A 60,948-nucleotide genomic window follows, 5' to 3' on the forward strand; every position below is an offset into this window, starting at 1 on the left:
TATAAGACTTAAATCTGTGACTAGTAGATTTCTTGACTTAGAATGTTTTTCCCAAAACAGATTTATTCAACTCCAAGCTTCTTCATACTTTCTCTGAGGCATAATCTTCATGATCTTCTTCCAGAGTTTATTCTTAGGCTTGAGACTGTTTACAGAAAAATACTCAAGTATAATCTAATTACACTTTTACAGACTTAAGTGATACAATACAAAATACAAACTTAGATTATCATACAACTTACTTAGGGTTATCAATTTGACTTAGTCTTGTTATAGCACAGGCATGTCTTGTACAACAGATAGCGCTTCGGAAAAGATGGAACAAATTTTCAATGGCTATCAGGAGAGGAAAATTTCCCTATATTTTCAGCTATTACACAAATGTTGACATGTTCATTACCGAATCGCTTGGTGTTGAAATTTTAGCACAATCTTAAGTATCATTGAACAATGACAAAGACAAAATAAAAATAGAGAAATCTAGAAGACGAAACGATCAGCACAACGGTCTTATGGATAATAGCACGAGGAAACGAGAGGAAGAATGCAATAGGAGTTATCAAATACATGGATTTTGTCTTTGGCCACTGGGCATTTTTAAATATGAATCTGCTTCTATAAAGTGTCTGCCGAGACCCCCTATTCTTGATCACCCTAAGGTTGTGTTGCAAGTTCAGACACATCGTGCATCTATTCTTCTGGCGATGAAGAATTTTTGGAGCCTAGCTCTGATAACAGCAGTAACAACCCGAATTTTTAAAACCTGATCACCTAGGAATATCATAGGAGAAAATAGATTTTACAAAGTGAAATGAAATCTTGCACTTTTTTCTTGTTTCTATTACCAAATGGTCCATACTGGTTAAGTTGGTCCTAGGACCGAATATTACCTTTTCAGTCTAATGTTCATATTTACCTCAAATCCCAGTCTACAGTCCATGTGTACCTGATATTCTGGTCTTTAATTAGGGGTAGTCCTATACCAGACCCTTTTACAACCTACTGATCTTGCAGTGGCAGAGACTAGTATATGTTCTTTGCTTCCTTTGAAAACAAGATAGGACCTTATCTATGTGAAAGTATTAAGGTTCTGATGCACAAACCTTGTACATTTTTCTTTCTTTGTGTTTCTCTGTTGAGGCCCAAATTGTGCTTAGTATAGAAACTTAGACATGCTAAATGGATTTGGGAGTTTCAGTTTATTAAGTTTTTTAGTTTCGGTAGACTTTGTAAATGTTGCACAATTTTGTTTTTCTAGAATGTAACAAGTAACTCTATTGTTAAAACAGCTTTTAGCCACCCCTTTTTTATGAGCATCTGGTATTTCTATTATTTCTAGTAAAATTTAGCATCAGTTTGGCCTGTTATACTGCCACCAGGCTTCTTCTCCCCTCTGGCATCAGCCAAGTTCTGCACCAAGCCCATTTGATTGCATAAATGACCTCTGCGCAAACACAGGTATCCGGGTAGGGGTCAAGCATTCAACCGAACCGAAATAACCAAAATATTTAAAATTATGAATAAAACTGAACTTTATTATATACTAGCCTATAACCCGTGCGATGCATGAATTACTCCTAACACTCAAATGATTTTTAATAATATATTTAAATTTTAAATTATTTGTATTGTGATATATTTTTTCAATAGTTGGGAAAAATTGAAGAGTATAATTACTTATAATAATATATGTCTGAATATAATATAATATAACATGTCGTGACTGAAAATAAATAATATAATATAAGATATTGTTGACGGACTCGAGCCCTGTATAAATTGTCTATACAAATGAAGAATACTAAAGCTTAAATATAATATGTTGTTGAGGGGGGTTTGAATCCTGATTCTCATGAGAGAAGTAGAGAAATTTAGATATTAATATAATAAATAATAATTTATTATTACATGTAACGGTTATCATTGATCTGAATTATAATCTAACGGTTGTTATCTACCATATCAAACAACTGACCAACTACCAAATAGAGGGTGTTCTGCTTATAATAGTATAGTATAGATAGATAGATTGTATTATATTTTTTCAATAGTTGGAAAAAAATGAAGAATATAATTTTTTATAATAATAATATATTTCTGAATATAATATAATGTAATATAATATGTCGTGACAGAAAATAAATAATATAAGATAAGATACTGTTGAAGGACTCGAACCGTGTAGAAATTGTATAGAAGATAGTGAATATACAAATGAAGAATATTAAAGCTTAAATATAATATCATATCGAGGAGGATTTAAATCCTGACCCCTATGAGAGAAGTTTAGATATTAATATAATAAATAATAATATATTATTATATCTAACAGTTCTCATTTATCTGAAATATGATCTAACGGTTGTTATCTACCATACCAAACAACTGACCAACAACCAAATAGAGGGTGTTCCTAATAGAAAAGTTTAGATATTAATATAATAAAAAATAATTTATTATTACATCTAACGGTTCTCATTTATCTGAATTATGATCTAACGGCTGTTATCCACCGTACCAAACAACTGACCAACAACTAAATATAAGGTGTTCTTCTTATAATAATATAGTATAGATTCAAACCAAAATTTTTTTACAGTGTTGACTCTGTATCTTGATGTTTCAGGAGAATTTAACACCCGCCTGTCAACATTCAGCACCATAATCAACGATAATCCCTTAACAGTGACTGTGAGCTGGTGTGTTTGCTTCACTTCAGTGCCCACATATATTGTCACATGAGAATAGATGGAACAATCTCTGCACTAATCTTTGTAAGTAGTTGATGTGTTGTTATCTTAGTTTTAACAATTTTAACTTGCTTAGATATTGACTGTGCTTTGTCATGGAGTAACTGACATTGTACCAGGCATAATATATATGAGAGAAAAGCAGCCATTTTTTTCTTGCTTAGCTGAGTGTGGAAATGAGCTTGATGTATTCTGATAAGTCCATATTACTGCATATTATTAATACTTATTTTATGTCCATTTCCGTAATTTTATTAATAAATAAATTGTTTTATTTTATTTTGTAGGAAAATTAATAAAATCGGAATTTGAGTTGGAAAAGGTGCAAATAAGGAAGGAGGTGGACTATTCTAGAAGTCAAAGGAATTGGAAGATAAATAGAATACATGTTGGAGAAGAAAAAGGAATACAAGAAAATACTCTTAGAATCCTACTGGTAATCAAAGACTCAAACCCCTCCCCTCTTGTATTTTACACACCCCAAGACACCCAACACCCAAGATATCTAGAACACCAATCTAGAGTTAGAATTTTGTTAGTTATTTGTTTTGCTCATCTTTTAATCATGTATAGCTAAATTTGTTCCCTAGGATGAGGATGAAGTTAATTTAATTATTTTGATATCTTCTCGTTCCTATTATTTGATTCTCGTAATTTTTCTTGGTGCTTAATTGTTCTATTGACAAAGTGATTTTAATATATTATTGTTACCAGATTTATGTTTCATAGCCTATGCTTTCTCCATGAAGTTTTGATAGATTATTGTTAGATAACAAATTTCATAGTATACGCTTGTCTCGTTAATTGATACTCCCTCTGTCCCTCCCATTTGTTCACACTTTCCTTTTTTGGATGTCTCATCCAATTGTTTGCATTTCAAAAATTTCCAAAAATAGTAAACTTTTTATAATATAAAAAATAACTACATTCACTACTTCTCTCCATTATACCCACTTTATACATATAATATTAATCGATCCCACTACTTTACTCACTTTTTTAACTTTCCTCCACTACTTTATTATTTTTCTTAACCTCCGTGCCCAACCCAAATGTGAACAAATGGGAGGGACGGAAGGAGTATATGTTATTTTTGTAAAGAAAAGAGAATTAATTTTAGGGCGAGTTGTTATTAATTGTGATTGATTAATGGATTCGAATTCCTAGGTTTTCCATATTATTTGTTATTTTCTAATTAGGTTAAACAAATCTCATCTCAAATATATATGTCTAGTTTGCCTGTTTAATTGTTAGGGTTTTGAAAATTCATAGTCTCTGTGGATCGACCTGTAATTTCTACAACTAAATACTGTGTGCTTGCAATTTTTTATTTGTACACATCAAGTTTTTGGCGCCGCTGCCGGGGACTATTGTTAATTTTCACTCCTTGATATTTAATTCTTCGGACTAGTTTTTTTTTCTCTCTTTGTTTTTTTAGAGAATCGTGAAGCGGAGGAAAGTTTGGACAAGAAGATCGCTAGAAGGCCTCGCCGTCTCTTTTGGAATTTTTGAAAGCGCTTTTCGGTATTCCATATCACCTCTCAATTTTTTTCTCTCACTTTAATTATTGAAAAATCCAAAAAAAATAAATATTTGAAAAATCCAAAAATAGTAGTTAATTAATTGTTAAAAACCAATTTGTTGCATCATTCATTCTCGCACGTAGGATCACATCATCTAGATTTTCTTTTTGTATTTATTGTTTTCCATCTTATACAATTGTGGTGATTGTTGGAGGAAAGAGGTACGTACAATTTAGTATGATACACGTCCTGTAGTACTTCCATAAGTATTTATTATCTCGTTCTTTGTGTGTTGCATCATATAATCAATCTCAAGGGCGCGACCCCATTACAAGATAAGGTTAGGGATTTCATCACCCTTTCCTTGGCCCACAAATCACTAATTCCTTTATCTTGCATTCACATACCTTAATAAAATTAAGTAGACGTTGGACCCTAGGATTTCGAGCTCAATTAGGAAGGTACCTAAAAGAGAAAGTAAATTTGGAATTATTCGAACTTTTGGTGACAAGGCAAGTATATCACTTACCTGGCCAATTTGGATTGGTGACTAGGCTAGCGGTTCTCTAATTCAGCGCCTTGTTTACAAGGAAGTGCCCCTGCTTACCTAGCCAATCGGTTTGAATAAATCTAGATTTATAGACTTTTTGGTGGTCCAAAAGTTAGGAGCTATCTAGAGATTTTTTTTGAATTACCCCTAGATCTAAGTTTTTTCTTTTTGATTTTCCAATTTTTCTTGTGTGCTTACTTATCGCTTTTGTCTGCTACATAATTACTTGTCTTATATGCAAAGTAATTGGGTTTGAGACCATTCATCTAGATTAATAAGACACACTAACCTTTCATCTCCAAAAGTAGTCAGGCAACTCGACTTCTCTTCACCTACCAAAATTGAGTCAAAAGAAGAAGTAGAAATTCCACTTGTAGTCATGTCTGTCTCACTCAAAGACCGTTGTTATCCCGCTCGTTCCGCTGAACCCTTGTGCATAGTCCTACCTTAAATAACCGCAAACAATTTTGAAATCAAACATTACAATATTAGCATGTTACCTAGGTTTGGTGGGGTAGAGGGAGAGGATCCATATCTTTTCATTCGAGAATTTGAGGAAGTTTGTGCTTTACAAAAACTCCAACAACTTAGTGAAGACTCCATTAGGCTCACACTTATTAACTTTGCTTTAAAAGAAGAGGCTAAACAATGGTTGTATAGTCTACCCGTTAATTCTATTTCCACATGGGATGGATTTGTGTCTATCTTTCTTTAAAATAATTTTTCAAACCATAAGGCAAACAGACTTAGGAATGAAATTAACCAATTTCAACAAAATCGAAATGAGTCTTTTTGGAAGCATTTGGATATATTTAAAAAGCTTTTGTCCAAGTGTCCTCAACATGGTATAGAAAAATGGAGAGTTTGTAAAATTCTGTATTAAGCCTTAGACAGTCAAACCACTGCTTTGTTAGAGTCTATGTGCTAAGATAAATTTATGGATAAAACTGAGGAAGAAGCTTGACAATATTTTGAGGAGTTAGCTGAAAAAACAATATTGTAGGAGTCAACTAGGGAACCCAATCCTGAATCTGAATGATCTAAGGGAATACACGTAGTTGGTAATTCTATTGCAACCGAAGCTAAGTTAGCTACACTCACTAAACGTCTAAAATCCTTAGAAACCAACAATGTGTCTTCTCAATTTTCTCTTTGTGAAACTGTAGTTCTCCTAATCATGTGATAGACAATTTCCCTAAAATTGAACAATTCAATACCATGTTTCAACCTAGAGTTAGGAATGATCCATATGCACTCACATATAATCTTGGTTGGAAGAATTACCCAAATTTCTCATGGAACCAAGGCCCATACAATCAGTTTAATCAAAATTCTCAACCTGCTTTTCAAAAGCCCAATCCTGGTTCATACCCAACTCAAAGTCCCAACCCATATCCTCCTCAAAATCTTGTTCATTATCCTAACTCAGTCCCCTTGAATCCTCCTGGTTTTAGTGAATCTGATAAGAAATTGAATTCCATTGAAAAGAGTATGGATGCTTTACCTAAATCTCAACAATCTTTCATGCAAGCTATGACCCAAGATAGACAGTTGCTAAATTTAAACACACAAGCCATATCTAAGCTAGTGGTCCAAGTTAGTTAATTGGCAAACACAATCAGTGAGAGAGAGAAAAATCATTTCCCTGGTCAACCTGAGGTTAATCCTAAATTTCATTAAAATCAAAAGTCTCATGAAAATGTGAACTCTGTCATCTCTCAAGGTCTGGTAATCAATTCAACAATCATTTTGGTGTTAATACTCATCATGAAGGTAAGCTAACATCTGAACCAAATCCTTTACTCTTGAATCGTAGTCTTCCACAATCTTCAAATCCTGAAACTTCTGAATCTAATGAGTCATCACCATCCAAAGAACCACCTTCAAAACCCCGCTCTGATGCGTCTAGTGAAAATGTCTTTAAGCCAAAAGCTATGTTTCCTCAAAGACTTATCTCAAAAAAACAATCTGCTCAGTTATATAAGATTTTGGAAGTCTTTAAGCAAGTCAAGATCAATATTCCTCTTTTAGATGAATTCAACAGGTTCCCTCTTATACTAAGTGTCTAAAAGATTTGTGTACTTATAAAAGAACCACTCATGTTCCTAAGAAAGCTTTCCTAACCTCTCATTTTATTTCTATCTTGTCAAATCAAATCCTTGTGAATTATAAGGATCCTGGTTGTCCTACCATCTCTTGTATTATAGGTAATAACTTCATTGATAAAGCTTTACTTGATTTAGGTGTTAGTGTGAATCTTCTTCCATTATCTATCTATCAAGCCTTGGGTTTAGGTGAATTGAAAAATATTAATATCACTCTTCAATTAGCTGACCGTTCTGTCAAAACTCCAAAGGTTATAGTTGAAGATGTTTTGATAAAAATTGGTGATTTTGTCTTCCCGTCGATTTTGTTGTTCTAAAGGCCGAACCAGTCAAAAATCTAAAAAAATACATTTCCATCATTTTAGGAAGATCTTTTCTTGCCACCTCTAATACTTTGATTAACTATAGAAATGGTTCGATGAAACTCAAATTTGGAAACATGTCGATAGATCTGAATATCTTTAATGTAGGAAATCAACCTAATGAGCTTTTTGAACAACTTGTAGAAGTTAACTTGATAGATGAGGTTATGTCATGGTTGAATCTTGATGATAGTGAAAATGAGTCTTTTCTTGAGGAAGATGTTTTGTGTGAGTGTGAGAGTAATAGAAAAATGCATGAGTTGTATAAGAATTTCACTTGTGATGAGATGTTAGAAGAATTAAATGCGATTTGTTCTAAACATGAAACTAAACTTGAGGATATTTCTTTAATCCTAGAGCCATTTTTAAGACTTCTGTTGGTGAGCCACCCACTCTTGATGATATTCTACCATTTTTCACCCTTAATTAGTCTTTGGTAGTTGATAATGAAACCCATGATATTCTTATTTCTAGTAGTAAAGTTCAGAACCACGAATTTTAAGTCATTAATCTGCTTAAACAACATAAATAAGCGTCTACTTGGTCTATGGATTTTGTTAGTGCTCTGAGTTTTATTTTGATGCATGATCTAATCTCTCTAGTGGATAATGTTATTCTTATGGGTGAGTTTCACATGTGTGTCGATGGTGTTATAAAGATAGTTTTTCCTAGATCTGGTATTGGTTAATAAATATTTTTGTGTGCATCCTCCATAGTGAAGTGTAGGTATGGGGGAGTAATTATGTGTGTGTGAGTCTCTGTGTGTCTCTGTGGGTTATAGGTAATTGTGATTCTCTGTCATGCCCTTATCAGGTATTCTCGTCCTTTTACTTTATCATTTTCCTCTCATTTGCATTCATTGAGGATAGTACATGATTTAGGTATAGGGGAGGGGTTTAGTAGTACTTATATAAGAAAATTGAAAAAATGAAAAAAATCCAAAATAATCAGAGATATTTTAGCTAAGCTGTCCAGTCCACTCTTGTACTTTAATACTAGTTGGTGTTAGCAATTTTTCAAAACTTATATATATATAATGCCCTGAGATTATTTGAATGTAGTTAAGTAAGGTTGTCTTCATGAAACTTGTGTCGAACGAATTTTTGCTTAAGAGTCCAAGACGGCACATTTGCACAAGGTCTTTGTAGGAAAGATTGTTTAGGAAAGTTTTCGATATCTGAGACAGAGCCCACATGTTGAAATAATGTCGAATCAAATTTTTGTGGAAAGAAAAAATAAAAAAACTGCTTGAATAAACTACTTCAATACCCAATATTCCTCACAAATAAAAAAAAAAGAAAAAAACTGAGATGATGGGCACAAGTAATATAATTGACTAGTCTTGTTTTGTGACCTTTGTCATTCGAGTAATGAAGTCTGTAGGGGTATTTCAAAACCTAGTGCCCTAAGACCATCTGCCCTAAGACTATCTGGTTTGAGAGTCATTGGCCCAAAGCTCGCTACATGGTAACATAGAAATCCTAAGAAAACGGACATTGCACAGTCAGTTAAAAAAGAAAAAAAGAAGAAGAAAACTGTGAATTTTGGCTAGATACTTGTTTTGATAGAGATTGGGTCCGTTCAATAATGGTTGAAAAGATAAAATATACTTATTCAATTGATTCTTCGAAAACCTACTTTCACGACACACCTTGGGATTTTTTGTATACGTTCAGATTCGATATAAGTGGATTGTTGATACCTACATCTTGGCTATAATTAGAAGAGTCTTAAAGGCATGTATTTTCCTAAAAATTCTTGTGTTGACACCGACGAATGTTATTGTTGATAGAGTTTGGACACTTACCAAAGTATTTCACATATTTTATCCGCATATCTTTTGTAAACCCTTAGGAGACAACATTCCTCTTGTAGAGATCGTCTATGAGTCTAACGTGTTGGTAAACCTAAAATTTCCCTTCACACCTACGAAAAGGAGCATAGGATTTTTCTTAGTTAGCATTTCTTTATTTTTGATTTTTCTCGAGGACGAGCAAAAGATAGGTATGGGGGCGTTTTGATAGGTCCATATTACTGCATATTATTAGTACCTATTTTATGTCCGTTTTCGTAATTTTATTAATAAATAAATTATTTTATTCTATTCTGTAGGAAAATTAATAAAATCAGAATTTGAGCTGGAAAAGGTGCAAATAAGGAAGGAGATGGATTATTCTAGAAGTCAAATGAATTGGAAGATAAATCGAATACATGTTGGTGAAGACAAAGGAATACAAGAAAATACTCTTAGAATCGTACTAGTAATCAAAGACCCAAACCCCTAATATTTTCCCTATAAATATGGGGCTCCCCTCTTGTATTTTACACACCCCAAGACACCCAACACACAAGAAATCTAGAACACCAATCTAGAGCTGGAATTTTTGTAGTTATTTTTTTTTGCTCATTTTTAATCATGTGTAGCTAAATTTGTTCCCTAGGATGAAGAAGAAGTTAATTTAATTACTTTGATATCTTCTCGTTCCTATTATTTGATTCTCGTGATTTTTCTTGGTGCTTAATTGTTCAATTGACAAAGTGATTTTGATATATTATTGTTACCGGATTTATTTATTATAACCTATGCTTACTCCATGAAATTTTGATGGGTTATTGTTAGATAACAAGTTTCATAGTATATGATTATCTCGTTAATTGATATATGTTATTTTTGTAAAGAAAAGAGAATTGATTTTAGGGCGAGTTGATATTTATTGTGATTGATTAATGGATTCAGATTCCTAGGTTTTTCATATTATTTATTATTTTCTAATTTGATTAAACAAATCTCATCTCAAATATATTTGTCTAGTTCGCCTGATTTAATTGTTAGGGTTTTGAAAATTCATAGTATCTGTGGATCGACCAATAATTGCTACAACTAAACAGTGTGCGCTTGGAGTTCTTATATTTGTACACATCATATTCATTAGAACCTCCGGATCTGAAATATGTGAAAGCATGGGATAGTTATTAAGAACAATGGAAATTTGTTGTTGGACATTGTATGAAAAAATGTGGCAAGTTATATAAAAATGTTGGATGGTCGACAACTCTCTTGGCAGCCTACTTGCATAGTAATAGCTTAAATGAAACATTGTCAGTATCACCATCTTAGATATGGAACATGAGGATATACCAAATGACTACACATTTTTGTCATATTGTGAAATTTAGAACAACAACTTCCTCTTACAGTCACAAGAGATCTTTATATCTTTTTGATGATTTGTAGATTTTTACCAACATTCAAGCCTTTCTTTCAATAACCAAGTTCAAAACTTATTTGATATAATCCTCATACGAAACAGTCTATAACACTACTCGTAGTGTGATCCACTATGAGCCAATTCATATTCAATATAATCCAAAATGTCACAAGATCGACGGAAATAAGAAAACAAAACAACGGTAGTTTAATATCCAAAAACATACACCCTAATTTCACCATCAGCCACGAGCCAAAAATCGAATGACTTTGTGTGCAAAAATAGGCATTCTTCCAACTGAATAATAAGGTAAAAAAAAATCAACAAATTGTTAAACATAGTTACCAAGAAATTGAAATCTACTAAACATGTTCAAAGTTACATAAGATACTAAGAATTTTTTAGTGCTCACCATTATGAGGGAGAAACATAACAGGAGGATGGAGGGGAGACACCTGCTTCAGTGGTCTCCATGCATCTGCAAATGAAAAAGAACTTGCTAAATGCACGCAATATTATAACTATACTTGATAATTTACAAGACTTCGACTTATAAAATATCCAAACTAATTATTTCCATACCAACACTACCACTAGCAAAAGCAACTAACAATTTTAGACATGTAAACTACTAAAGAACATGAAAATAAAGGTTGTACCCCTGTATAAGGAATATTACTAAGAAAGAAAGAAATTTAAGTGTTCACCTCTATGGGTAAGAAACATGACAGAAGTGGGGTGTTAGGCACCTGCTGTAGCGGTCTCCATGAGTCTGCAAATCAAAATTTTGGTCAATATACAAAATATGAAAACTAAATATAACACATCATGAGGGACAAAGAACTAACTACACTCAACATAAAGTATTATCCATATTTTCTAAGAACATGGAAAAACCAAGGACTTTTTTCATAAATACCCAAATTTTACAAACTTTTTGTAAAAAAACTGTCATTTTTTAAAACAAATTGAAAAAAATACTATCTTTCAAAAAATATTTACAAAAATACGGAGGTTGCATTTGCAACCATATCTGCAACTCCTAACAACCATATATGCAACCACAAATACAAATTTGAAAAAATCTGTTGAAAATTACATTTAGTTGCAAAATAAGTTACAAGTTGTTGCAAATGGCAAAAAATGAGTGCCCCTCCGGGGCCAATACTAATATCACAAAAGCAACCATGAAATCAACTAAAAGCAAAACAAAAATTGTCTAAAAACAACCAAAATTCATCCTCTTTAATCTTCCTCTTCCTCTTTCCGTCAATACCAAACCCCCTCCCCTCCATACTCAAAATTCTTCTCCCACACCCTCAAAATCATCTTTTTCACACACAAAAAACCCTAAAACCCTTCGAAAACAAAGGGTTTGGATGAAATATAAGAAAACCCGTCAAGTTTTTTAAAAAAATATAAGAAATTTGGATGAAATAGGAGAATTAGATTCATTAAAGTTATTCAAAAAATTTTGTGATTTTATAATGTAAAAATTATATATAATTTTAATAATTATTCATATTACCGTTGCACTTATATAAAAGAGTTTTTCCAAACTCAAGTTATAGAAATTTTATTTACGAACAACTATGTCGTAAGAAATCTAAATGTTGATGATTATTTCGTTACAAAATAATCTATTTACGTGATTATATCGAAATGTATTTGTGATTTAAAATATATTTTTTATAGATAGTTTTGTTTAAAAATCGTTATTTGAATTTCGTATTGAAATAAAAATTACGGGTCCAATTTTGAAATTTTGTACAGGTTCCTCAATTATTTTTCCCCGGTCCTGACCATACCTATATAGAGAGAATTATCTGAGTTCTCCATTTCAGTGGTATCATTATAATTCAGAACATAGACAATATTACACAAGGTATGATGAGCATATATCTCTGTTTCGAGCTTGAAAGGATTACCGCTCAGTGATGTACTTTTCTTTACAGGGTTTTCTAAATCCTTCGTATCAGTGTTCTTATTACAATTCACTGGTGTGAGAGAATTCAGAAAATTCTCCATTTCAATGCCATAATTACGATTCAGAACAGAGACAATTCCACATAAGGTATGATGAGGATATATCTCTGTTCCAAACTTGAATGGATTACCGTCCTGACACTTCGAGAAATATTGTTCCAGCTATTCATCATCTTGATAATATCAGTGGAGGGAGATTCTACAGAATATTTACTCAAATCTGAAGCCTGTTTGATTACATTTCTCATCCAACAAATTCTTATACTTTTAGTATTGGTAATATTATTTAGAAATTTTATTCTAAGTAATCAATGAGCATTTCTCAAAATCACTAATATTAGAAGTTGAAGTATTTTCTAAGTTATGTGTATAAAATCCTCAATATTTATATGTTTCAGAAGTATTTCTAAAATTTCTAATTATCCAGAAAATAATTGTCATGTGTACAAGTCATATGTTTTATTGGTAATTATTCGAGGATAATTATAAGTATTTAAGTGCTAGTATCTAAATCATAAATATTTAGTATTTATTTATTTATTTTAGGTAGTTTAGATTATGGAAATTGAACCAATACAATGATTTTATTTGCTCCATAATTCAAACTAACTTATAATAAATAAGTAACATGATTAATCATAACTAAATCTGTTAACAATTGATATCTAGTATATTGATGGTAACTAAATTGTTATAGGTTGATTATGAGACTTTGGTTTTAGTGAATTTATAAATGTTTACATATCAAAAATTTACTGAAATTAAAATCATGATTGTAGCATGATTAGTTGTGTGCTAATTCTTGACTTATAGCAGCTAATGATATTCAGTTAAGAGTTTAACTATGAACTAATTTGTGAAGTATTAGTATTTGTGGCATTACTTAGAACTCATATAAGTAATCATTGTTTATCCCCAGTCACTTATATTAATATAAAAAGTGTAAAAATCTTTCTTAAGTACAACTTTGGTCAATGTGGATAATACTCTATTAAAAGTAAACATATCCGCTGATATCATCTCTGTACCAGTCTCGCTACTTCTTTCCTCTCCTACCTAATCGAGCCTCTTACGATCCTCTCTCTTATTATACGATACCACTGGGCAGAAAAGTTCTCAGAATTTACTATTTATCTTATTCAGACTTTTTTGCTTTCTAGGTCATGGGCAGGGGGGGCAGAAAAATGAGATGTCTGAAACCAGCATTGAGTGAAGTTAACTAAACGGATCAATTCCTTTGACCGGTCGTTTCGAGTATTTTTTTCGAGTTTTTACATGATTGGCTCCCGAGACTCTTTCATAGAATTCCAATAATTTCCTTTTTCGCCCCCATATCGCCACACGGGGGGATGCATGACCATAAATAAAATATAAAAAATAAAAAATATAAATGGATAAAGAAAAATAGGACTTTGAGGTTCTTAGTGTTGTCAAATTAGAATAATATTTTTAACTTATCTACAAATTCCAGAATACTTTGATATAGATGCAATACTCAATGCATCAAAGTATACGAAACTTAAAATATTTTTCTAAGATTGAAAACAAGACAATATTGGTTAATGTGGCTTTATTTATCGTACCAATATTGTTTGAGATATTACAGTTGTTAGGAGTTAACAGTTGTATAATATATGAAATTGAATGTTAATGTCTATCTGATAGATAGTTGGTATTTAATTCATTAATATCTTATTTTAATATATTTGAATTATGATGTTAGACAATTTCATGTCAAATCAGTTTCATAATATAAATTATATTAAAATAAGATACAACAATTATTAGTATCTAAAATATTTGACAAGTATCAGTCAATGATATATTGTTAATATTTTGTTACAAATAGTTATGAGATTTTAAGTCTGATAAATTTATGTGTGTTGCTATATTTGAAAGATTCACTATAATTTGAAATCAGCAGCATAGTCATTCTTATTAAGATTATTTATCAATAACCTATGTTGTTGATTATAATTTTATAAAGATAGATTATGGAACTTTTGACATGGATGGGAATTGCTTAGACTTTACTTAAATGATCAATGCTTTTATAAAAACTCTCATATCAAAAACATGATCATTTATCTTCTTATGCATAAAAATAGACTCGTGCACTCGAACAATTTTAAGAGAAAAATCAAACTTTGTTCTACAGTTGTGATTGCTTATTTCATGAAAATCTTTGTGAAATCACTATTGTACATCATTTCTCTCAAAATATTAAATGCATGATTTTCATTCATTATAGATTCATGTGGGACAAAGAACTAATTACACTCAACATAAAGTATTATTCATATTTCCTAATAACGTGAAAAAATCAATCACAACGAATAAATGTTAAAGACAATGTAAACTACTAACAAATATATGAATAAAGATTATACCCCTTTATAAGGAAGATTATTAAGAAATAAAGGAATTTAAGTGTTCACCTCTACAAGTAAGAAACATGACAAAAGGGGAAATGGTAGACACGTCTCCATGAGTCCGCAAATGAAAAAAATTTGTCAATAAACAAAATATTAAAACTAAATTTAACACAACATGGGGACAAAGAACTAAATAAACACTTAACTTAAAGTATTATCCACATCCACAATTCCTAATAGACTTTTTTGCAGTTTGTTGGCCCGTACTATAATTATTTTGTACGGAGATGGCTAAATCAATAATTGTGCCATTTTGATGGCTAAATGCACAATTATTGAGCGTTTTGGGGGCTCCGCGTCCCTTCCGTTAGTTTCACAGTTAAAGTGTAACGGCTGAAGGGGTATTTTTGACAGATAATATTTATAACGGCTAATTGTGTATGATTTGTGTATATAATCTCCTTCTGCTTACATTTGAGCATAAACAACCTAACTTTTGAACATCAAAACATGGCTCCGATGTGTTCTTGTGGAAAATGGGTGGCAAAGAGGTGTTCTTGGACTCAATTGAATGCGGGAAGAAGATTTTTGGATTGTGTTGATGGGTGTAATGGATGCGGGTACTTCAAGTGGATTGATGCCCCCTTTTGTAATCGAAGCCAAGTTGTGATTAATGGTTTATTAAGAAGAGTTCGTAACAATGAAGAAGAAGAGGGAAGCTTTGATTTGGAGAGGGCTAAACTTGTTGATGATGCAGCAAAATGGAAGAAAGAAGCAAAGAAATGGAAATATTTTTGTTGGTTTCTACTATTCTGTATTGCTTTATTGTGGTTGAACTAGAATGGTCATGTGGACCTGGGCATGCTAGAATAAAATTTGCAATGTTAAAAAGTCAGTTGTATTGTATTTTATGAAGTTGGTTTTTATGATTATGTATTGTATTTTATGAAGTAGTGTTTTGCAAAATGTAATTACATTTGATGCCAATTATGCAGTGGAATGAATACCAAATATTTGCCAAAATCATTCATTGCAAGCAAGTTAAAGTAACACTGTCATTACATATGATGCATCAGCAAAATACTAGGGCAATACTTGCCAACATCCAATTAACATAATAATTGTAGTTCATCACAACTTGTTATGGTTACAACCAACTGAATAGTTCCAAAATAAATATGGTTACAACCATTTTAACTAGTTTAATGAGACTTCAAAAGTAGTTGGACAAAAGTAGTAGCAAAATAAATAGTAGTTGTAATTCAAGGCTTCCAGGGCTTCTTCTTGGCACTTTGTTCTGCTTGAACTTGTGTTTTTTTAACTCTCTTTGAAGCCTTCAAACCTTTCAAAGTAGTAAAACCCCTGCCCTCTGTCTGTCCCATAGGACTTCTTTCCTGACCTTGTGCAGACCTTTTAGCTCTATTTGGCCTGGAATTAGAAGGACCTTCCCCCTGGGCCTGTTGGGCCTTAGTGCTTTCATTATGGAAAACTTCATGAGGCTGCTCAGTTTCAACCCTATGCCAATTTGGCACTTGTTTCTGGACAAAAACAGAAAAACTAAATATACAGGCATGATGTTTAAGAAGTACAAAGAACTTAAGTAAAATACTTACTGGCACTTTACAAGTCCTGGAATTGTGTCCCTCTTTACCACAATTCTTACACTTGACTTTTATCTTTCCCTCAGTGAATTCTTTACCCTCTGCTTCAGCCTTCTTCTTGTCATCATTTTTCTGCAAAATTGTCCATAATAAATACAATGTCATCACTAGAAGCAATAAATAGAAGTAGTTGTGGCCCTTACCCTAGTTGCACAACTCCTCCAGTTATGTCCTTGGGCTTTACAATAAGTGCAGTGCACAATTGTATTCTTTCTGCTCATTTTTGTTGGGTCTTTTGGAACATCATTAGTGGTGTTCCTTTTTTTCTTAGGCCTACCAGTTGGAATTTTCATATTCGGTGGTAAAGGCTTGGGCTCAGGTGTGTCCTCCCAAAAGTCTGGACCAACAATTGGGTCAAGAGTTGTATTGTATAGCTGCACACACAAACAAATTAATTAGTCCATATAGAGGGCATACATGTACATTCACCATACAAGAATAAAAAATGTACCTTAAGATACATTTCTTTTTTGTACCACTCACTAATGTAGTGGTCTCATGTTTCATTCCTTAGTGTTATACATGCACATGCATGATAACAAGGAATTCCAGTTAATTCCCATTTTCTGCATGTGCATGTCTTCTTCACCAAGTCAACTACTAGTTCACCACACAGTTTCCAGCCCACTGTACAGCCCTGCAAAAATTCAACAATTGATGTTAGTTGAGGACTAGTGCAGAAATTCAACAATTTATCTTAGTTGAGGACTTACTTGTTCAACTTTTTCTGTGCACTAGGGCATATAACAAGTTCCTTATCCTTCATTTTATCTCTTCTGATCTGAATCCTCCTCATGATTGCAATATGTATTTGTCTGAACATGGTTAATATGGGGAGATCCCTAAATTTCCTAATGCTTGAGTTGAACACCTCACAGTGATTGTTTACAAACATATCACTGGAGGAAGTTATTCTAAAAGCTGACCTTGACCACTGTTCTCTTGGCTTTTGCATTAGCCATTCATAACACTTAGGTGAAATCTAACACAAATAACAACACATTAAGATATGGAATATGTTAAAATAAAGATGACAAATAAGTTAAAATATTACCTCATTCATCTCATTCATGTGAAAATTAAACTCCCAAATTGTGGAAGCCCTTGCTGCTTTCCATAACAAATGTCTGAGTGTTATGCCCTTGTGTTCCTTGTGCATATTTTGGAATAGGTGCATAACACAAAATCTGTGTTCAGCTTGGGGAACCACAGTCTCCAAAGCATTGATCAAACCCTACAATATTTGGAGAAAGCAAAAATAAATAATAAAATTATAGTGCCAAAGATAAATAACAAAAAAATAAAAAAAAATGTTGTACCTTCTGCCTATCAGAAATAAATGTCCATTCCCTATCAATTAGGATCTTAATGTCTTGGCAAAGAAACTGCAAAAACCAAGTCCATGAGTCTGTATTCTCAGCCTCCACCACAGCCCATGCCACTAGATACATTCTCTCATTTGCATCAATGCCAACAGCTGCCAGGAGTTGACCACCATAGGGTCCCTTGAGGTGGCATCCATCAAGGCCCACTATCTTCCTGCAACTTTCAGAAAATGCCTTTTTGAGTGGACCTAAACACACATACATTCTCATAAACCTACCCCTTTCAACACCTGGTTCTGGATTCTCAGTTAATATTTTCACTGTTGTCTCAGGAAGCACTCTCTTCAATTTATGACCATATTTCCAGACCTGACTGTATTGCTCAGAATGTGTTCCATTTATCTTCATGAGGGCCCTTGCCTTTGCTCTATATACATCATGCTTGCTAATATGGCATTTCAGATCATTGACAATTTTTTGATGGAAGGCATTGACTGGCCAGGAGGGATTCATTCTGATATCCTTCTCATAGTATTTTGCAATCCAAGCACTGTTAATTTGCTTCTGGTGAAAAGTAGGCATACATGTATGTTTTGGATTGAATGTCTTTATCTGGTAAGTTGAAGTCTTTCCAGCTGGTGAAGCATAAATCTTCCAGGGGCATGGAGGTTCACAAGTATATTGTACTTTCCTTCCAAAGTTTCTTGATGCCACTATAGGCCTCATTTCCATGATTGCATATCTTTTAACTGCCTCTCTAAAAGTTTTTGCATCTCTGAAACACATGGACAACTCAAAAACTGGACTAACATCTGCCTCATCATTGTACACAGGGTACCCTTTAGGCTCATCTTCATCAGTTGTATTCTCAGCCATTCTTTCATCATCACTACCTGCATAAACAGTGGAATGCTCACTATCAACCCCATCTAGGTCATTGTCAAACTGATCTCCTTGATGACCTTTTTCAGCATGGAATCTCTTGTCACTAGCACCTAAATCATCAACATTTTCATCAAAAACCAGGTCATCATCACTGTCATCTTTGTTGGAGTTGTCTGAGTGAAAACTTCCTTCATCACTATCCTCTGATTCAGGATAGTACATTTCATCACTCTCACCATCTGATTCATCAGCAAATTCATCACCAAATTCATCTCCAAATAATTCTCTAGCTTCCTCCTCCTGTCTAATTTCTGCTTATGTACTACATGCAAATTCAAACTCCTTAAAATTTACCTCCTCTTGGCTAAATAGATTGTCATCCTCAGCTATAGGGGTTGCCACTCTTTGTGGTTCCACAATATACTCAAAATCTACATTTGGTGTGTTTAGTTCAGGTTGGGAACTAGTTAATGGTGGGATGACAACAGCATACATTTGAACATATTGGTGGGTATTCATTGTACACATTAACATCAGCTCTTCATCATTATCCAACACAAACAGGCCACTCTCCATATCAGTCCCTAGAAACCTATACCAATATTTATGATAACCTCCACATTCCCCTAACTCATTCAACAATTGTTCAAGATCTAACATACTGATTTCATCTGCACTACAGTCATCAAAATACGCAATACTATCACCAACATAACTGTTTGGACCACTCTTCATTTCACCTCCATAGTTAAGTTTAATGGTAAAATACTCAGGGGCTGCCATAATATAACTAACATTACAACATGCAGAATAATACTTAAATTGAACTTCAAAATTGAGGCTTTCACTATATCCAGATATTAATTAAATATCGAAGACAAATAACAACATTATACCTAAAGTGGAATCGAAAACCCTAAAATTGAAGTATATAAACACTGAAACAACTAAAATAAACTCTAAACATTATAAAACTCATATAAACATGATTCTCTAACAATATTAAAACCATATACACTCTAATACGAACAAACCATGATCTCGAAACATTACATAGACATACATATAAATAATATACATAGGTAACGAACTAATACCTGTGTATTGAGGACATTCACGAGGCTTATATAAGTCATGTTCTTCAGGGCTCCGTCTATACCAACCCATCTTCGTCGATTTCGGACAGCAGCAATGGATTAGGGTTTAATCCCCTTTTCTGGTGAGGATGAAGTCCGAGAAATGGAGGGAATGGGGGTATATGTTACTTTTACATTGTATTTACCAGAATATCCTTGTACTTTTAATATTAAAATGATAATTGACTAACGGAGTTAATTACAGACTAACGGAAGGGACGCGGAGCCCCCAAAACGCTCAATAATTATGCATTTAGCCATCAAAATGGCACAATTATTGATTTAGCCATCTCCGTGCAAAATAATTATAGTACAGGCCAACAAACTGCAAAAAAGTCTTCCTAATAATATGTAAAAATCAATTGCACAACTAAAGACAAGGTATCTCTAAACTTTTTTGAACTAAACATCCTAAAAAAATGTCAAAATTCACAAAAAAATAAAATAAAATATTAATTTTAGCTATACGATTATCAAAAATAGGGTTGTCAAAAACCTAAACATCGAATATAAAGATATGAGAGGAAGTACGTGACTACATTGATTAGTGGATTCCGGTACTACAAGTAGACCACCACATAACTTCAAAATATACTAGAGGTCTAGAGCTGGATTAGAAAACCTTGCAGAACATTTTTTTTTTTCATATTCGGAAACAGACACAAAAACTCCAATATGGTCAGTGACTTGCATAAAATCGAGAAATTTTCTGTAGGAAAATGTTTTATCGAGGTGGATTCAGCTTTTATCTTTTTACATCGTCTACTGTTAATTTTGATTACTCATCAACTTTTAATCGTTTGTGATCATCTGCCACTTGTTTCGAAGACTTGGCCACAACAAGCTAGTTTCAAAATCGCAATTGAATACACCCCTTAACCGACTTCCTAAACCACTGCCTGGCCTAAATATCTGTGATATGTCTGAGGTTTCTTGTTTGCTTTGTTTGATTCTTAGTTCTCCCAACTTGTGCAAACTAAATTATGTCGGTGAGTTATAGGCCTATTGCATTCGTCTTACGGTTCATAAATAATTTTTTTATTACTAGGGTGACTGTGACCTTTACATAAAATACAAGAATACCCCTCCCTCAAGCTATTATCTTGACGGTGTTACGTGTTATCTAACGGAAGTACATCAAGAATCTTGTAAGGCAAGGTACACCAACGGCAAGATATCTAAACAGAGGTACACAAAGTGCACGAAGTGAAAACTAGAGGTAGCATAATATGCATTTAACTCTAAAAGAAATTCTCCAGGATTACTGGATAGAAGATTATGGAGACTGTCCTATTAATCGTCTTCGAATTGTCACGTTCAGTCATTTCAATGGTCTCAAAGCTGCCATGGAGCTGGTCAAGTATCTACTTGTCCACTCTCCACTGCTGAAAACAATGTCAATCCACCGTGATAGACACATAAAAAGGATGCAGCATTAACAATGGCAGAAGAGATGTTGCGATATTCTAGAGCTTCATCAAGAGCGCAAATCAGACACTTGAAACCATGCAGTATAGAAAAAGAAAAAGAATGGTTTCAAAGTATAAATTTATACTGCGATCATGTTATTAAAAAAAAAAAAAAAGTTAACATTCTAAAAGAATCAGGCCTCTCCCAAATGATCTTGCTCTTGCTTACAATGGAAACTTCTTGCAGAATAACAGTGCAGGTACATCAATTGAACTTCCATCTTTCCCATTTCTATTGAGTTTATTTGTTTCAGTAGCTTTAATTCATGGATATCTTACATGGTAAGACTAAGATATTGGAAGATGTTGGATTGAGCTAACAAGAAGAACATGTTGCACATTAGTTTTGCGATTGAAGAATTTCCTATTAGATGCGTGATGTTTGGAAGAAAGTCCATGATACTATCATCGTAAGAACAGAAAAACTTAGCCTAGAAATAATGGTTGCAGAAGACTTGTGATGCCCTGTAGGTGAATCTGCATCTGGAGAATCTGCAGTTGGTTCCCTGGATGCGTGAGAGGAACCTGGTGCATTAGAAGGTGCGTCTGCATTGGGTCCTGAATTGTGAGGACTTGGGCCTGTTGGCGATTTACCAGGGGATGTACCTGGTGACCAATGATTCATAGGGGATGCACCTGGTGCATGCTTAGGAGTTGCACTTGGTGGCCATGACTTCCTAGGAGCTGCACTTGGTGGCCAAGGGCTGTTAGGTGCATGTTTCGGTGTTGCACTTGGTGGCCATGGCTTCCCAGGAGCTGCACTTGGTGGCCATGGGCTATTAGGTGCATTTTTCGGTGTTGCACTTGGTGGCCATGACTTCCCAGGAGCTGCGCTTGGTGGCCAAGGGCTATTAGGTGCATTTTTCGGTGTTGCACTTGGTGGCCATGACTTCCCAGGAGCTGCGCTTGGTGGCCATGGACTATTAGGTGCATTTTTCGGTGTTCCACTTGGTGGCCATGACTTCCCAGGAGCTGCACTTGGTGGCCATGGGCTATTATTAGGTGCATTTTTAGGTGTTGCACTTGGTGGCCATGACTTCCCAGGAGCTGCGCTTGGTGGCCAAGGGCTATTAGGTGCATTTTTTGGTGTCACACTTGGTGGCCATGGAGATTTAGGACTTCCATCTGGCGATGCATGTGGTGACCATGCGTTTTTAGGCGCTGGCCCTGGTGACCAGGGGCTTTGAGGAGTTTCCCATGGTGCTGCGCCTCGTGGCCATAGTATTTGTTTGATACCAGATGCTTTAGTAGCATCAAATAGAAGGTAAAATGATAAGAACAGAGTAACTTCAATTCTCATTTTTCGTTTAGTTATAGCTATAGAGTAATGAATGAAGAAGTGAAGGCCTTTTTATATGCAAACAAGTGGGCTTGAGAAAAACAAGGAGTCTAGTTCCTCCCAAAAATGAAGGAAGCTAGCTTGATTCAGAGTGCCAAGTGTCTTCATTGTTGAATTTTGTTTCTAAAATTAGAACGTTTGATCCCGGAACATGCTTCTCACTGACCTGACATCCAAGAGAACTGTAAATAGACCCGGTCAGGTCATTCTGCTTGTAGCCTTGTAATTCTACACTTCTCCGAATATACAGGAAATCAAAATTTCTTCGAGGAACTCGACGTTTTATAGATCATATGTTTACATTTTTAAAATTACCCCTCAATTATCGGAGTGAAATGTTTGCTTGTAAACAGAGTAAGACAATAACAGAATCGAAGAAAACGAATTATCCAATTTAGTATATGTTACACTAGACACTTTCTATGCTTGAAACTATAGAGTTTATATCTGGAGGGGTTTTTTTTAGCAGGGCTTCATGCCATGCCTTAGTGCAGCCTCCCACACAGCATCAATCTGATTAACATCAATCGCGCCAACTTCGTGGTGACTCCAGCCTTCGAGAAAATGAACAACTCCTCCGGCATGGCAAGCGTGAACAGCCCCTCTTTCCAGTGTGTACTGCTCCAGCATTGAAAAGAAACTGTTACATGACTAATACTAAAACACTAGGACTAAAACAATGAGATATTTCTTCAATTTTATGAGTACATAGTTATTATCACAGCTACTGTCTTGTCCTATCTGACAATCTACGAGATGTATGTTTAAGTATCAACAACTTGCTGCACTAGAGGGTTCTGTTCTGTTAAGTTGCTAGCATTCCTCATTCATTTTTACGAACTTGAAGAGATGAACGACAGAGGATTGTAAGGGAGATGCATACCTCACACATGCCAAGCCCCTCTACATCATCAGGAAGTTTCATGGCTGCAAGCGGACCATAAGTACAGTCTCTCCGAAAGGGAATGATAGTTGGCACTACAAACTGATGGAAATGTGTCCCTGGGGGAGCCCAACGTTGCTCTCTTGGAGTAGTCCATTTACCGATAATCCATGTCTGGAGTTCCATGTAAGGTTTATGTATCAGATTTAAGTGGAAATTGTTAATGGCATATACGAGACAGAAAAAAAGCTGAATATGAATGTAGTACTTGTATAAAACTAAAGAAATGGATGGTCATTGAATGTTACCTTACAATGTTTAGCTGCTTGATACTTTGTTACTTGAACCAGGAAATTCTGGCAGTCCACTGGGGCTTCCTTCTGAATTTTTGTGAATCTTTCCGGGGACTGAGTTAGCATCTGCATAAGTAACTTACCACAGTCAGTACATCACTGAGAGAAGTGAATTTTAAACATTCTAGCAGTTGGTAGTGTCTCACATGCAGCTTTAAACCCTACACATTACAATGCTTTTAGAAGCAGATGGTCTTGCAAAATTTCTCTAATCGCAGAGTAAAAGAACCATAGAATTTTCCATGTTTCATCAAGATAAGCAGAAATTTGCACTAGTTGTCTAATTTACAGCTAGTCCTTACCAGGACTCTAACCCTCCGACGAGCTAGATAGATAGCTATAGCCCTTCCAAGCTTAGAAGTAGCGCCTGCCAAGAAAACCTCTTTTACATCTTGAGGAAGTCCTTTGAGAATCACAGCTGCTGTCAAGGTGTTCCCATGTACCACCCGGACTTTAAGGTCAGGATGCTTGTCGACAAATAGTACTCCACCACCATTGAGAGCTTCATTCTGTAACATAATTCTTTACCTTTTAACAGCAACAAGAAGAGTAATTCAAACAACAAACACAAAAAGCCGATGAGAGACTGACCTTATTTAACGCAGCTAGACTAATTATTTTAACACCGAGTTTATCAGCTTTAAGAATGGCATCTTCAATGTGTTTATTAATTCCCTCTGCAGCAAAAGGTAAGAAGTACTGCAAAATAAAAATGTCATATGCTTGTTAAGCTTATTCTGCCCTGTCCTTATTGCCACAAAATGGCGTTTTTAATGTTCTTATCTGATCTATTGTTACTTGTTTCCTATCAACAAAAAATATGCAGCACCTCACGCGATTGCACATATAATGAGAAAAAACAGGATGTCAAGTCTGCAGAATACTGAAAATATAGGGGGAATAAGAAAGGCTTCCTTATATACTTTCTCTCTTCATTAGAAACTTTACATTTTGTTCAATTAAAACTGTTACCTGGAAACCAAACCTTGGGACAACCCACAGCTGATACAACTTTCCCTTAAGTTTGTAGGAACTCACAGGGAAAGTCTTGGAAAATCCCCACATAGCTAGTATCACCAGTAAAGAACAGGGCCAGAGCGGAAGCAAGAAGACCTTCGTAGAGAAAGGCATTGAACTGAATGAGCGGAAAACAAATGGAACATGCATTGATGACACGACGTCCACACCATGTGCTAAAAATACAAAATCAGGTATTCTTCCTTTCCTGCCTTCAATTCAAAATAACTTTTTTAATTGCAATCAAGCAAACAAAGCATCAAATTCTGTAATCTGATCACATAGCTAAATATTTTAAACTTTCAGGCAATTCGATTTTTTAGATTTATATGAAAGAATGACTGCTGAATAAGATTATGAACATAGTGTAGGCTGATCCCCACCTGCACTTGAACTTGTTTCTCTGTGAAGATTCCAGTAACGCTCATCAATTGTGTTGCCGAATACATCAAAAAGTGGCATAAACAAACAGAAATTGGACTGCTTGTGGATATGATGTATAGCATGATACCTGCAGAGGTGAAAATTGAAAATTGTTGAATAAATTGACTTGCTGTTTGTTTCTATGTAAAAAGTTGAGACCAGAGACCTAAAAATTTAACTTTTCGTTTGATTTTGATCCAAAAAAAGTAACTTAAGGTGAATAAAAAGCTTAAACGCCACTACACTCATAAATTCTGCAAAATGTATAGGTTCTTTTGCTTTGGTAGGGTCATAATCAGAAGAAGCAATGTATTCCAACCAGGGTCTGAGAAGGATTAGTGTATGCAGATTTTACGCCTACTCTTAGGAGCTGACAAGCAAAACCGGTATTTAGGAAGACATCATCAAATGTTCAAATCTAAAATTATGGGCTATTAATGAATCAGCCTACAATGCACTACTTAAGTTCATTTAAGAATGCTGTTAAAATTAGCTAGCAGTCCCAAATCTGAATCATCTACAGCAATTAGAAACTTCAAACATGTGGGCTTGGATAACAAACTTTGAGGAAATCACTATCTGAGCAAGCAAGGAAGAGTGACTTACGTCGGTGTATATATGAGATATTTAAGAGGTGGAAAAATATCAAATATCTGATGAGGAATGACCTCAATGTTGCTATGTCCCAAACATCTGAGAAAATCGAAAATGAAAAAATAGCCATAGAACATGCTTATTGATCCATAGCCAACTAAAGTAGTTCCTAGAGTTGGGATTCCTACAATCACACAGAGTATAAGATGTTCCAAGAAAGTTGAGTGCCCAGCTGCAGAAAATTAAATTTCTGAATAAGATTAGATATTGCAGATAAAATGATCATACTAACTGCCTACTGTTTGGTTCTTAAATGACTCCTTTACCTGTAAAGGGATGGGGCACTTTAGAGCTATGGTGTAGCCAATGGTAACGCTTAAACAACTCCGGTAAATGCAGTAATCTGTGCATCCAATAATACAGTGGCTCCGCAAGCACCACATGGAGAACAATACAGCAGATGATTCCTCTACCGTTCCATAAAGGAAGCTCAACTAGAGAAGGAAAGCTCAAACATAAAACTGAACCCACAATTGCTTGAAGAATAATGAAATTATCCCTGCAAAATACATAATATTAACCTGAACCAACATATAAGCAAGAAAATCCCTGCCAAGTACAGAAATAACAGATAGTTAACAAAGAGATATTACCAATGCCATTCACTGTCGATTTGCTTAAAATCTAAACCACTTTGTGACAGACGACGATCACGGTTAAGAAACAGCATGCCATCATAAGAACTCCATAACTGGTGAATAATGCTTCTTAGCATGCATATCACAAAAATATGCATGCACCAACTCCGACTCTCTTTTTCCTCCCGATATCTTGAATATATGTATTCCGCAAGAAATGGCCCGTATATCAGATACTAATTTCACACAAAATCCCAGATCAAGTAAATAATAATACATGTTATTTAGATTTTGATAAGAAACAAAACAAAATTATGGTCTTAGTACCTTGTAACTTCCCAAAAATTCCCATGGCCAAGCAAACAAAGGAGCATCATCTTTTCCAAAACTAGACTTGTTTCCATCATCACTATTCTCCCTCTCCATCCTATAAGAGTCTCTGTGTGTGTTTGTGTGTGCGCGCGCGTTCTCTGTGTGATAGTTTAGCAACCAGAACAAGTGTTTCGAAAAGAAACAATATGGGTACTGACAGATAAGAGAAACACCACAGAAGTATCAGAGAAGCATAAAATAGGTATGAAATCACACTCTTTTTTTCGTCTTAATCATGGAACTAACTTCTGGTTGATTTTTCCTTAATTTTTGGGACACCACTTATAGAGATGGGCACTTAAAACAGTAGGTAAAGACAAGCACCACCTAGTTGGCAATCCACACTTGCTAAAAAAAAGACAGCAGAAAGAGTATTTTGAATTTTCTCTGTATATATTAATTATGTTCTAACAGCTTACTTGAGAGAAATCTATGGTGCCACGTTACAAATGTGAGAGACAGAACTAAATGAAGGGAGTTTTAAGGTAATTAAATTCTGCATAGTTGGGTAGGTTCTGGAAACTGTCTATTCTTTATATTTCATAGCTTCTCAAACCATTTGTTTCAAGATTACACTGACACTCAACGAAAAAATACCTCTTTTTTTAAACTTTGCGACAAGAATACCATTTTTTGGAATTTTTGGCCAAAAATACCTACCTAATACGCATTTTAAAATGGGGTATTACTAATGCGCATTTTAGAAATGGGTAACTTCTATAAAAAAAATTAAAAAAAAAATTAAAGAAAATAATAATTATGGATACGCATTCGTGAGATGCGTATCATGCCTTTACAAAGCATGATACGCATGTCAGGAATGCGTATCATGATTTTACTTTTTTTTATTTTTTTTTATTTTTTTTTTGTTTTTTTTAAATAATACTCATTTGTCAAATGCGTAATAGCCTTACCCATTTTTGAAATACATATTAGAAATATATTTTTGGTCATATCTTTCAAAAACGGGTATTTCTATTACATTTTCTAAAAAAAGGTATTTTTGGCCATCAGCCACACTCAACATTTTAAGGTCAATTCATTTACATATATGTTCATGCAACTATGCAGGCTTGCGACAATTTATAGATAGGATGGTATTTTGCTAAAGAAATGGGAGCAACTCGAAATAGTGTAACATCCTACGTCGATTAGAATAAGTGTTTTGGAGCGGACATTTTTCCTGTTAAATATATGATCCTATTGGGGCCTTCCTCTAACACTTTAAGGTTTTAGATGAGCTGGGTACTCAACATGGTATCAGAGCTTAGGCTGACGGGAGAACTAAGGTACGATTCTCAGACACCCTCAATATTCTCACAATTTATTGTGCACACTAAAGGCAATTCTCTTCGACCCATAAATGGGATTTCGAGTGAGGGAGAGTGTTAAATATATGATCCTATTGGGGTATTCCTCTAACACTTTAAGATTTTAGATGAGCTGGTTACTCAACATTTCCGACATATACGTTGAGTTGTGGATTCCGGGCATTATAGTTTTATATCTTTGATAACTGAAAATTAAAAAAATGTATTAATTTCTGACTTATAAGTTACTTATAAGAGCGTCAAACGGGATGGTTATACCTTATACGGTTATACCTTATACGCATGTATTAAGACCAAGACTTCATCAATTTAGTGTGATTGTGATCGTAAAGAGTGTTATGTTACTTGATACTACTGTTTGTTTAGGTGTCAAGTGATTGCCTAAAAGAAACCTCAACACTGCATAATGTGTCATCTTTTAACTGCTCTCCTGCCTGACAGCCTTAATACTGGGGGGCACTCTTTGTACATCTTCTTCTCCTGCCATTTTTTTATTTTCAGGGAAGTGAGGGGTGAAATGACATAACTGTCCCCTGCATACACATAAATAACTATTGAAACTAGGGGTGTACAGATGAACCGCTCAACCGCATCCAACCGCTCAACCGCTCGCAACCGACCACATTTTACGAATAATCGCGAAACACGGGTTGGTTGTGAATTTAAATTTTAAAAACCATTCATTCGCGGTTTAGATGCGATTTTAAATTTTTGAAAATCGTAAAATCGCAACCGCAACCGCAAATCGCAACATATATTTATAATAAAATATATTTTCAAAAATATAGTTGATATCATATAAATTAATAAGTATACATATTTATTAACTAATCTTAGGTTAATATTAGTACTTCGTTCATTGGATTCACAATTATTATAATATATATATAACCAAACAAATGGAAAATGTAATCAACGTGTAACTTTTTTTAATATTTTTCTTTTTTCTTTTCTTTTTTCTTTTCTCTCGCCTCCATATTTTTGTATGTTTTTAATATTCTTCCTCCATATGTAACATTAGTTTGTATTTTTTTTTAATGCAAATTTATCACGTAACTTAAACTTGAATTTATTAATATTCCGAATTTATTTTTGTACAAATTATTAATTATTTTAAAATAAGTGGTTGAACCGCAAACCGATCCGCAATAACCGCAAATTTGCAACCGCGGTTAACCGCAACCGCAACCGCAACCGCAAATGCGGTTGCGGATGACAATTTTCTAAAACCGCTCTTCGCGGTTTGGTTCGACTTTTACCCCAAAACCGATCCGATCCGAACCGCGTACACCCCTAATTGAAACAAATCAATACAAGGGTAATGTGGTCTTTTCACTAGATTTTGCTCTGAAATAAAAAATGCCATGGAAATAACATCCCAATAAATAATATCAGACCAAAATATTCATGACATGCAAATTGCAAAGGAAATAGCACTCTATCTTGAGATGCCACACTAGTATTGATTACATGCAAAGAATATGGTGTTGAAATTTCAATAGCCAACAGGGTGCAACTGTTCACAATACTGACACAATTCAATTCCGAATCTAAAAATTTAAATTCACTAGCATAAATTATTTGATCCCAATATGACAAAACAAAACCTGTTATTATAGTAACTATATAAAGGGCCTTAGTGAGAAATCATACATCAAAAAAATTTCTTAAAAGGGTCTCACGATAAAAAAAAAATTCATGTAACTGTTACGGCTTATCTCGTAGATGAAAAATGAAAATATATTGACCACGAAATCAATATTTCTTCATACGATATAGGGTGGTGGCCAAAAATATTTTTTTTTTTAAATGTAACAAAAATACCCGTTTTTGAAACATATGGCCAAAAATACATTTCTAATACGCATTTCAAAAATGGGTAAGACTATTACGCATTTAACAAATGAGTATTATTTTAAAAAAACAAAAGAAAATAAAAAAGGAGTAAAATCATGATACGCATTCCTGACATGCGTATCATGCATTGCAAAGTCATGATACGCATCTCACGAATGCGTATCCAAAAATTTTTTTTTTAATTTTTTTTGTAATTTTTTTTACACAAGTTACCCATTTCTAAAATGCGTATTAGTAATATCCAATTTTAAAATGTGTATTAGGTAGGTAATTTTGGCCAAACATTTCAAAAAATGGTATTCTTGTCACAAAATTTAAAAAAAAATATTTTTGTCATTTTTTCTACGATATAAGATTGTTAGCTAATTTCTTAATCAAATTTCAGATGAGTCCAAGATAAATTGGGGTGAAACAGAGAGAAAGTTCTTACACATATGCACGCGCAGATCCAGGAATATTATTTTAGGGGTATACCGGACAAATTTTGAGAAAATCCCTTTATATTTTTAAATTTTAAGGGACCCTTTCAAATATTTTCAAAAAATTTAATAATAAATAACATAAAATTTGATTTTACGGGTACCAGATCCTCCCTGCACATACGAGAGTCTTGTTGTACATAGGAGACTAATAACAACATTTTTTTATTTGTTAGATGACTAGTAACAACATTTATGAATAACAAAACAAGTTTCAATCATATTAATGGGATAGCGTTGTTTAGCGACTTTATCATAAACAAGCAGTACGGAAATGCATTAATGGATTTAAACCATGAATGAAAGCAAAGTGATTTGTAAATTATGAAAATGAAGTTTATGGTAGAAGGAAGTCATTAATAGCAAGTTTTTATGGTTACTGTTGGAGCCACTCGTCCTCTTAACTACTACTACTAAGTACTAATCATACAATTAGATTTCAATCATTTCATTATTTTTCAATAAATTTTCGATTTTGTTATCTAAATGCAGTTGCTTTGGGCTGCACCTTGTAATTTAAATTCGGGGCCGGACTCGTATGAGAGGTCCATTGCCTTTATCAACAATATTTACTATCCAACTGTACATGTTTTTTTACCTTTGGAAGAAAGTTAGACGGAGGAGGACCGACTGCTTGAGGTGAGATGCATAAAAAATTCGAATTCGAAAAGTCCGACCAATATGATTCGGAAAAAAATTGATAAAAAATTGATTGGAAAAAAACCCGGCCCGGCTAGATCCGGCCCGCGGATCTTAATGGATCATATATTTTTTCGTAAAAATTCAGTCTGGCCTGATGCAGTAAAAGCCGGATTTAGACCTGATCCGATCAAAATCCCGGCCCGATCCGATCAAAAACCCGGTTCGGATAAAAGACTGCCCCGGCCCGATCCGGCCGTATAAAAATCCAGATTTTATGATAGTTTTTATTAAATATTCCAATAAATCTTTGAAGAAATTATATTTTATCCAAATTTATTTTATAATTGAATATAAATTTTGAATAAAAGTTCTAAATTTTTAATATGATTTCGATTAAAAGTCCTAAATTGAATATATTAAAACCGAATTATCGAGATTTAAATTTTAAATTCTAAACTAATTACAGGTATAATAAGAAAAAAATTGTTCGAAATTTTAATTAAGAGTATGTATGTATTAATAAAAACCTAACCTTGAAATACAATTTAAAAAAATGTAAAAATTATCATTATTATTAAAAAAATATTATTAATAATAAATTTATTTAAAAAATCCGATGGCCTGGTCAGACCCGACCCAATCCGGTCCGACCCGCGAGACTCAACAGACCTAGTTATTTTGAATGAAATCATGCTCGATGCGGCCCGATTTTTAAAAAAATCCGGCCCGATCAGATTTTAATAATTCCGGATATTTTAAAGTTCGGGCCGATCTGATTTTTCAGCATCTCTGACTCCAGGTCTACCCCGGTCCTTTTGTAAAGATGAGATAAAAGAACGGTTTTCTTAAATACTTAATTTTGTGAAAAAAATCATTAAAAAGTAAGTTGATGGCTCAAAATTCCCCATTTTAATTTCTATAATCCCGTCTACCCTACTTCTAAATTTTGGCTGCCGTACCAGGCCTGGTACGATATTTTAACTGCCGTATTTAGCAACTGATGCACAATTGGATATTGCGTATTACGATGGTTACGCCAACCGAAAATGTGTAACAGCCATTTTTTTTTTCTCGAAAATAATTTATTTCGGAAGACAATTTAATGTATTTAAAGGACAGGGAGGGACAATCACCTTTAAAAATGAGTTATTTTGGTAATTATTTCTAAAAAGTAATATACTATTAAAATTTTATAAAAAGTAGAACCGTTTTATATTTTTATTGGGATTTCGTTATTTGCTGATAATATTTACGTAATAAGGTTATGGTTTGGAACCAAAAATTATCATATACAACTTTTTTATTTTACGTTTTTTCTAAAACAGTAGGTGAAGTTTTGTTTGTGTATTTGAGTTTGCACCGGTTGCGAGGTCCTATTTTTGTAAAAAAAAAAGTAAAAAATTAGTATATATACAAAATAAAAAATAAAAGAGAATGTACTTTTGTAATAACAGATAAATAATATCCTATTTATACAATATTACGCGACTGTAATGCAATAATGCAGTATAATATAAAGTGAGAATAGGGATATAAATTTAGTGAAAAAATTTTGATGTCTTTACAATTCGTCGATGGTATGTTCATATGTCACGAGTTTAAATCCTTTGATAAACACATTTGAAATATCTTCTGCTATATATTTCTATTATCTCTCAAACTTTTTCTATTTAGTTTTGGTCCATGTATGACTATGGGTGTGTTTGGTATTGCTGTTGCAGACAGCATCAGCAGCTTTTCGCTGAAAATCAGTTAAAAAACTGTTTGGTAAAATTTAAAAGCTGTTTTTCTGAAAAGTGTTTTTGGCTTAAAAGCTGCTGTTAGAGAAAGCAAGTCCCCCCATGATTTTAGAAAAAGCTATTTTCAGCTGTTGCGGGAAGCAGATGCTCATCAAACCTTACCAAAAACATCATTATTTTTAATTTTTTGCATCAAAACATATACGAATCAAAAAAATTATCAAACAGTCATCTGATTTTTACAACAACACTTTTCACTTTTTCTAACAGCACAGCAATTTTTGACAGCAATCCCAAACAGAGCCTATATCTAGTTTTACATAAAATTTTAAAATTGGATCGGACCGGACTGACCCGAATAAAATCAAAAACCAATTTTTTTCAAAATTACAAACTGAGAACCGCATCGGCTCTATTTGATCTTGAGACCGAACCGGATCGAAAAATTCTGAATTGAACAGGACCGGACCGATAGCTATACCTTTAGACAATCAGACCTATGTGAAAAATGATTGAAAAAACGCACACACATATAAATATACTTGAAAATATCTATTATTTTGTCACTTTTGCATATAGTCGCGTAATATAACTTGATAATGTACGTACCTTTTATAAGTAATTTGTTAATTAAAAAATATGTATACATTTCATTTTTAAGTTAAAGTCAATAATGTATCTAAACCTCGGTAGGATAATTGTTTAAATGTTTTCAAAACCAAAACTATATTAATGTATTTATTTAAAAAAAATTATTTGCTAATAGAGTGTCTACCCTAATCCTTATATCAAACTCGAAAGCATCGGCATGTGATAGCATTTCCAATAAACATTATCAAAAGGTTGTCAATATTCACGAGACATTCCTGATTGCCTATCTATCTATTCGAATTGGAGGTTGTCAAAGAATTACTTATCAAAATTGTTAATTTTTGACAATTTTTTCAAATGGTTAAATTACGTACATAAATACGTAAGTGTAAAAAATTTACATATATATCAATATTTTTTTTATCTAAGAGTTATATGCAATTTAATTTAAAGGATCACATGAGCAGCTTTCAAAAATTGCTAATTATTAAAATGAAATATTGTTAAATTTATATAAAATTGAGTAAAAATAAAATATTAATATTTCGATAATTTGACAAGATTGATAATGACAAATATTAATATTAATATACTGGGAGTACTGTAATATATTCTAGTAAACAGGTACTCCCTCCGTCCCGTTAAAGGTTTCCCGTTTTGACTTCTGACAGTGTTCATCGGAAGCGATTGACTAGTAATTTACGTCTAATCTATAAGATCAAATATAGTTATGAGTGATATTGTTGAATTCGCTTTTATGAGTATTTTAATACAATGAAATTTTTATATTTAATATTAATACGAAATTAAAGATATTAACAATCAAAAATATGTATTGGCAAACGTCTCTAACACAAATATGAAACGTTTTTAGGGACGAAGAGATTAGATTGTATAAATGAATTTTAAGCAGAGGAGACTTGAGTCAGTTCCAACTGTCCAGGTGTCCGGGGTTATTAAAGGAATAGAAATCAACATTTCATAATCCTATATTAAAATTTCTTAGTATGAATATGATCAGTCTGACAGTGACTCCTTGTGACTTGCTTGTTTTTGATGATAACTGTGCTATATTTGTTAATCTACGAGTTTATGATGATATTCAGATTGCAACATATCAGACAGCAGTTTAGAGTCTAGAGTTTGCAGTTTGTTCAGAAGTTTCAGTAGAGGCTATTTCTCAGGATTAAGTTTGTTAGGGTTTTGTGTTAATCTTGTTTATCTAGATAAACCTTATCTCAAACAAACTCACCACCTTATCTTATAAATCAAGTTTAAATCTCTCAAGCCTTATCTATTTACTTGATTTATCATTTTCAAACGTACTAACAGATTAGTTTCAAAGATTCATTCAAAATATTTTCAAACAAACTTATCTTCCAATCTTATCTTGTGTTTGAAAATAAATCTGTTAGAACTTTGCTTATAAATACAACTCTTCATTTCAGATTTGTAGCTAACACTTTCACGAGAATCTTTCATCATCTGAAATCATTTTCTTGTTTCATACCCGAGATATTCATATCCAGAAAAACAAGAAACCTAGTTTGAGTTGTAATCAATTTGTTTATTCTTATACTTGTGTATTCATATCAACTTTGTGCCGGGTTGTGGCAAGCTTGATTTCAAAGTATAGCAAGGTAGCTAGAAGGCTAAGGAATAGCAGTGGGCTAGGTAGCAAGGTAGCTTGGGAAAGGGTTTTTTCAGGTGCTATATTTGTAATTAAGGAAAAGATTGTAAGTTCTTTTATTAAAGTTGATATAATACATTCTATATGCTAGTTGGCATGGGGACTTGGATGTAGGCCATAGACTAAGTGTAGGGGCCGAACCAAGTGAAAACTTCTGGTGTTTTTTTCTTTTCAGTTTTCAGCATTCTGCATTTTATTTCTGTTATTTATTTTCTGCAGTGTAATTGAGACTGTCTCATACCATGTCTCATTTGTAAAGGGACTGTCCCATTTGCATAAGAGACTGTCCCATTTGCCTTGACAGTTAGAATATTATTTTATCTATCGAGCCATCGAATTTCATTTGGTATCAGAGCAGGTGCATTTAATTCTCTTTTTAGTGTTTATTTTGCTAGCGATCCATGGCTCAACCAGATAGGTATTCAAACAATTATCCACCACTGCTTCATGGTGCTGAAAACTACAATGACTGGAAGTTTCGAATGAAAATCTTTCTCCAGCGTGATGCATTTGAATGGGATGCTGTAGAAAATGGTTTCACAATTCCTATGAAAGAAGGGAAGCCAAAATCTCTCAAGGATCTCTCTCCCGAAGAAGTGAACGCAATGAATTCCAATGCTAAAGCTATGAATTCACTTCTCAATGGCATGGTAGCTACAGAATTAAGAAAAGTCTCAGCATGTACTACTGCCAAGCAGATTTGGGATACGATCAAAGTCAGCCACGAAGGCACGTCTAAGGTACGTGAAGTAAAATTAAGTATGCTAATGAGTGACTATGAAGGTTTCAGGTTGGAAAGAGATGAAAGCGTGCGAGATGCTCAAGGGAGGTTTCTGACATTGATGAACTCCATCTCACTTCTGGAACGGATCATTCCTCAATCTGAGATAAATAGGAAAATCCTCAGAGCAATGCCAAAGAAGTTTGCTCCAAAGGTTACCATTCTGCAGGATTCAACACTGCTTTCGACTATAGATACTCTAACACTGTTCAGTGAATTGGAGGAATTCGAAAATCAGCTACGTAGATATGATGAAGAAGATGAAGCTCCTCGTAAGAAAACTCTTGCACTTAATGCAGATGCAGATGAGTCTCCTGATGATTCTAATGAAGAGATTGCTCTTCTAACAAAGAAGTTTCATAAATTTCTTGCCAAACGGAATGTTTCCAAACGACCTATGAAGTCACAGTTTCCGAAGAAGGACTTCAAATCTAATCCGAGCAAGGAGGTTAAAGTGAATCAAAGCAAGGATACTTGTTTTGAGTGTGGAAAGAAAGGGCACTTCAAAAAGGACTGCTACAAGCTGAAGAACAAAAAGAAGGCATTAATTACCTGGAGTGATGATGAATCTGATTTGGAGATCGATTCAGACGATGAAGTTGCTCAACTTTGCTTTGCTGGACTAGAGGACGACTCCAGTGATAATGATGAGGTACAGAATATTAAGTATAATTCAAATATATCTTCGTCTATTTTAAATTTGCAGGTCCAGGTTAAGAAGTTAAAAGAAAAGAATGCTTATTTAAAGCAAGCTTTAAGTGAAGTTCTTAGTGAAATGGATGACCCCATGAAGGAAGAAGCCCTAGTTGCTGAGAACAAATCATTGCTTGAAAGGGTTTCAAAACTTACTGAAGAAAATCAATATCTCAAAAATGAGATTGAGATGAAGGATGTATGCCTTGAAGCCTTGAAGAAAGAGTCAATATCTGTTGATTCAGAAACCGTTAAAGAAGACAGTGCTCCTGATCCTCTGGTTCCTGAATTAAAGCAGAAAGTCGAACAGCTTGAAAAAGATTTAGCTAAATGTTTTCATGGAGAAGGAACTTTGAATGCTCTTCTTGGTAAACAAAAATCTTCTCTTGATAAAGGAGGTTTAGGATGTGAGTCAATCAAGAAACGTGCATTTCAAGGCGGTTATAAGCGAGCTCCTATGAAATATAAGATGCCTTATGAGAAATGTCGAGATTGTGGCAAAGCTGGCCACCCTACATCTGAATCTAGATTATGTGGTATCAAGGGCCACTCCTCTAACTCATCTTATAAATCGTCTAATAGATATAAATCTGCTAATACTTCTGTTAATATTGTTCAGATGTGGATTAAGAAATCAGATAGACATTTATATAAGATTCGTGATACTAACCAACCAGGACCCAAGTTTAAGTGGGTACCTAAGGGATAAAGCAATTCTTGCAGGTTTGTTTGAAGGTCCATGTTCCGCGAAATAAATGGATCATCGACAGTGGTTGTTCTCGTCACATGACAGGTGATAAATCCAAGTTTCTATCTCTAGTTGCCAAGGAAGGTGGCTTAGTTACTCTTGGAGATTCAAACACCGTCAGAATTATTGGAAAAGGCACCATTGGTAATGACAGGTTTGCCATTTCTAATGTTCGTTTAGTTGATGGTTTGAAATATAATCTTATTAGTGTAAGTCAACTTACTGATGCTGGTCATAAGGTTAAGTTCGATAAAGATGTATGCTATATTGGTACTCATACTAACGAATTTGCTTTAGTTGCCAAAAGAAAAGGAAATATTTTCGTATTAGATTTTGATGAACAGCAAGAAGAAATTTGTCTTGCTACTGTTCAAGATCAACAGTATCTTTGGCATCGACGTCTTGGCCATGTTCACATGGATCTTCTTCGGAAGATATCTTCTCATGATCTGGTTCGAGGTCTACCAAAGCTGAAGTACAAGAAAATAGAACCTTGTTCAGCTTGCCAACTTGGAAAACAGGTGAAAACTTCCTTTACTGCTAAGAATAAAGTATCAACTTATGTTCCTTTGCAGCTCCTTCATCTAGATCTTTTTGGTCCAGAAAGGTATGTAAGCTTAGGAGGTAAGAATTATGCTTTTGTTATAGTTGATGATTATTCCCGTTTCACTTGGGTATTATTTTTACGAACTAAGGATGAAGCTTTTGTTGAGTTTAAGGATCTTATTACTAACCTTGAGACTAAGTATTCATTTAAGCTCAAGACTATTCGTAGTGATCATGGAGGTGAATTCGAGAAGGATTTCATAACCTTCTGTAAATCAAGAGGAATCACCCATGAATTCTCAGCTCCTCGAACTCCTCAGCAAAACGGAGTAGTAGAACGCAAGAACAGGACTCTACAGGAAACTGCCAGAACTCTACTGCATGAGAGTAAGCTTCCAAGAAAATTTTGGGCTGAAGCGGTACACACTTCCTGTTATGTTTTAAATAGAGTTCTTATTCGTCCTATTTTGCTTAAAACACCGTATGAATTGCTTAAGAAAAGGACTCCTAACATTAGTTATTTTCGAGTATTTGGTTTCAAGTGTTTTATTTTAGATACTCAAAATAATCGAGGCAAGTTCGATGCAAAATCCACGGAAGGAATCTTCTTGGGATATTCTACAACAAGCAAAGCTTATCGTGTTTATAATTCTGTCAAGAACAAAGTAGAAGAATCCATCAATATTACGTTCAATGAATCCTCAAGGAATATATCTCAAATTGATGAAGACACTGCGGATCTAGCGTCTCATTCCCAAATGAGACAGTCTCATTCTGAAAAGAGTCAGTCTCATTCTGACAAATCAAACAGTCAAGACTCTCCAGGTCCATCTCAGTCTTCTGATAATTCTGCAGGATCTACTCAAGCTTCAGTTGAATCTTCTGGCTCTCCAAAGACTCCCGATAGTGTTTCAAATTTGAATTCTGTTACTCCTCTGGATAAATCTTCACAAGCGGAAATGAGGCAGTCTCTTTTGAATGAGACAACTCCTATTCATTTCCAGGCAGACAATTCTAATGAGGAAGAAATGAGTAATATTCAACTTCCTAAGTCTTCTAGGACTGTGAAGAATCATCCACCAGATAATCTTCTTACTGATTTAGATCAAGGGATTTCTACTCGAAGCAGACTTTATAATCTATGTGCATTCTGTGCTTTTGTTGCTGAATTCGAACCAAAGAATGCTCAAGAAGCAGTTGCAGACGAACATTGGTCTGTTGCAATGCAGGAGGAATTGAATCAGTTCGAGCGTTGTGATGTTTGGGAACTCGTCCCACTTCCTCAGGATGCCAAGATCATTGGTACTCGCTGGGTTTTCAAGAATAAGAAGGATGAAGATGGAAATATCATTCGAAATAAAGCTCGTTTGGTTGCTCAGGGATACAACCAGCAGGAAGGAATCGATTACGACGAGACATATGCTCCAGTAGCTCGTTTAGAAGCTATTCGAATCTTAATGGCCTTTGCAGCTCACAAGAAGTTCAAGCTCTATCAGATGGACGTCAAAAGCGCATTTCTAAATGGCTATCTCAAGGAAGAAGTCTACGTGAAGCAGCCTCCAGGTTTCATTCACGAGAAGTACCCTAACTATGTTTACAAGCTCAAGAAATCTGTCTATGGATTGAGACAGTCCCCTCGTTGTTGGTACGAGCGTCTCAGTCAATTTCTTGTGAACAATGGTTTCATTCGCGGTACACTCGATCCAACTCTCTTTATTTTTCATAAACGTGATAACTTTCTTTTAGTTCAAGTTTATGTTGATGATATAGTATTTGGATCTTCTAATGAATCTTTGTGTAAGTGGTTTTCTGATTGCATGCATAAGGAATTCGATATGAGTTTGATGGGTGAATTGCAGTACTTTCTAGGTTTGCAAATTAATCAGTCTAATGCAGGAATATTTATTCACCAAGGCAAGTACATAAAGGATCTACTCAAAAGATTTGCACTTGATCATGTCACACCTAAATCAACTCCGATGAGTACTTCAGTTAAGCTTACTAAGGATGAACAAGGTACACCTGTAGATGTCACTAAATTTCGAGGTATGATTGGTTCATTGTTATATTTAACTGCCTCACGACCTGACATTATGTATAGTGTATGCTTGTGTGCTCGTTTTCAATCTCAACCTAAAGAATCTCATTTGAATGCCGTTAAACGTATTTTTAAATATTTGAAAGGTACGAGTGACTTGGGATTATTTTATCCAAGCTCCTCTTCCTTTGACTTAATCGGTTTTTCAGATGCTGACTATGCAGGGTCACAGGTTGATAGAAAAAGCACAAGTGGTGCTTGTGAATTTTTAGGAGATTGTTTAGTTGCATGGCATAGTAAAAAGCAAACTTCAGTAGCTCTCTCTACAGCTGAAGGAGAGTACATTGCAGCTGGAAGTTGCTGTGCTCAAATTTTGTGGATGCAACAAACATTGCAGGATTTTGGTATTTCTTACTCAAATATTCCTATATATTGTGATAATACCTCTGCAATTAATATCTCTAAAAATCATGTCATGCATTCTCGTACTAAGCATATTGATGTTCGTCATCATTTTCTACGAGATAATATTTCTAAAGGTAATATTGAGCTTATTTATATTTCTACTGAGAAACAGCGTGCAGATATCTTCACTAAGCCTTTAGCTGAAGATAGATTTTGTAAAATGCGTCGTGAATTAGGTATGTGTTCTCTGTAATTTACTACGTGATTTTATGTAATTTATGTGTTTAAATATGAATTATGTCATAATACTTAAATATATGTTGTGTATTTATTATTTGAGTTATTAGGTTCCTGTTTATAAATTTGTGGTTTTTTATTTTATTTGTCCGTGTGTTTATGCGTGTATATAGCATTAGATTTTGTAAATCTTTTGATTAGACTTTTCATATCCTTGAAACTCGTGCATGTATTACTCTTTCAGTACATCTTCTGTCATGCATCTCTTCGACTTCTTTTCAATCTCTATCTCTTCAATTCTCATTTTTTATTTAACCTAATCTTCTTAACCCTTTCAGTTTCCTATTCATCTTCTCTCTCTCAAACACAATCGAAAACCTTTCTCCATTTCTTTTCTATTTTCTCGCCTCTATCCATGGCACGCAAATCTACCCCTTTCACTCGTTCTCGATCTACCGCTCAACGTACCCCAACTGATGCGGCTTCAGGTTCCAAGCGTCAACGGGTCGGTAATTTTGAACCGGAAGTATCAAGCGGAATGTCTGATAGTTCTTTTGAGCGACATGCAAAGGAGACTACTTCGACGAAAGTGATGTCAAAGTTGATTCTGAAGGAACGCCTGTGTGATCTGGATCTTCTGAAGAAAATCGGTATTGCGGACTTGTTTGATTCAGTAGGTTGTTCGTCATTGTTGTCGCCCCCGGAGATTATTTATCCCGAGTTAGTGAAAGAATTCTATGCCAAGCTTCGTATTTTGGATGGAAATATTGTGTTCTCAGAAGTCCAAGGGAATCCTGTTTGTTTTAAAGCGGATCTTCTGGCACGGCTTACTGGTGTTTCTGACAAGGGAGTTTGTCCGTCGACAATTCATCAAGCGTTTCAAGACGTTCCTGGTCTCCAGTACGAGGAACAGCTCAAGGTCATTCTTGGTGACAATTTTGTTTCGGTGTCAGTCAAACCTTCGGTAAATGATTTAACCCCAGTTTCTCTTGTTTTGTTTCGTTTATTTCATACGAATGTTATGCCTCGTAAATCTGGTCGTGATAGAGTCACTTTCCAAGATTGTATTCTTATGTCTGTTTTTGTTAAAAAGATTCAGTGCAATGTTGCTTCTTTGATTATATCCAATATGGGTCACTGTGCCAAGCATGGTTCTATGCACTTGCCATACCCTGGTCTTTTGTCTCGAGTATTTGAATATTTTTGTGCCTTGACCCCTGCTTCTGTGTGTGATAAGATTTCCGTAATCTTTGACTTGTCAGTATTAACCTTAAATGGTTTAGTTGTTTCTGAGTCCAATGAGTTAGTTTTTGATGATGCCTCTAGGAATGTTGGTGGTATTCCTAAATCTCCTAATTATGCCTCAGACCCCTTTGATCAGCCTACCAATACTCTTCTTAATTCTCTGTTAATCAAATTAAATGAAAATTCTGCTGCTTTGGCTAATTTAAATCAGCATTTTGCTTCTGTCAAAACTCTTGGATAACTAACTTCTGAAGTTAGTATTCTAAATGCTTCTTTTGAGTTGTTTACGAAGTATGTTTGTTCGTCGTTGGATGATATCACTGCTAAACTTTCTGTATTGCATACTTCTGATGTCACGTTGTCTAAGACCATAGATTTTGAGTTTGGGACTCTGCAAGAAGGGATGGTTTCCTCTGCTAAGGCATGGGAAAAGGAATTTGTTAAGTTGTTTTTTAAGCTTGGGTCAGAGACTAAGTTTTTATCTCAGCAGTTGTCAGCCATGCAAGATAAGAGCAAGATGTACTGGCACCAGAAAAGAGACTGGATTGGAGATTGTACTCTAGAAGAAATCACTGCTCCTCTGCCACTCCCTGCCATTCCTCCACCTTCAGTTTTTGGTATGACCAGAGAAGAATACAAGGCTAAGATATTTGAATGGCTTCGTGAACGGGACGGGAAGGCACCAGCTCAGGAAGCTTTTGACAAGCTATTTTCAGAGTACGGCTCAGCTCCGGTGTTTCCTTCATCCCAGAACAAGGCTTCTGGTTCAAGAAAAGGCAAAGGCAAAGACAAAGCTCCAGTTCATGTTGATGACGATTCTGATTGAAGGACCCTTTTATGATGAAGGGGGAGAAATTATGAGATGTTTTAAGATGTTTGATTGATATTTTTAGACGATGATGGGTTTATGGGTTTATTTGGTTAAGAGTTTATTTGGTTAAGACTATGTTTCTGAATGGGTGTTTTTTTGATGGATGTTTTGTGGATGACTTTGTGATGTTGGTTTATGTTTTTGATGAATGTTTTTGGATGACTTTGTGATTAACTGATATTCTGGATTTGTTAGATAACTATTGCAACTGGACATCCTGGTTTATGGATGGGTTGTCTTTTGTTTTAAGGGTTTATTGATTGAGACTGTTTCTTTTATGCATATTGATCTCATGTCTCATTCAGTCTTTAGTTGTCTCATTCTCATATTGATTGCACATATCATAAACTGCAAAATATTCTGTTGTATCTAACTCTGTTTTACAGGCCTTAAGTGTTTTTGATAGGGGGAGCATTTATGCTTTCTTTGTCATCATCATAAAAGGGGGAGAATGTTAATCTACGAGTTTATGATGATATTCAGATTGCAACATATCAGACAGCAGTTTAGAGTCTAGAGTTTGCAGTTTGTTCAGAAGTTTCAGCAGAGGCTATTTCTCAGGATTAAGTTTGTTAGGGTTTTGTGTTAATCTTGTTTATCTGGATAAACCTTATCTCAAACAAACTCACCACCTTATCTTATAAATCAAGTTTAAATCTCTCAAGCCTTATCTATTTACTTGATTTATCATTTTCAAACGTACTAACAGATTAGTTTCAAAGATTCATTCAAAATATTTTCAAACAAACTTATCTTCCAATCTTATCTTGTGTTTGAAAATAAATCTGTTAGAACTTTGCTTATAAATACAACTCTTCATTTCAGATTTGTAGCTAACACTTTCACGAGAATCTTTCATCATCTGAAATCATTTTCTTGTTTCATACCCGAGATATTCATATCCAGAAAAACAAGAAACCTAGTTTGAGTTGTAATCAATTTGTTTATTCTTATACTTGTGTATTCATATCAACTTTGTGCCGGGTTGTGGCAAGCTTGATTTCAAAGTATAGCAAGGTAGCTAGAAGGCTAAGGAATAGCAGTGGGCTAGGTAGCAAGGTAGCTTGGGAAAGGGTTTCTTTCAGGTGCTATATTTGTAATCAAGGAAAAGATTGTAAGTTCTTTTATTAAAGTTGATATAATACATTCTCTATGCTAGTTGGCATGGGGACTTGGATGTAGGCCATAGACTAAGTGTAGGGGCCGAACCAAGTGAAAACTTCTGGTGTTTTTTTCTTTTCAGTTTTCAGCATTCTGCATTTTATTTCTGTTATTTATTTTCTGCAGTGTAATTGAGACTGTCTCATACCCTGTCTCATTTGTAAAGGGACTGTCCCATTTGCCTTGACAGTTAGAATATTATTTTATCTATCGAGCCATCGAATTTCAATATTTACATGTTAAGTTGTTGTGATAAGTATTTTTAGTGATAATGTTTCAACATTTAGATTAGTCATATCTTAAAAGTGTCCATAAAATATCTTCTTAAAGTTCAAATCAATGATGCGAGAATATGACAAAGACTAAGGTGGTGCACATTCATGATCACTAAATTCGACCAATGAAAATTCGACCCGTATGTATTAATCTCTCAATAGGTAATGTCGTAAACATCTTCTAAAAACATAAAAGATCATGAAAATGGATAATTCGAAACGCAGAAGTAATGTCCCTCCAATATTGTGTGATTGATTAGTGTAGATGCGCAAATTCCAGAGACACGTGGTCGTCGCGGCAAACTGCCAACTAACCATGGAGAAAATAGTGGTATGCAAATATATATGAACGGCTTAATGGAAATGATAATAAAATGAAAATCCAAAAATTATGATAGATTTGATTTATATATTTTTATTTCACACTATTAAATTATTAATTCAAATATTATCAATTAAGTTTAAGATTACGATTTTGTTTACTGATCACATTAGTCATTAACAAAACACCTCTAAACACTTGATCACTACAATAATCTTTGGAGCGACGAATGTTTAAAAATAGAATAGCCTAAAATCTAATAAAATCTTGGAAACAGGAAAAGTGTTACAAATGAAATTGAATAAATCTGTAAGTTAGAGGAGAGGTTAGTGAAGCATAGCAGCTTCTTAATCGAGGAATATATTTTAAAAAAATTGAGAAAAAACAAAAATTACAAAGAACAGTCAAATATGCAGTACCTACGACAAACTTAAATTAAATGGACAATTTTTAATGATCTCTTTCAACTTAACTACTTTCTGAGGTATCAATGGCCATTGTTCAAAGTTCCCTTCACAGCATCCTCCTTAAAAATTTGATATGTGAATGAAAAACAGTTACTTTGACTACCATTTACAAATAAAATTTGGCTACTTCACTAAATTATCAACTACTGTAATTAAAAAAAAAAACTACAATCAAGAATGCGCAAATCTCTAAAATTAAAATTATCTCTTCGTCATTATATTTTTTCTTCAGTTTTTATACCAATCAAATCTGCGTTGCAGGAATCATACCTGAGAAGTGAGAGCACATACAAATTAGATATCAAGTCAAAGTTTCGAAAAATAGTACAGTATACTTGTTTAATGATTAAATGTAAACCTGGGCATTTTCTGTTCTATGCTTCTTAAGCTCTTCTTGGGCACAAATGAGCCTATAGAAACACAGAAATGGTTGTGTAATTTAACTTCTGAACAACGGAAATATTAACAGGATGTCACACACACATATTTACCTCCATTGCAGATCAGTTACTTCACTAAGCAACTCCTTTTCCCTATCATGAGCCACTTCCAGCTGCAAACAGAGTTAACAAATTATAAGCAAACATTCCGAAAAAAAAAAAATTATAAGCAAACATCAAGATTGCCGTTACAAATTTATTGATGATCAAAATATACAGTCATTCAGATTGTCTTTCCAAAAGAGGTTGATAAGATTAGCTTTGTTACACATATTTAAAGGTTCGGCTAGTTCGGCCAATTTAGAGGTAAAAAAACGGAACCAAAAACAATTACAGTAGTTTTCAATATTTTAAACCATTACCAAACCAAATCACATATAAACAGTAAAAAAACAGTTTCGATGGTTTGGATCGGTCAGTTCGAAGAACTAAATCATAACAAATTAATAGAAAAAAACAAGTAAGACATTCTTGAATTACATTTTAACCTAACCCCGCACTCTGTGTAACTATGTGATGGCAGGCCCTAAACATAGGTGCTAGCATTAGCTTGTAGATATAGTACAATTACTCAACTTTTCATTCTTTATCCGGATATTAGTAATGTAACCGTAAGAAAAAGGAAGAAAACACTGGGAAGAGAAATGTGGTAAATGTAAAACTGAAATAGCAAATTAGGCAAGCATCAATTTTACATACCGAAGATTTATCTGTCCCGGTTGCACATGTCGAGGTTCCACCGTCTACTCCATGAACAGCTAAAAGCAATAAAAAACAATATGAAATGTAATTACAAGCATGGTCACACACTAGTAGATGTCCAAACCTGAAGAGTCACCATCAGAGAGCTGCTTCATTAGACTGAGAATGCCCTCCTGCAAAGAAGATGAAAGAAACTTTGAATTTTATCAAAAAGAGTTTACGGGAACATATGTAGTTGACGCGTACCCTTTGAAGGATATTTGTTTGCAAAACAGACTGCAGCGCTGGAAAGAGTGAATGCCCCAGATGGTTCAGTGATGTTGCATTTGATGGTGATGGTAGACAAATGCTTGGGTGCTGAGAAATCACCTACACGGTATCATAGATTCTATGCAATGAGCAAAGTGAGAATATATAAATAGATGCTAGCCCTCATTCTATATCATAACCAATATTTAAATCTTTATGATTATTGCATCCTATGTTGCATCATTACGAGCAATTAATAGTTTTTATTACACTAATATGGTATAGTAGATCAGGATTCGACTACCTAATGATTGGGTGGGCAACCAGGCTTATTGATAGAAACAAGCAGAACGAATGTTGCATTAAAATATTGAAGTTAACATTCAATTTCAAATGGGTTTTGTAAGACTCATTAACAAGCCAACAAAAATACCCCCTCTAAATTTGCATTTGTGTAATTGTTCATCATAACTTCAAAGGATATAAAATCAAACTAAACATATCCAGTGCACCTCGGTGAACATTTTTGTGCAATAGAAATAATGTATCATCAGATTGCAGCACAGAAATTAGACTATTAGAGTATTTCACATTTACCTCGTTTATAATCACAACATAAGTTTTTGACACTAATACTAACCTGCATGCTGATACTCTTTTGCAAAGCAGGTGATGGAGCAGCCGAAACCTATTAGAAATTCATAAAATACTATAACCTATTTTTTAAGATATTATAAATTTTCCAGAAAATATAGGTAGAATGTAACTATGTAAGTACCTTTTCGACATCAACATTTTCAGAAGTAACCTTGAATCGTCCTCTTTGTTGAACAACTGGTTTACCCTTCTCATCTTGCTCTTCACTACTTCCTAAAATAAACATAGAACTCCAGTTCAATTGTTTCATAATATTACCTCTTCAGGGAATAACATATATTTATTTTAATTTGCATTAAAACATTTCTCTGAAGCCAACAAATAAAGACTATTGCTCACCTGATGTTTTGGAAGCTTTAGAAACACTTTCACATGATGAATCGTCAGTGAAAACAGGAGGTCCATTCATATTCGATAAGCTCCTAAAAAGGCTTTTCGTCTTGTCACTAAATACCAGATTAATTACTATCAATAGATTATATCAATAAAGAAAGTAAAACAGTAGAAAATGGAAGCATGGTAGTGAATTATAACATTTCTAAGTGACGCCAACAGTAGCAAAGAACATATTATTCAAAGTGAAAGACTGTATAATAAGTGAGAAAATAAGATCATAACACTTCCAATCATAATGGTCTAGAATAATTTTCACATTTACCCAAGGCAAAAGCGACAATTTTACCTACAAATTATGTATTTATCACAACTCTGAATGTGGCTTGAGATAAGAAAATAAATGAAATATCGTTCATTTATGGCCCGAATTATAGGGCAATTCTAAGATTCCCTTTAGATTAAAATGATTTAATAGGCCAACGACAAGTCAATAATGCCAATACAGTGGTACTGTTTAGTATGTTCTTACAGTAGAACAGTTGAGATATGTTTCCACCAGCTGTCCTCATATTCATGAATTAGCATACCTGTCAACTTTTCTAGCTGAAAGAACTATCTCTGGAACCGCAATGCTTCCAGAAAAACTTCCCTTCCTTGAATGGGAAATTTTTTCTGACTCGGGTTTTCCAGCCAAACTGCTCTCAGTGAGATTGTCATTGCTGGGAGAATTATTTTCAGATACAGGCAGTCCCTGGTATTCACTTACCAGGATTGTCTCATTATCGGATTTCTCACTATTATTTCTGGAACAAAAACAAGGCAACTCAATAAAAATACTCTTGCAATCGGGTTTTTAATTGATAAATGTAAGACAGTGTGGAGTAACAGCACATCTCAGAAATCATAAAACATCAGCAATAGAACAACATACATGATGGTTCCTGTTGAGTCGACTGGTGAAGAAGCAGGAATTGGATTTTGAATCAGGTTGTTATCTTCCTGTGAAGCATAGCATTATTAGACAAAATAATCTTAATCATACTTATATGCCACCAGAGACCAACAATAGAGTATCAACATACTGATTCTACAGCTTCAGAAGATAGGCTCAAAGAAGAATGCTGATAACGAAGTTGCTTTTCTTGCTCTTGCATATCGGGCCCAGGAAGGGCATTTGAGCTTTCTCCTACTTCTTTATCAGGTATAATGTCCTCATCAGGGATCTAATAAAGTGTAAAACATTTGCTTTCTTATAAATATAATTATGTAATATAACACATAAAAGAAAATGAGCAGAAGATATGTACAAATTGCTATACCAAGGAAGCTTGAGCCTTCACATCCTCCAAGTTAAAATCCCACCCACTTATCCCTCGTTTATATTCATTCTGCAGAGGTTTATAATTTTGAAAAACACTTAATTATTGGTAGCACAAATAATGAAATAATAAACTTCTGGCAAACTCGATCCATGATCCAGCTTAAATATTCCATGACACCCAAGTAAACATGTCACCACTAGATGATGAGTAGACTGCAAACAGGTTTTTAAAGATACTTACCTAAATAAATCTTAGGAGAGTATGACACTATTATCAACGAAAAAGATTTTTTACCCTATTTCTTGGCAATTTCTATGCCAAAAATATTGCATTGTGAAAGCATACTTCGATTGAATGATCTCTCACGTGATTTTTTATGTGCTTAATAGCACACACTGACATTTTATGATTAACAGGGATAACAATAAAAAAAATTGTCAACAGATGCTATTAACAATCAGATATAGCTTTCTATACATTAAATTTCCTGATAAGATATGTTAGTCAAGGGTAAACATACATAACTAGTAGTATAACAAAAGAAATGCATTTTATTCCAGAGAGAGGCAAAAATATGTTAGCTAATTTAGTGACACTTTTTATTGGATTAAGTTCTCAAGGAAAAAGTTTGAACCTGTGATATTTCCTCCTTTTGTCCATCTGGAATTTTTTTCTGTGCAAGCATATCTTCTTCCTTTCTCTGTGAATAGTAACGATTTTCGTTAATTGTGTTAAAAAAAGACCCTCAATTGCAAATCAAAGATCTTCAAACATCATGACAGCTTATCAGTTCATCCGATCATCCCAGCAAAATGTAGACCAACCTTAAGCTGCTGAATACGATCCCCCAGTGCTGGCAGCCCTTCCAAGAGTTTTCGTGCTATATAATCATGTGATCTAGCTTGCTTGAAAAAAGCATGCTTTAACAATTTTTTTGCAGAAGGCCGTTTTGTAGGATCTTTGACCAGGCAACTAGCAATCATTTGCTTGAAAGACTGATGAGAAAGGATTAGAACAAAAGCAAAATTAGAGAGACATTATCATTATTAGCATTATAGTTCATAAATATATATAATAATCCTATATGTCTATATACCTTGGAGAACTTCCTGTCCCTTTCATAATCAAGGCCAGGTGGCGCATTTTGCAAGGTCATTAGCAAAACCTAACATATGAACTTCTATTTTTAAATTATGTATAATTTTGGAACATCATACTCTATCATAATCAGACAAGATAAGCATATATATATATATATATCCACACACACACAAGTGCGCACGCACATCGAAATTAAAAGTACCTTCATTGGTGGATACTTTGAAAAAGGAGCATGGCCATGAGCAAGCTCCAAAGCAGTTATACCAAAAGACCAGATATCGGCCCTAAATGATTGTCAAACATAATTGTCAAACATAAAGCTTAAGTACTAAAGAACCCATATTGAATAAGATAGTGAAGAGCTGGAACCAAGATACGGACTTAAAGTCATATCCGTGCACTTGCTCCATAACCTCAGGTGCCATCCTAGAAGTCAAAATATCCTCCAGTTAGAACATATGCTATGTTTTTATCATTTGTTGACCCAACTCTTATAAAATCTTTAACATTAATGCTAAGCTTAATATAATAATCACCAACTTAGGCTAGAAAAAAAATGGAATCAACAATAGCATAAAACAGAGAACACCATACCAGCAAGGAGTCCCCACAAAGGTATTCCTTGTACGTTGCCTATCACCCGAATCAAATAAGCAGGCAGATACCCCAAAATCCCCCAACTTAATTGCACCACGAGTGTCGATGAGCACATTTCCAGCCTTTGATAAACATAGGAAAAATAAGTGTCATATTAATTTTGACTAGTGAATAAGAAGCAGAACCGTTACTTTTCCATTTCGAAGTTTACATTAAAATTTTTGAAGAACTGGAACATGTACAAGACAGTTTAATAAACCAACCGCGAAAATCACTGATTATGTACTTAAATTTTAAACTGTAGTGTTTAAGTCATGTGAACTGTTCTCCGTTTTAGAGAAATGTTTATATATCAATAAAGCAAATTAGAGAGCCAATGCATATCTCAACAAAACTCTGCTTCGAAAACTATATTTTCAGCACATAATAACTATGCTTGACGAACATAGTACTTACTTTGACATCTCGGTGGATATGGCCATGATGATGTAGATACTCTAGAGCTTTAAGTACCTCGCGCATTATTGTAGCAATGACAACCTCCTGAAATCCCTCTGGATATGCAGCCTTCAATATGTGAAGACAAGAGCCACCAGCCATATATGGCATGATGACCCATAAATTATGATCACTGACGAAAGAGCAGTGTGACTTGAGAACATTAGGATGGTCTACCAGGTTCATTATTTGAGCTTCACGCGATACGCTGTTCTGAGAACAAAAACCAACAAAAAATGAACTGTATATTACATATAATCAGCAGTCGCATAACAGCAATCATCTCCTACTCATAAAGCCATCATAGTTATCATAAAGTCACTTTCAACCACCAATTGTAATTTAAAAATTCCCAGTTGCTCTAGAATTACTAGAGCACATGTATGCTGTTCTTTTTCTGCGCAATTTGTTTCAGCCCTAATTTGAGCAAAAAAATAAAAACCAAACCCGATGCATCATCATTAACATGCTTAATATTCAATCACGGAATGTAATTCATCAGACAGCATATTCAAGCTTTGTACATTTTTCCCTTTACTTGAGCCCAACAAACACTGCATCCAACAAGGTTTGATCCTTGATGATGATGAGTGCATAAATAACAGTTATGTACACACATTGGAAGTTCGGCTTGGTTACTTATGCTTACATTAGAGTTTCATTCTGAGTGATCATCCTCGAGATGCAAATTTTCCATATAGTTGACAAATTATTAAAAGCCTTTTGATTTTGCTATGGTCTTTTTTTTGCCAAATGAGGGACTCTCGCACAGTCAAATACCTCCATGTAGCAAAGAACTTAACAGCTAAGTCTGATTGTCTGATATGAAACTTTCCAGAACAATCCAATTGGTACTCTACAAACATCCGTAAACTTGTCCAAACAACATAAAATTCATAAAGGAGCAAGCACTAGTACAAATACAAGTATGTACAGACTGTGCTAGCTATCTTAGTTTGCCTCTAGTAACCATATATCCATCATATCAAGGAGAAAGCAAAGAGAAAAACTTGGGACTTGCAATTTAGTTCTAATAATTCGATAGTTAAAAAATTCAGTTATTAGTACATTCTAAGTGATCATCCTCAAGATGCAAATTTGCCATTATAGTTGACAAATGATTATCAGCCTTTCTAGTTTTCTGATTCTGTGAGATTTTTTTCTCATGTAACAAAGAACTTAACATCCTAGTCTTATTTCTGATAGGAAACTTTCCGTAACAAACCAATTGGTATTCTACAAACATCCGTAAACTTGTACAAATAACATATATAATTCCTCAAGGAGCATACACTGGTACCAACACAAGTATGTAAAGACTACAGACTGTGCTATCTTAGTTAATCTCAAATAACCTTAAATCTATCATATCCGAAGAAAAAAACACTCTGGACTCCCAAGTTTAGTTCTACTTATTTTACTGTTGAGGGATCACCTCGGCTACATTTCAAAAGTTACTATAGATACGAACAACTTACTAGCACAAAATAAGATCGCGAATGCAATTAACATTTTTCTCTGGTCATTGTTATCGGAGCACAATTTTCACGTACAATCAAATATTTTTCAGGTCAATGTTATCAGAGCACACTTTTTACATATGATCAAAATCAAATTTGCACATACGTAAACATAATATAGAGTAAAATGTATCCATAAAACAGGAGAGTAACAATAAATTACCAGATCACAGTTATCTCGCTCGAAATCAAGAATTTTCACGGCAACAACCTCATTAAGAGGAATACAGAGAGCTCGAAAAACCGAAGCGCTCACACCTTGCCCTATCTCTTCATACAGAGTGTAATTCTGTGGTCCGATTGGAAATTTCTTCTTCTCCATAAGTCCAATCTTATATATATTAGTTATGAGGTATAATTATCGAATGCAGCTCACAGGAGCCTTACAATTTCGATTTAGATTTCTGCAAAAAATGATTAAAAAGCTGATTAAATTAAAGTAATAATCGGGAAGATTTAGTACGCGTAAGGGAGATTAATATCACTCACGAGAATCTGCTAATTGAAGCAATCAGTAAATATTATATTTTCCACGTATGGAGATTAATATAATTATGATTTAATAGAAGGAGAGAGAGAGAGAGAGAGAGAGAGAGAGAGAGCGAGAGAGAGAGAGAGGAGAGAGAGAGAGAGAGAGAGAGAGAGAGAGAGAGAGAGCGAGAGCGAGAGCGAGAGAGAGAGAGAGAGAGAGAGAGAGAGAGAGATGAGAGAGAGAGAGAGAGAGAGAACACACACACTCCGTGAAGAGAAGCGAGGGTATCGGATCGCCGCTGGAACAAAAAGGAGACGTTGATATGCAGGAATCCCGCCAATCAATATTATGAGAATCAGAGTTGAAATATACTACTTGTACAGTTGTACTAATACGATTCTGTTGGGCCTGCCCTGGATGGGCCTGCTTTGCTATCAACTAAATATATGCTTTGCCTTTACGCTTTACAGTTCACTTGATAAAATAATCCAGAAGTCCAGAACCACTTGACCATCAATCCAAAGGATTTTGTTTCTATTTTAGAGTTCGATCTTCAAAATGTGTCAAATTATACCAGAAACCCGTTTGGCTTGGAAATAAATAGAATGCGATATTGTATATAATTTGGATAAGATATATTAAATAAGAAGGTAACGAAGGTTAAAAGGAGGAAGAGAGTAGAGAGACTCTAATTATTTCTCGTAAGATGATGTGAATTTTAAACTTGAATGTAGAAGCAATCGATGGCTCTGATATAATTTTGACTAACCAGCTCATTTAAAACTTGTGAGAGCAAGATTCCACTAAAATCATATGATATCATACTCATCTAAAATCATGTTAAAGGAAGATCCTAATAAGATTATATAATTAACAGGTTTGATATTACATGATCATTTTTTGTTGCGGTAAAGATTTTGTGCACAACTGAAACACCAACAATATCACTTCATGAAGGGTTGCATTGGCTTCTATCTATGACCTACCAACAGTGGAGGTTGAATCAGATTCTGTTCTTTCAATTGAAGTAATAAATGCTCTGATCATAATAAATTACTCCCTCTGTCCCTCCCATTTGTTTACACTTTCTTTTTTTGGATGTCCCATCCAATTGTTTACATTTCAAAACTTTCCAAAAATAGTAAGGTTTTTATAATTTTTAAAATAACTACATCCACTACTTCTCTCCATTATACCCACTTTATACATATAATATTAATCGGTCCCACTACTTTACTCACTTTTTTAACTTTCCTCCACTATTTTATCATTTTTTCTTAAACTCCGCGCCCCACCCAAATGTAAACATTTGGGAACCGAAAACATGTCGTACATCACTACCATTTATAACAATTTTTCATTTTCTTTTGTGAAAAGGCAAGCAAACAAATATAAAACAAATATAATTAGTTCACAATCAATTTTTTTTACCACCTTGTGAAAGGCTACATTGAATTATATATAAGACATATATACGGTATTGATTAAATAGATTCTTTTATTTCAATTTAAGTAATAAATCTTTTGATCATAAACAGTTAAAAGTTGATAATGTACCGAAAACATGTCACGATCTTGAACAAATTTTTCATTTTTTTTGCTAAAATGCAAGTAAACAAGTTAGTCTACTATGATATCAATCAATTAAATTTATTAAAGTTGGGTTGTGATCCGATAAAATGAATTATTAATTATACTTTATGCACTATCAATTAATCAAATTAAATAAAATGAAATTATGATATGAAAAAATAGGTGGAGTTAAATATTTGATAACTAAAATGAAAATTGAAAATTATATATTCTTTTTTATTTATCTTTAATGATATCATTTTTTATTAAAAAACAAAATTGATATGGTTAAGTAATTGAAAATCATTATAAACATAATTTCATGTGTTCGAAAATAAAAACAGTAAATGATCTCTACATATTTCTTACTATTTTTTGGTACATTCTTTTTACATATATTTTGGAGAAAACAAAGTTTTACATTATTCATAAAAATAAATTAAATGTTTACAAAAATAAAAAGGTACATTCTTTCGTATAATAAGAAGTGGTGTAATGTTTTATATATAAAAATTTAAATTTAACAAATATACCTACAACTAATCAAACATGTAAGTACTATTCTCCTAAATTTAAAATTTAAAAACAAAGATATTTAATATCCCATAAAATAAAATCCAAACCTTCACTTAAATTGATAAACAACTTAAAATGGTAGGCTGTGAGCCATTACTTTTATAAAACAAAAATATTTTTATATGGTACATTTTGATTTTTTTTTCTAACTTTGTAAAAAACTCTAATTTATCAAAATCAAAAGTTTTATTTTAACGTTCATTTCATAGTAAATTAGGGCTTTAAATTCAAAATCGCAGCCTTTCAAAATCATAATTTTCTCAGAAATGAAGCTTACAATCAAGACTTTGAAAGGTAGCCAATTCGAAATTAGGGTTCAATCTACCGATACTGTAAGTCACCTTCTCGAAATTATACACACACACTTATCTTGTGTGTGTGTTTTCTATTTGTAGTGTTACTGATTTCATTTATATGTATACATGCATTTTTATTAATTGGCACTATAATGTATGCTTATTAATTTATTATTTTCGATAAATTAGCACTGTTAGGGTTGGTGTTTTGGAAGCTAATTAGAAGAATTTGGGGATGAATTAGTGTTTAATTGGTTTATGGTGTTCAATGTGTTCAAAGTGTTTGATTAGGTTGATGTGTTAAAAGTGTTTGATTAGGTTGACGAGGCAATGATGTAGTTACGTAGGATGATTTAGTTGGGATTAGTTAAATTTTAGAACATTTACACTGGTTTAGACGAATTAAAAAGGGAAATTTTGTGGAAAGATAATTTAACCTTTAAAATGAATTACATTTAAGGGATTTTATGGGGTATTTGTATATGTTAAACTGATTACTGTTTTTTGGTTTATGGTGTCCAATGCTAAAAGTGTTTGATTAGTTTGACGAGGCAATGATGTAATTATGTAGTATGATTTTGTTGCAATTAGTTAAAATTGATGATATTTACACCGGTTTAGACGAATTAAAGAGGTGAAATGCTGTTAATTTTCTGGAAAGATAATTTACTTACTCACCGATACACTTTCGTGTAGTCTATTAACCTTTAAAATGAAGTAGATTTAAGGGATTTTATGGGGTATTTGTATCTGTTAAACTGGTGCATATGGATGTAGCTTACTAGCTTGCTTCTTTTAGGTCGTTAATAAAGCCTTATCCTGGTTTTGATTTAAGTCCAACTTGATAGTCCTCCTTGGGGGTTTTAATTTTCATCGTTTAGAGATCTGGATGGTTGATTCGGGTATTGACATGTAATTTGCTTGTCGTAGATTATGGCTGTTAAGAAAATTATAGAAGACATACAAGGGAAAGACAATTACCCATGTGGGCAACAAATACTGATTTACAGTGGGAAGGTGTTGAAAGACGAGAGCTCATTAGCCGAGAACGACGTCTCTGAGGATGGGTTTCTTGTTATGATGTTAAGCAAGGTAAGCAACATTTTGGGACATGGATATAATAATATGAAGATTTATGTAATTTTCATAGTTTACTTTATGTATCATAATCTCTGTGTCCACATGCTTTAATGGCAGACTAAAAGTACGAGCTCAAGTAGTATATCATCTACTCAGGTACTTGGTTTTTTATTTTTATTTCTGCTTCATTATGCCACGTTAGATTATGTCATGTCAAGCCTCTGATTTACCTAAATTCATAAACAGCCTGCACCGCCACCACCACCACCACCAGCGCCCATCTCTAATACTAGCCCAGCAACGGAAGGTCCTTCAGCCATGTAAGTAAAACCTTTACTTTGAGGTTTACACATTTGTTAAGTTGGATTTAAAAATTAAATTTATTAACACATGTTGCAAGGCATCAGCTTCTGTCATGCCATGTTTTAGACTTTTAGTTAGTATTTTTAATAGCCTCCCATACCTCTTGGCTAGTTGGCTTCCTATAGTGTTTGTTTTGATGTTTTGGATTGCATAAATGACTAAATGACTTCGTATAAGGGTTTGGATTCATTGTTATTCTTTTTGTACTGCAGTGCTCCTGTTACATATGGCCAAGCTACTTCTAATGTAGTTGCTGACCCTAATTTTGAGCAAACAGTTCAACATATAATGGATATAGGTGGTGGCATGTGGGATAAAGAAACTGTAACCCGTGCACTTCGAGCGGCTTATAACAATCCAGAGAGAGCTGTGGACTATCTGTATTCTGTATGCTTGAGCTATTTTGTTTCTGCTTCAGTTTTGAATTATTGAGTGTGTATGTGTTCTAGCTTATTTATTGTGATCACGAACTTATGAAACCTACTTATCAGGGCATTCCCGAAACAGCTGAAATTGCCTTGTCAGACATTCAAATGCCTTCAGTTACAGCAGGAGCTTCACCAGCCTCGACATCACCTAATATATCTCCATTAGATATGTTCCCTCAGGTTTGAATTATATACTTCTAGCTAGGATTTATTGTTTTGACCAATTTCCGTAGGTTATAATGTTACAAGTGCAATTCATTAGGAAAATCTGTCAGGCGCAACTGGAGGTGGTCTTGGGTCCCTTGATTTCCTTAGGAATAACCAGCAGGTGAGTATTGCTCTATGCTACATTTTAATCGAAAAGGTATTGTTAGCTTCTATTGGTATATAGTCAGAAATTAAAATCGGGTGACTTGACTTTGTTATTACTTGTGAGCTGTGCTATGCTATTTATTCTATAATTTTGGGACTCATTGTCTTTGAACTTCATAGATTCATAATTTTCAAATTGTTTGATGTCTAAGAAAGTTCAGCAAATTTTTGAATTGTATATGTGCGTAGCACGTCTCATGCTTCTTTTTTTTATGCTCCAGTTCCAAGCTCTACGTTCGATGGTACAAACAAACCCCCATATTTTAGAGGTACATGCAGATACCATGATATTTCTCATTTTTTTGAATTTTCTTAGTGGAAGTGGCTGTAAGCTTTGGCTTCTGTACAGCCCATGCTTCAGGAGTTGGGGAAGCAAAATCCTGAAATTTTAAGACTTATTCAGGAAAATCATGCAGAATTTCTTGATTTAGTTAATGAACCCGTCAACGCTTCTGAAGGGTGAGTTTTTCTGAGCCACAAATCTTACAATATGGTCAATTTAATTTAATGACATGTTCACATAGGTTATTTCACTTTAGCACTCGAATTCATCAAGTACATGGAGTCTATTAGCTTTAGCCTTAAGCTTTTTCTTGGAATAATGGCTAAAAGATGTGGTCTTAATCTAGATTTGAGGTTGCATGCTAATCTAGATGAGAGTTTTTTTTTTTCTGCAGGAATTTATTTGATCAGCCTGAGGAGGACACACCCCTTGCAATTAGTGTAACTCCAGCTGAGCAGGAGGCCATTGAACGAGTATGTGTTGAACTGTTACCTAATAAACTCTCTCCCGTCTCTTTATTCATTTCTTCAAATGTTATCAAGCTGAATTCCATTTGCAGCTGGTGACTTTTTTTATTTGTTTATATTTTTTTCCTCTTATTCTCTAACTGTGTGTGTGTGTGTGTGTGATGAATTCAGCTTGAAGCCATGGGGTTTGATAGAGCCCTTGTCATTGAAGCCTTTTTGGCTTGTGAGCGCAATGAGGAATTGGCAATCAACTACCTCTTGGAGCATTCTGGAGATTATGAGGATTAGTGGTAAATTTTGAACTTAAAATTACTGGTCTATGAGTTTGTAAAAGAAAATATCCAGTATTCCGTTTTTAATGCGTAATCAACTGAGCATTGTTCTGTTTTTTGTGTGAGATTTTTTTCCTCTTCCCACTTGACACGTGCCACAGGCAGGAATTTATGCTTCTGGTTTTGCTCAAGTTGAACGATTTTATTGACTTATTGCAGGATGTCAAAGATCTGACTTGGTTGTTTGTAAGCAAAGGCAGTTCTTCAACGATTTGTAGTTTTGCTTTCTATTTCATAATGTAAAATAGTTAAAATAACATGCTCCTTAGCCCGTGCAAGACACATGCCTGCTCAAAACGTACGATTATTGGGATGATGTTGGCTGCAAGATCTCGTAGAATCTTCTGATTGTTACAATGCTAGACTTCATATTCTCTAGTTAGACATTATCATTCGGTCTGTGCATTGTTTGTTGTGCAGAAACCTTACGTGTTTGAGAGGTTTGTAGCACGTCCTGAATATGCATGTGAAATGTGGGCTCTGAAGCTCCAATTTAGTTGGCAATTTAGTAGCAACTTCTCTATTTCACAAAACCTTGGTTTGAGTGATGAGCTTATAACAAGCCATTTTAACATTAAGCAATCAAAAAATGCTGCATTTCTCTTAAATTGTATCTGGGTATCAGTTGCAGTCACCCAAAGGTAGCTGCAAAATTGTAAAGAGGAACATTCAATGGAAATTGCTCCTATAATCATCCCTTGTGTACAATACCATTTTTCATCCGTACTAATTTTTCTGTCATAGCTCCGCCCCTGCATCCCTCAAATATTAGTAATATCCCGTCATTTTCACCGTTTCCTAAGAATCGCAGATATATTAGCATGGTTGGAGACGGTTTGAGATTATTTTTTTACAAAAATATGGTTTATAACCTTACAAATAGGTACATGTTCTAAGAAATTCTCGGGATGAGTAAGGGTCAAACCCAAAATCTGAGATGATAGAGGATAAGTTCTTAACCACTTGAGCATTATGAGTAGAGATTGTCAATTGGGCGGGTTTAAACCACTTAAAATTCTCGGGATGAGTAATGGTCAAACCCAAAATCTGGGATGATAGAGGATAAGTTCTTAACCACTTGAACGTTATGAGTAGAGGTGTTAAGTGTTCATGTTTCGAGTGTCCAACCTGTGATCGGCCGGCCTGAACCGCACGGACCGCCCGAATGGCGATCTCTTATGAGTAGGAATTAGGTAAAAAGGTGAACACACTGCATGGCATGTCTCCTTTGTTTAAGCCGAGACATAAGGAATTACAATAGCCTAACCTTAGTAACTTAAATTTTCAGCCTTCCAAAATTTATTAACTATCCAAATTATTATTTTTTACGAAAATATTCTTCTTCCCTCGTGATCCATCGTTAAACGCCCAGTCCCTTTTCCCTTCACCTGTAAGTCTCCTTCCTTTCTTATTTCTTAATCTTTATTACACATGTTTGATTTTTTTAGGATATATATAATTACGTATTAATGACGTAGTTGTGGTTGAAGCTGGATTTTTGAAAATCTAAGTGCTTATCTTATGATTTAATGATGGTTCATTTTAAGTTTCATTTTAATGATTTAATTAATTAAATGTGTATGAATAATGTATCAGAATCAATAAATGTCAAGGAATTTATAAAAACACCCATATTTTCAAACTTATTTTAAAAAATACAGTCTAAGTTGCATATGAGGTTGTGTGTGACTGTGAGGTTGCAAATGTTGCTTTTTTAGTTGCTTCATGTTGCATATAAGGTTTCAACGTATTTTTGAAACATTTCTGCAATTTGGGTATTTTTGAAAAAACCCCAAAAAAAAGGTTTTACTTTTTACTATTTAAGCTCCAACGTACAAATAATCGAGATTAGGTTATCAGTGACGACAGAGGAGGGGTAAATTTCGAAAGTGGGAGAAATAACAGGGAGATGCAAAATTTGTGATGAATTTTCAGGGTATAAACAAATGTAGGTTTGCAAAGCTAGGATAACTTGAAATGCTTGTAGTTGCATCAAATATTATACCTGGAAATACTTCCCTTTCCGAAAGTATTGAATTAGAAATGAGATGAAAATATGAAATTGCTTACATTAATCTGTTGTTACTCAACTTTTATATGGCAGAATTATCTGCTGGTGAGTTTCCTTCAGCAATGCAGAATAGTTTGGTAACTCCAGTCCAGCTCAGTAGAGTAGCTTACTAGTTACTATGATTACTCTAGGATGTCATTC

The 60,948-nt window shown here is 34.2% G+C and overlaps 3 protein-coding genes across 7 annotated transcripts; 1 reads left to right on the forward strand and 2 right to left on the reverse strand.

The window, feature by feature from the left end:
- Positions 1-22,920: 22,920 nt before the first annotated feature.
- Positions 22,921-27,383, reverse strand: LOC141717447 (very-long-chain aldehyde decarbonylase CER3-like). Its single transcript, XM_074519513.1, has 11 exons — positions 26,911-27,383; positions 26,599-26,819; positions 26,272-26,504; positions 25,958-26,177; positions 25,312-25,439; positions 24,884-25,140; positions 24,503-24,610; positions 24,214-24,420; positions 23,867-23,977; positions 23,559-23,732; positions 22,921-23,293 (listed from the first exon to the last, which is right to left on the reverse strand). Exons 1-11 carry the CDS (start codon positions 27,007-27,009, stop codon positions 23,138-23,140), a joined length of 1,914 nt encoding a protein of 637 aa, XP_074375614.1. The 5' UTR covers positions 27,010-27,383; the 3' UTR covers positions 22,921-23,137.
- A 17,092-nt stretch (positions 27,384-44,475) lies between these two features.
- Positions 44,476-53,320, reverse strand: LOC141717448 (uncharacterized). 5 transcript variants are annotated; one of them, XM_074519517.1, is made up of 22 exons: positions 53,229-53,320; positions 52,659-52,899; positions 50,934-51,188; positions 50,475-50,599; positions 50,262-50,306; positions 50,083-50,164; positions 49,876-49,944; positions 49,604-49,774; positions 49,414-49,479; positions 48,777-48,845; positions 48,540-48,680; positions 48,389-48,456; positions 48,045-48,260; positions 47,461-47,543; positions 47,243-47,334; positions 47,105-47,152; positions 46,462-46,584; positions 46,340-46,388; positions 46,213-46,271; positions 45,565-45,626; positions 45,432-45,483; positions 44,476-44,594 (listed from the first exon to the last, which is right to left on the reverse strand). In XM_074519517.1, exons 2-22 carry the CDS (start codon positions 52,815-52,817, stop codon positions 44,541-44,543), a joined length of 2,088 nt encoding a protein of 695 aa, XP_074375618.1. In that variant the 5' UTR covers positions 52,818-52,899; positions 53,229-53,320; the 3' UTR covers positions 44,476-44,540. The 5 variants fall into 5 exon arrangements, with proteins under 5 accessions (XP_074375618.1, XP_074375616.1, XP_074375615.1 ...); XM_074519515.1 differs by lacking the exon at positions 53,229-53,320 and adding an exon at positions 52,985-53,101 and having other exon boundaries at positions 44,481-44,594; positions 47,461-47,567; XM_074519514.1 differs by having other exon boundaries at positions 44,482-44,594; positions 47,461-47,567.
- A 1,972-nt stretch (positions 53,321-55,292) lies between these two features.
- On the forward strand, positions 55,293-59,240 carry LOC141717449 (ubiquitin receptor RAD23b-like). Its single transcript, XM_074519519.1, has 12 exons — positions 55,293-55,447; positions 56,342-56,503; positions 56,609-56,647; positions 56,738-56,811; positions 57,067-57,241; positions 57,346-57,462; positions 57,545-57,610; positions 57,876-57,923; positions 58,004-58,113; positions 58,332-58,410; positions 58,576-58,694; positions 58,896-59,240. The coding sequence occupies exons 1-11, from the start codon at positions 55,382-55,384 to the stop codon at positions 58,690-58,692; spliced, it is 1,053 nt and encodes a 350-aa protein (XP_074375620.1). The 5' UTR covers positions 55,293-55,381; the 3' UTR covers positions 58,693-58,694; positions 58,896-59,240.
- The last annotated feature ends 1,708 nt before the right edge of the window (positions 59,241-60,948 follow it).

This window comes from Apium graveolens, chromosome 4 (assembly GCF_009905375.1).
Source record: "Apium graveolens cultivar Ventura chromosome 4, ASM990537v1, whole genome shotgun sequence".
NCBI lineage: Eukaryota > Viridiplantae > Streptophyta > Magnoliopsida > Apiales > Apiaceae > Apium > Apium graveolens.

Coding starts and splice junctions, on each gene's coding strand:
- LOC141717447 (XM_074519513.1), bottom strand. CDS start 27,009: ATGGAGAGGGAGAATAGTGATGATGGAAACAAGTCTAGTTTTGGAAAA. Junction 25,141..25,311: donor AGAAACAAGTTCAAGTGCAG/GTGGGGATCAGC, acceptor TTTGAATTGAAG/GCAGGAAAGGAAGAATACCT. Junction 24,611..24,883: donor TCCCAAGGTTTGGTTTCCAG/GTAACAGTTTTA, acceptor TTTATTTTGCAG/TACTTCTTACCTTTTGCTGC.
- LOC141717448 (XM_074519515.1), bottom strand. CDS start 52,817: ATGGAGAAGAAGAAATTTCCAATCGGACCACAGAATTACACTCTGTAT. Junction 46,272..46,339: donor CTCTGATGGTGACTCTTCAG/GTTTGGACATCT, acceptor TATTGCTTTTAG/CTGTTCATGGAGTAGACGGT. Junction 45,484..45,564: donor GTAACTGATCTGCAATGGAG/GTAAATATGTGT, acceptor GTGTTTCTATAG/GCTCATTTGTGCCCAAGAAG.
- LOC141717449 (XM_074519519.1), top strand. CDS start 55,382: ATGAAGCTTACAATCAAGACTTTGAAAGGTAGCCAATTCGAAATTAGG. Junction 55,448..56,341: donor GGGTTCAATCTACCGATACT/GTAAGTCACCTT, acceptor TGCTTGTCGTAG/ATTATGGCTGTTAAGAAAAT. Junction 57,242..57,345: donor CTGTGGACTATCTGTATTCT/GTATGCTTGAGC, acceptor CCTACTTATCAG/GGCATTCCCGAAACAGCTGA.